This window comes from Salmo salar, chromosome 05 (genome assembly GCF_965601325.2).
Source record: "Salmo salar chromosome 05, fSalSal1, whole genome shotgun sequence".
In the NCBI taxonomy this organism is placed as follows: domain Eukaryota; kingdom Metazoa; phylum Chordata; class Actinopteri; order Salmoniformes; family Salmonidae; genus Salmo; species Salmo salar.
The window spans coordinates 17,753,894-17,823,508 of NC_138295.1; the positions used below are offsets into that span (position 1 = coordinate 17,753,894).

The window sequence follows — 69,615 nt, forward strand, 5'->3', positions numbered from 1 at the left end:
GTAGTAGAACTAGATAACAATAGCACTTCAGGGTATGGTGAGGTGTTGTGTAGCAGTAATATTTGGGGTATAGTACAAGACAAAGGGGAAGTATTGTGTTTTGGGGTGTAGTACAAGACAAAGGGGAAGTATTGTGTTTTGGGGTGTAGGACAAGACAAAGGGAAGTATTGTGTTTGGGGTGTAGTACAAGACAAAGGGGAAGTATTGTGTTTTGGGGTGTAGTACAAGACAAAGGGAAGTATTGTGTTTTGGGGTGTAGTACAAGACAAAGGGGAAGTATTGTGTTTTGGGGTGTAGGACAAGACAAAGGGGAAGCTAGGTGATTCCTGCTCTGATTCTGGTTTCCTGTCTCGCTCTCTGTCTTTCTCAATCAGATGGTATTACTTCTATCATGTCCCAGCTTGTTCACCTTGCCAGCTCTCCTCCATATAAGGACTGGAGTCAAATCTCTGTCCTCCTCCTCCTCTCCTTCAGGTCTGCAACAATGCACACCATGGGGATTGTGACAATAAACATGCATGCTCAAACATTCACTCCCTCTCTCTCTCTCTCTCTCTCTCTCTCTCTCTCTCTCTCTCTCTCTCTCACTCACACACACACACACACACACACACACACACACACACACACACACACACACACACACACCCACACACACACACACACCCACACACAAGCATTCACCCTCACACACGCTGACACACTCTCGTACACACCTGAATGTGAGTATGTGGGTCACATGCTTTAATATGATCTGATGCCAAACTCGTGTTCTATTCACATACATCACACATAGAAATACATGGGCACTTTGTCATACAATGATGTCATGAACAGCCAACACACAATATACCTACAAAAACACACACACAAAAAAAGCCAGCTCAAGCTTGCTACTGATGAGTAAATTGATATGCAAGGAGGGACACAAACGAACAGTACACCATCCCCCCTCCTGAAAGAGCCAAGGAGACCTAGAGAGAGAGAGCGAAAGAGAGAGAAAGAGAAAGAGAGAGCGAGAGAGAGAGAGAGAGAGAGAGAGAGAGAGAAAGGGGCACAGAGGGGAGAAAATGAGGGTGTGTTAAAAAGGAGGGGAAAGTTTGGTGAGCATAAAAGAAGACGCTGATGTGGAGAGAAAGAGAGAGAGAATGTGAGAGTTAAGAAAATAACAAAGAAGAGTGAAGAGTGGAAAGAGACATTAGATATCCTATTATTCTTCAATTCAGGTATAGTAAAAGATCACTACTCGCATTGGTTTGTTTTAGTTTTCTTTCAATTGGTTGCTATGGTGATACATTTGAGAGCATGACTGTTTTAATCTTTCTCACTTTCTCACAACAATGAAAAATATGATGAATGATTGATTAACATAATCAACATCAACTCAGATAAAGCCATACAACAAATTTAATCGTTTAGATTGATGATGTGTTATTCTATGGATGAAAGTATGTGGAAGCTAAAAGGAGGACTAGCATGTGTTGAGAGTACAGCTCGGGTTTCCCACAGATTTGTCTGGCACCCTGCCAACTGAGAAGAGAGCACTAGCTGGTGGATACTTTTTTTTGACTCCTTGAGAATCAGCCTTATTAGTTTATCTCTCTTTGAACCGGTTGTCTTCACAGTACATTATCTCTCTGTGAACCGATTGTCCTACAGTACATTATCTCTCTGTGAACCGATTGTCCTACAGTACATTATCTCTCTGTGAACCAGTTGTCTTCACAGTACATTATCTCTCTGTAAACCGGTTGTCCTACAGTACATTATCTCTCTGTGAACCAGTTGTCCTACAGTACATTATCTCTCTGTGAAACAGTTGTCCTACAGTAAATTATTGTTCTGTATCTTTCTGTCTGTTGTATCCTGTGTCTCCTCCTGTATGGGTTCACACGGTAATAATGTGGTAGTTAATTCCTACTTGTGGTTATAATCTTTCCATTTCTGTCCCACAGAGATGATGTCATTCTGCTGGAATTGGGCGGCTCTGCTCCTTCTACTAGTACTGACCCCTGACCTGCTTCCCACCCACCTCATCAACACCCGACCCCTCCTCGCACACGCCATCCCCACCTCCCCGACGGTCACACACCCCAAGATCCAATATGTTACCGGCGTGGGCTTTGACTACGACGAAGATGACTACACTGAAGCGAAAGCTTCCCATTCCCCTCCCAATTACAGCAAAACCTCATCAGCTTCTACTCTGGTTCCGATGCAGCCCAAGCCCTGTGACTACCACCCCTGCCAGGACAACCAGATTCCCTGCTCCCAGCTCTCTGCCCAGACCGGGTGCCTCTGCCCTGGGCTAAGCGGGGTAGACGAGCCCCCTCACGCTCCACACCTCCAGAAGCTAGTGCCAGGCACTGATGGAGGGGCAGAGGTACGGTGGTGCGCTCCAGCCTCTGTGGTATCTGGATACCGGGTTGTGATCGAAGATCGAAAGGGAGCGCCTCTCCAGTTCAGGGGTGATTCTCGGAGCGGGGTGCTGGGGGAACTAGAGGCAGGTGTCAAGGTGTGTGTGGAGGCAGTGAACATAGCGGGAACTAGTGCCCCCTCGGAGCTCTCCTGCCTCCGCTACGACCCCCCTGAGGCCACCAACCTGGCCCTAAGAGTTGGGGTCATCGGAGGGGGGCTGGGATTTCTCCTGCTCCTCTCCTTGGTCGCCCTGGTCCTCTGGAGGCGACAGACGTGTAAAACAGGGGAAAACTCTGCAGAGGGGCTGGGGAACCCCTCCTACAGCACGGAGGGAACGCTGTGATGCAATTCTGTGTAGCAGAGAATGTAAGAGTAAAGTAACTGGGACAGAGACAAAATGGCTTCCCTCACCAGTGACTCACCAGCACAGGGCTCAGGTTGTTCAGAATCCTGCACTTAGGAATATGGAAATGAAATAATAACTTTTGACTTTTGTGGACTAAATAACCCTAACAAAAGCTTAAGAAGCTTTGTGACTAAAGAGACTGCAGGTTGTTTGCTGGCAAATTAACTTGTGTACAGTGGTGATTTTAACATGTAAATCTTGGTGGGGCATAAAAATGTGATGTGCATGCCAGCAAAGCCATTACACTACACAACACTAAACAATACATTAATTGCACTATAACAGTGACAAACGGTGCCCACAAACTGTTAGGGCCTACATAAAGCTGTCCCAACAGCAGTCCCAACATCTCACCACTGCTACACCTGGCTAACAGCGGAGCCTTGTCTGGCAGCGAAACAGTTCATTCAGCCTCATTTACTGACTTAAAAAAAACATAGCTGATATGGCTGACTTGCTTAAACAAATGCGGTTTCTAATGACAATTGAAATGTACAAACTATGGCATAAGGGGATGACAAGAGGATAAGAGGCAATCCGTAATTTCGATTAAGACATTAATGAGCGAGCTAGGACGGAAGTAGTTAATATAACTCTTTGTTTAGCACTTTTGAAATGTACAGCGACAGAATTCAGAACATAGGCTGTTCTTACAGTGTTCTCCCTGTACACCAAGTCAGAACCATAGGATAAATAAACGGGGTGTATAAGCAGACAGTGAAAGCTCTTACAATATTCAATGATTACATTTCTCTAAAATAGGTTATAGGCTACATGTGCATCACCAGAACAGTAGGCGAAATTAAGAGGTGAAACAAGACCAAATTATTAGGATGAGGCACATGGACTACTAACATCTTACTACACAACATACACTTAGTATTACTTTCTTAGCTACAGTATACATATCTCCCTGGCATATTACATAATTTATGCAGCAGCATACAATACATTTTTGTATGCTGTGCTCAATTGAACAGGAAGGTGGCGCAGCGGTCCTTCGTGGGCAAATTTTGTCATCAAAGTCTGGCATTCTCTGGATTTATGGTGCTTTCAAAACAACTGGGAACTCTGAAAAAAAATCAGGTTGAATCATGATAACGTCATTGATCTTCAAGTCGTAGCTCATGAAAGACGACGGATTTACAATTCCGAGTTGGATGACCGTTCAAAACCTATTTTCCCAGTCGGAGCTTGTTTATTCCCGACTTCCCAGTTGTCTTGATTTCACTGAAGTCAAGTTTTCTCAGTTCCGAGTTAACAGATGTTTTGAGCACGGCACAAATTATGCTTCATTGACAGCCTGGCCAATGTTGAATGTTTATCATTTTAAACTTGGAAAAGAGCCCCTTAATCCCAGATTTCATTGACAGCATGGCCAATGTTGAATGTTTATCATTTTATCACAGCCACTCCACTGAATAGCAGGCTCGTGATTGCTTTGTAATGCTTGCAGTTAGCCACTGTCACTGATTCCTTCCAAACCCCTCATAGTTGAATTTGCGATTTCCAACTTGTTGTGTAATGTTTATGTCCAATGGCCAATGGCCGATGAGTAGATTATCAACTTGATTCATGATGATGACTGCTAGCTAAGATTTTGAAAGTATGATGTTGACATGATCAGTCCAATCAAAGCTACTGTACATATAATGTGATTTGACTTAATTTTAAGGGGATGACTTTGGCCAATGACTGTGGCCAATGACCTTGAGCCTTCTTGGATGGGCACTTCTAATGTAGCTCTATGGCAACACCCAAGGAGCTAGAATTTTCTAGCTCTACCCTTAGACTTGGCGGTGACGTAGTGTCCCCATGAGTGACAGAACACTGAGCCAATCACGCTCTGTATTTTCTGCTGGCTTGCCCTACCACCACAAAAAGCACTGAGCTAGGCTGAACCACCTGCATTTTGGAGCTGCCTTACTCAAGAAAACAAAAAAGAGACCATGTTTGTATGCACGTTTATTAACTCAATCCTAGATCTTTTTTTTAACATTGTTTGCAGACTGATATGTGACACGTATTAATTAATTAAAATAACATGCAAAACAGGAAAGTCAATTTTTTGCCTAAAAATGTGGGGTTCAAAACAGGTAGAGCTCCTGCCCTGAATGACGGGTAGCCACTGCTTGTATACCATTCGATCATGACAGGGAAGAGTTATGGCAGTCGGATTCATGTGTAGAATAAATAAAACTGACTTATGAATAACAAAAGCAATTGTTTTTAGAATAAAAGTGTTTACATAATTTTGCCTGAGTTTGTGTGACTGATTGTTTTTAATGGAAGGAACATAATATGTTGATGAAACTAAATGAATAGTGCTGGAAGTAATAAAAGTGATGTCCTATAACAGTAATGCAACTTTTATTTTGAAACTTGAGTAAGATGAACCGTTGAAGAAGAAGAATCGGTCTGATTGGCTATGGCTACAATACTGTCAAAAGTCCCTCCTTTTTAAGAATTTCGTCCAATGGTTACCGCTCAAACAATCATCTTGGAACGAATGAGGAAATAATGTGATACATGACAATCAATATTCCATTCAAATGCGCACCAGTAAACAAGATGGCAAACTCAGGTAAGTGCGAATGCCACGATTGTATTCTGCATTTACCTTCATTGTGTAGTTCGCAGTGCTGCTAGATCGTTACTGACCATCTGTCTTTGTGAGCCATAATACGACAATACATTGGATCAAATGCCAATCATTGATTTTTGTCGGTGTTACGCCAGGTTGATTTGATAGGCTATGTGGGGTTTGAAAGTGGCTGGGCATGGTATCGTACAGTGACTCAGCACTTTTCTACAGTAATTTTTGGGGGGCAACTTCTGCATTCTCACTGTCTGACTCTGTAGTAGAATACATGTTATTTTCTTACAAGTTTGTTTCCACAAAGAGAGGTTATGGTCAGTGCCAGGAAGCAACATGAAGTTAGCTGTGAATCACCTCTCCACAGATAAGGATATCTCCTACTCTGACCTTAAGGCCCTCCTGACCAAGAGCAACAAGGGTCTTCTGGTGGTTGATGTACGGACAAAAGAGGAGGTAGACAGAGGACACATTCCAGGATCAATCCATATTCCAGGTGAGCTTCAGTCGGAGTCCTGTAGTAAAATTACACTCTCAGGTTCAATTGGAATTTGCTCTCCAGAGTCCAAACCTTTGGAAGCATAATGAACCCCAATTTATATAGGTGTAATTCAGCCAAATATGAGCAAGAAAGGTTTGATTTACTGTTGTCATTGAGCCAGCTATTTTGGTATATTTATTGCGTTCTAAATGGAGTCCTATTGCAAACTTCCTGTATCTCCTCTCCCAGTTGATACAGTGGAGAGTGCCCTAGCGCTGGACCCTGCTGAGTTCCAGGCCAAATACGGGGTGCCCAAACCCCCCCTGGATACCCCTGAGCTGGTGTTTCACTGTCAGATGGGCCGGCGAGGAGGCGTGGCCACAGACAAGGCACGAGGCCTTGGATTCCAAAAGTATGAGTGTACATTGACAGTAATGCTCTGTATACTGTGTTTGTGCCTTGGGATTTTTTTGTAAATGATGACATCTTCCGACTCTCGTTTCAGGGCCGTCAACTATGCCGGAGGATACCAGGAGTGGTCTGAGAAAGAGGGGAGCTAAGTCGCACGATTAGCCTGCATTATGAAAGCAGAGCATAATAACGCACAAATGATGCTCACATTCTGCTGAAACATGAAATTACTAGTATATTTTTTATTACATTTTTCATCACTTGCCTTTTTGCAACTTTTATTTCTTATTACAGGTGTGTTCTATGTATTTTAAAATAAAGATTGTACAATTTGTTTAGTGTTTTTTTTTTTTTAAACCATATTTCCCCATAGAGCTCCACTATTCCCATCTTCTACCTCTACCATGGCTGTAGGCTTGCACTGCTTATTACCTTCAGTAAGTTTCCTCAAACCCGTACCGCTGAAGCTGCACTGTAGCACATAGGGCTTATCCAGGTGATACACATCTACATCCCATAGACATAGAGGGGAAACCCCCGGGTTTGTATGATGGTTGAAATTAGTCTGTTATCGTACATATTGTGTACCGTAGACGGGTGTGTGCCTTTCCAAATCATGTAGTGTGTGTTTTTGCATGATGGTGAAATGCCTTTGTTATCAAATCCCTGAGTGGGTATTCTCCATTATTAACCTCTCCACTAATTTAGCGTAAAGGGGCACCGTAAAAGATCCTCGTCTGAGACTGATTGGTTAACATAGTGGAATTTAGTGATCGTTCCATCTATTGGCTTGCCAATTGAAAAATATGAAATGTAAGTATGATGTTGATTAACGTACAGATTTTGTAGCTAGAGGAATGGCCTCAGAAATACACAGCAAGTTTCTCATACTTGTCTTATATACAGTGATGGAGGTTTGGTTTTGATTTGCACACAGACGTTAGCATATGTGCTCAAGACTGGAAGTCAAGTATATCCCAACATAAAAGCCTGCTATCTATCGTCACTGTGTTTTATCAAAAAGCATTTTATGTAATTGAAAGAATAGAGAAATTGAAAGAACACATTTTGATTTTACATTTTTATCTCCCAAGTTGTTTAGACTTCTGAACATTACTACTATGTCCCCAATGCTGACTGCTCTATTGATAAGTATAAAACTTATCCAAAGATAAAGTAATAATGCTGTGTGGTTAGTTGTGTTTGCATCTTTGTATTTAAAACATCATTTCTCTACATTGAAACAGTAGTATGCTCTCTGTGTGACATATACTGCAGTCCTCTCTTTTACGGTGTGGCAGACATACAGCTGTCAGAGGTATGAATACTACTAGAAGGTATGGAGGACCCAACAACCCGACATCAAGCTGTAACTGAATACATATCTCTCCAGTTCAGTGTTGTCCTCTACTAACATCGTTATCACTCACAGGATGGATCAAATCTCTCTGTTTGACCTGACAAAAACGTATACATCTTGTTAAACGTCATTAAAACTGGTTTATTTAGTTGGATCAATGTGTAATATGTAAATATTTGCTTAAAAACCACAGTACTTCCTATTGTTCTCCCAGTTTATTTTGATTTTGTTGGAATCAAAAGCGAAAACACACATAGTACATGGATGTCTGAATATGAGGGATAAAATGCTTTAATAACAGTGCTTGTGGTAACAACTTTAAAGGCCCTTAACAAACCAAGGCCTGTCGCTATGCAGCTATGCTGTTGCTATGTAAGTGCCCTCTTCAGTCAAGAGGACTCAATTCCCTGAAGGTCCTCCATAGTCACCTGCACCACCTTCACACATAGGTCATGAAGAAGAGTGTTTATACTCAGAACACAACAGAGCACTTTTAGAAGCAGAATTCTATAATGTATAATAACATTTAAATAGTAAAGGCAATCAATACTGATATAACCCATTATAAACTTTGTGGGAATATCAAGTCAAGAACAGAACCCATAGCAAAGGTGTTTGCTTCAAATACATATTTGACCTTTAACCTCTGTGTCTGACCTGTGCGTGGCATGGGTCAGGGTAGTCACAGACGTCCTCTGGGAACACAGTGCGCATCAACTGCTTCAGCTCTGATGGGTAGACATAAGTGGGATGGCCACCGTCACCCTTCTGGCAGCCCACCCCATGGTGATACTGTATGGGGTAAAGGGGAGATGTATGGGAGAGTCAAGTGCAGTGCTCACTGGTCAAAAATCCCTGACCTCAATGCATCAGTCATTCACACTAACTCACACACACATTTATATTTTAGTCAGTTAGCAGACGCTCTTATCTAGAGTGACTTACAGTTAGTGCATTCATCTTAAGATAGCTAGGTTGCACAATCACATATCTCAGTCGTAGTACGTACATTTTTCCTCAATAAAGTAGTTATCAGCAAAGTCGGCGCTAGTGAGGGGAAAAAAAGTCAAGTGTGAGCGTTAGTTCATTTTTTACGTGGGGTTGGGGGCGGGGACTGTGGGATGCTCTTTGAAGAGGAAAGGTTTCAGATGCTTTCAGAAGATGGGCAGGGACTCTGCTGTTCTAGCTTCAGGGGGAATCTGGTTCCACAATTGGGGTGCCAGGACAGAGAAGAGCTTGGACTGGGCTGAGCGGAAGCTTCCCTCCTGTAAGGGTGGGAAGGCCAAGAGACCAAAGATGGCAGACTCAGGTTGGGGTGAAGGGTTTGAGCATAGCCTGAAGGTAGGGAGGGGCCGTTCCTCTTGCTGCTCTGTAGGCAAGTACCACGGTCTTGTTGGATGTGAGCTTCGACTGGAAGCCAGTGGAGTGTGCCGAGGAGCGGGTGACATGGGAGAGCTCGGTAAGATTTAACACCAGGCGGGCTGCAAGATTGATGGCACAAGCGAGGAGCCCAGCCAACAGTAAGTCCAGACGAGAGATGACAAGTGCCTGGATTAGGACCTGCGTCGCTTTCTGTGTGAGGTAGGGTCGTACTCGCCACCTCCGGTCTCTACGGATGTTGTAGAGCATGAACCTGCAGGAGCGATATTTGCAGAGAACAACAGGGTGATGTCCAGGGTCACGCCAAGGTTCTTTGCACTCTGGGAGGGGGACACCGTGGATTTGTCAACCGTGATGGAGAGGTCTTGGAGCGGGCAGGCCTTCCCCAGGAGGAAGAGCAGTTCCATCTTGCCGAGGTTGAGCTTGAGGTGGTGTGACGATATACACGCTGAGATATCTGCCAGGCACGCAGAGATGCGTGTCGCCACCCAGGTGTCAGAAGGGGGGAAGGAGAAAAGTAGTTGAGTGTCATCCACATACAGTGTATTCGTAAAGTATTCAGACCCCTTGTCTTTTTCCACATTTTGTTACGTTACAGACTTATACTAAAATTGATTAAATTATTTTCCTCATTAATTTACACCAAATACCCCATAATGACAAAGAAAAAAAAGGTTTTTAGAAATTTTTGCAAATGTATTAAAAATAAAAAACTGAAATACCTTATTTACATAAGTATTCAGACCCTTTTCTATGAGACTCGTAATTGAGCTCAGGTGCAGCCTGTTTCCATTGATCATCCTGAGAGGTTTCTACAACTTGATTGGAGTCCACCTGTGGTAAATTCAATTGATTGGACATGATTTGGAAAGGCATACACCTGTCTATATAAGGTCCCACAGTTGACAGAGCAAAAACCAAGCCATGAGGTCGAAGGAATTGTCCATAGAGCTCCGAGACAGGATTGTTATGAGGCACAGATCTGGGGAAACTCCGCTTGGAGTTTGCCAAAAGGACTACCAGACCATGAGAAACAAGATTCTATGGTCTGATGAAACCAAGATGGAATTTTGGCCTGAAAGCCAAGCGTCACGTCTGGAGGAAACCTGGCACAATCCCTACGTTGAAGCATGATGGTGGCAGCATCATGCTGTGGGGATGTTTTTCAGCGGCAGGGACTGGGAGACTAGCCAGGATCGAGGAAAAGATCCTTGATGAAAACCTGCTCCAGAGTGCTTAGGACCTCAGACTGGGGTGAAGGTTCACCTTCCAACAGGACAATGACCCTAAGCACACAGCCAAGACAACGCAGGTGTGGCTTCTGGACAGGTGTCTGAATATCTTTGAGTGTCCTAGCCAGAGCCCGGACTTGAACCCGATCGAACATCTCTGGAGACCTGAAAATAGCAATGCAGAGAAAAAAATGGGAGAAACTCCCCAAATACAGCTGTGCCAAGCTTGTAGCGTCATACCCAAGATGACTTGAGCCTGTAATCGCTGCCAAAGGTGCTTCAACAAAATACTGAGTAAAGGGTCTGAATATTTATGTAAATGTGATATTTCCGGGGTTTTTTATAATACATTTAATTTCAATTTTTTTTATTATAAATTTGCGCAAATTTCTACAAACGTGTTTTTGCTTTGTCATTATGGGGTATTGTGTCTAGATTGACGAGGACTATTTCATCCATTTTAGAATAAGGCTGTAACTTAACAAAATGTGGAAAAAGTTAAGGGGTATGAATACTTTCCAAATGCACTGTAGCAATGATAGGAGAGAGCATTCAATTTATAATCAAGCCGAGTGACTTGGTGTATAGAGAGAAGAGGAGAGGGCCTAGAACCGAGCCCTGGGGGACACCAATAGTGTGAGTACGTGGTGCAGACACAGATCCTCTCCATGTCACCTAGTAGGAGCAGCCTGCCAGGTATGATGCAATCCAAGAGTGTGCAGTGCCTGAGACACCCAGCCCTGTAGAGCCTGACACCTCGATCACACCGACAGTGTCATTGCATTTTGGTACACCAGAAACACATTCATTTTCAATGGAATGCTGTGTTTGCCTTGCAGCATTGCGTTGTAGAGGCAGTTACAGTGCGTTATGTGAGGTCCATAGGTTTGATTTATCGAACGTCTGCGTCAAACTGTATGTGCAGACAGCTTGACAGAAATGGTAGCAGAAGGTGAATGTTGAACTTTTGTTGCACACATATCCAGATTATGCTACGTACCATTTTGCGCAATGACGCTGTAGGCGTACAGCTATTGTATGCAATAATCATGTGCCAGTGAACCTAAACTTGAGTCATACTGTTAGCACTGAGGCGGTTTGCCCTTGTAGTCCACCGTGTGCAGCGCCTCTGTGCTATCAGCTCAAACATAAATATCACTGGCATGTCTACCTCTGATAAACCTCCAAGTAAAACAATAAAAACAACAAGAATCCCAGAAAACGTTTTAAAAATAGGCCCAGATTAACATATGTAGCCTAAGAAACAAGGTTCATGAAATCGATAACTTGCTAGTAACAGATAACATCCAGACAGCACCCCCGGTTTGGAGCGAGCAGTCGCACTACTCTTCGCTCCACAGGTAATATTACACTTCACTACATTACAACGGCTTGATTTGTTTGATCTGAGCAATTCTTCTTAGCTAGCTACATAGCCGTCTTTATATCAAAGATAATTGTGTAGTTTTAGAGTAATTGAGTAATTATCGAGGCTAGCTATCTTCGTCCTCCTAACGTAGTCAACACTCCTAGCTGCTAGCTAGCTAGTCATCACTGCTAGCTAGCCAACTTCTACCGACTAGCAGCACTGTAGAAACTATTACATTACAACGTAACGACTTGATTAGTGTGGTGTTAGTGTTAGTTAGCCAGCTACATAGTTGTCTTTGCTGTCTCTGTATCTAAGATAGTTGTGTAGTTTGAGTAATTATCGAGGTGAGCTAGCCAGACGCGGCGCCAGACTTAGTCAACACACCTAGTCATCATTAACCCACTGCTAGCTAGCCAACCGTTACCGACTAGCAGCGCTGTAGATACTAATACTTTACAACGGAACGATTTGACTAGTGTAGTGTTAGCTAGCTAGCTACTTAGTTGTCTTTGTCATAGCTTGATAATTGTGTAGTTTAGTACTTACCGAGGTTAGCTAGCCAGCCATCGAGGTCAGCTAGCCAGCTATTTCCGTCCCCCGCGACGCCATTTTTCCTAACCCAGCCAACTATTACCGACGAGCAGCATTGTAGAAACTAAATACATACAAGGAACGTCTTGATTAGTGTTATGTTAGCTAGCTAGCTACAAAGTTGCTTTGTATCATGACAAGGTGTAGTACTGAAACCATCGAGGTTACCTAGCCAGCTACACGTTCAAAGTCAACAACGCAGCCACTGCTAGCTAGCCTACTCCACCAGCCAGCAGTACTGTATCATTTTAGTCAATAAGATTTTTGCAACGTAAGCTTAACTTTCTGAACATTCGAGACGTGTGGTCCACTTGTCAGTCCAATCTCCTTTGCATTAGCGTAGCCTCTTCTGTAGCTTGTCTACTATGTGTCTGTCAATCCCTGTTCTCTCCCCTCTGCACAGGCCATACAAACGCTCCACACCGCGTGGCCGCTGCCACTCTAACCTGGTGGTCCCAGCGCGCACGACCCACGTGGAGTTCCAGGTCTCCGGCAGCCTCTGGAACTGCCGGTCTGCGGCCAACAAGGCTGAGTTCATCTCAGCCTATGCTACCCTCCAGTCCCTAGACTTCCTGGCGCTGACGGAAACATGGATTACCACAGATAACACTGCTACTCCTACTGCTCTCTCCTCGTCTGACTACGTGTTCTCGCATACCCCTAGAGCATCGAGCCAGCGGGGTGGTGGCACTGGAATCCTCATCTCTCCCAAGTGGACATTCTCTCTTTCTCCCCTGACCCATCTGTCTTTCTCCTCATTTGAATTCCATGCTGTCACAGTTACCAGCCCTTTCAACCTTAACATCCTTATCATTTATCGCCCTCCAGGTTCCCTTGGAGAGTTCATCAATGAGCTTGACGCCTTGATAAGTTCCTTTCCTGAGGATGGCTCACCTCTCACAGTTCTGGGTGACTTTAACCTCCCCACGTCTACCTTCGACTCATTCCTCTCTGCCTCCTTCTTTCCACTCCTCTCCTCTTTCGACCTCACCCTCTCACCTTCCCCCCCTACTCACAAGGCAGGCAATACGCTTGACCTCATCTTTACTAGATGCTGTTCTTCCACTAATCTCATTGCAACTCCCCTCCAAGTCTCCGACCACTACCTTGTATCCTTTTCCCTCTCGCTCTCATCCAACACTTCTCACTCTGCCCCTACTCGGATGGTATTGCGCCGTCCCAACCTTCGCTCTCTCTCTCCCGCTACTCTCTCCTCTTCCATCCTATCATCTCTTCCCTCTGCTCAAACCTTCTCCAACCTATCTCCTGACTCTGCCTCCTCAACCCTCCTCTCCTCCCTCTCTGCATCCTTTGATTTCCTCTGTCCCCTATCCTCCAGGCCGGCTCGGTCCTCCCCTCCTGCTCCGTGGCTCGACGACTCACTGCGAGCTCACAGAACAGGGCTCCAGGCAGCCGAGCGGAAATGGAGGAAAACTCGCCTCCCTGCGGACCTGGCATCCTTTCACTCCCTCCTCTCTACATTTTCCTCTTCTGTCTCTGCTGCTAAAGCCACTTTCTACCACTCTAAACTCCAAGCATCTGCCTCTAACCCTAGGAAGCTCTTTGCTACCTTCTCCTCCCTCCTGAATCCTCCTCCCCCTCCCCCCCCCCCTCCTCCCTCTCTGCGGATGACTTCGTCAACCATTTTGAAAAGAAGGTTGACGACATCCGATCCTCGTTTGCTAAGTCAAACGACACCGCTGGTCCTGCTCACACTGCCCTACCCTGTGCTTTGACCTCTTTCTCCCCTCTCTCCAGATGAAATCTCGCGTCTTGTGACGGCCGGCCGCCCAACAACCTGCCCACTTGACCCTATCCCCTCCTCTCTTCTCCAGACCATTTCCGGAGACCTTCTCCCCTACCTCACCTCGCTCATCAACTCATCCTTGACCGCTGGCTACGTCCCTTCCGTCTTCAAGAGAGCGAGAGTTGCACCCCTTCTGAAAAAACCTACACTCGATCCCTCCGATGTCAACAACTACAGACCAGTATCCCTTCTTTCCTTTCTCTCCAAAACTCTTGAACGTGCCGTCCTTGGCCAGCTCTCTTGCTATCTCTCTCAGAATGACCTTCTTGATCCTAATCAGTCAGGTTTCAAGACTGGGCATTCAACTGCTCTTCTCTGTGTCACGGAGGCTCTCCGCACTGCTAAAGCTAACTCTCTCTCCTCTGCTCTCATCCTTCTAGACCTATCTGCTGCCTTTGATACCGTGAACCATCAGATCCTCCTCTCCACCCTCTCCGAGCTGGGCATCTCCAGCGCGGCCCACGCTTGGATTGCGTCCTACCTGACAGGTCGCTCCTACCAGGTGGCGTGGCGAGAATCTGTCTCCGCACCACGTGCTCTCACCACTGGTGTCCCCCAGGGCTCTGTTCTAGGCCCACTCCTATTCTCGCTATACACCAAGTCACTTGGCTCTGTCATATCCTCACATGGTCTCTCATATCATTGCTATGCAGATGACACACAATTAATCATCTCCTTTCCCCCTTCTGACAACCAGGTGGCGAATCGCATCTCTGCATGTCTGGCAGACATATCAGTGTGGATGACGGATCACCACCTCAAGCTGAACCTCGGCAAGACGGAGCTGCTCTTCCTCCCGGGGAAGGACTGCCCGTTCCATGATCTCGCCATCACGGTTGACAACTCCCTTGTGTCCTCCTCCCAGAGTGCTAAGAGCCTCGGCGTGACCCTGGACAACACCCTGTCGTTCTCCACTAACATCAAGGCGGTGACCCGATCCTGTAGGTTCATGCTCTACAACATTCGCAGAGTACGACCCTGCGCAGGTCCTAATCCAGGCACTTGTCATCTCCCGTCTGGATTACTGCAACTCGTTGTTGGCTGGGCTCCCTGCCTGTGCCATTAAACCCCTCCAACTCATCCAGAACGCCGCAGCCCGTCTGGTGTTCAACCTTCCCAAGTTCTCTCACGTCACCCCGCTCCTCCGCTCTCTCCACTGGCTTCCAGTCGAAGCTCGCATCCGTTACAAGACCATGGTGCTTGCCTACGGAGCTGTGAGGGGAACGGCACCTCCGTACCTTCAGGCTCTGATCAGGCCCTACACTCAAACAAGGGCACTGCGTTCATCCACCTCTGGCCTGCTCGCCTCCCTACCTCTGAGGAAGCACAGTTCCCGCTCAGCCCAGTCAAAACTGTTCGCTGCTCTGGCACCCCAATGGTGGAACAAGCTCCCTCACGACGCCAGGACAGCGGAGTCAATCACCACCTTCCGGAGACACCTGAAACCCCACCTCTTTAAGGAATACCTAGGATAGGATAAAGTAATCCTTCTAACCCCCCCCCCCCTTAAAACATTTAGATGCACTATTGTAAAGTGGTTGTTCCACTGGATATTATAAGGTGAATGCACCAATTTGTAAGTCGCTCTGGATAAGAGCGTCTGCTAAATGACTTAAATGTAAATGTAAATATACTGAAACTCACTTAGATAATATCTTTGATTATACAGTGGTGTCAATTCGTCGTGCGTGGTCACACATGTACACATGGATTTTGGGTTATAGATGTGTGGTAGTAGAGCATTGGCCTGAGGGCACACTCCATAATAAATACAAATACACACAATTAATGCTGTGATACAATCAGCATCTCCCTCACCAGTTTCCGCTGAATGCATTTGTAGGCCTTTTTCCGCCGTGCGTGGTCACTCCTAGGGCGCGAAGCAGCGCGGAGCAGTGGTGCCACCCACAGAGGTATTCTGCAGGGAGTAAAGGAGAGAAGCAGTTAAGGATGGAAAAGAGAGAAGTGTAATTAGACTACACAACACACATAAACAGACCAGAGTTGCAAGAGTTGGCCTATAATGAAAGCAAATCACCATTCGGTAGTATATCAAGTTTTACCCAAATGTCTGGCAGTGAGTCATGTAGGTGTCCATGGTTGTCACGGAGTAAGCGTGCATTTTCATATACTCATTTAAAAGCATGTTATTGTCCCTTGACCCTTTGATGACCCACAATGATAGGGCTGATTTTTTAAATGGATGAAACCACCCCTGAACACAATGTGTCATATACTGAATTAAACTGTTGTTATTTTAAATAAACTCGGGATTTGTCATTTGAAAATATTGCAGGATGAGATGACGGGATGCGGGACAGCAAGATGCGCGTTGCGCGTGCCTCAAACCGAAGCGCATCCATTTGTGGCGCGAGATTTCAATCCGAAAGGATCAAAGGCGCAAATGTCTTGAAGTCTGTCAAGCCGCTTTTACGGAACGTCTGACACGTTTCACCACACCTGTCTCCTCTCTGCTAGGGACGGGAACTCTCAGTGAAGATGATGAAACATATACAACAGGTGCATTTTTGGAAATATAAAGATAAACCGAAATTGACCGCTTTCTCTTGTCTAGTTAGCTAGCTAGCCACAGTTTTCACTTCCATGCGGCTAGCTAGCTAGCTAACGCCACACAACCAACCTCTAGTACGGGAAGATGTGGATTTTCTTCAGCTATCACAATGTGTCTTTGAGTTTAGTTATCCCAAATAGTCGTTTGTTTTGTGTTAGGTTTTACGATCACTGATGTTGCTTGCCCGTTGGGGGAGAGAACGGCTAGAAAAGTCCTTAGTCGTAGATAGAGGGGGACTACTGGTCCTGTTGTGGGCCGCGCCCTGCCAGCCACCCAGCGGCCAGGTGGTCAACTGCACAGGTATGGACAGGTCTGAATTACCTAGAAGCTTTTATAAATCATAAAAAAACATGAGGTTAAACTAGCCGTGGGTCTAGCTAATGTGTTATTTGTACAGTTGCAGTTGCAGGACCCTGGTGCTCAGGAGTCACAGTGAAAGAAGTCCAACAAGGTGGGTTCTGAACTACGAAGGGTATGAATAATTTAGACACATGGTAGTACTTGTAGTACACAGAAGGTTGAGAAAAGTTGGTCCTGTTTTGGGTTGACTTAGGGTCTCACACACACACACACACACAGCTGTGCCCACAGTTTGTGCATAGGCTCTTTAGTAAATGTGCGAAGTCATGCCCTTTAATGAGTCTTGGCTTTCTGTCTGTTTTCCAACTGAGTTCCGGTGTTTATCCTCCTCTCTAATGGATTGTGTTAGAGTTCTGGCAGAGACTGGGCCCCTCTGCCTCCCACTGCCCTGACCCAGACCCAGAGGAACTGTGTGACTTCACCGAAAACTACGGCCCTCTCCACTTCCTTCTGTCCTTCCAGGTGGGTGAACTACAGTACCCACCAGGCTTAGTCAGTTGACAATAGACAAGAGAGTATCTCCACAAAATAGTGTACTGCACAATTTTAATTTTAGCCACCACACAGAGCACAGTGAGCAACTGAAGTAACTCAATGGAAAGGTGTGACACTGAGTGGGGTATGTGTCCTTTATTCTCCAGATCAGTGAGGTGAAACTGGACAGATGTACGGTGTGGTCACACACAGAGGGCTTCTTGCACAAACTGAGCCTGACTAACGCAGGGGTGAAAATTCACCTCAAATTGAAATTGGAAGGAGAAACATACCAGAGAATTTTTAGGTATATTCTCATTCTGTTGTTACTGCCACTGAATATATTTCATGTGTGTGTATTGTGGAATAATATTATGTTATTCATGTGTTTTACTCTGGTTTTTCTTAGTGGGAAGGCAGAGAGACTCGCCCTGAAGGACCAGACTGTGATCATGGACGTTGCTTCTTCTATCACGCAGTCAGCATTAGTCCCATGTCTCTTGTCATTGTATAGGTTGGAGAAACAGTTGACCTCTTTTACTCACAGTACATCATATTGTAATGATGTGTGTGTGTGTGTGTGTGTGTGTGTGTGTGTGTGTGTGTGTGTGTGTGTGTGTGTGTGTGTGTGTGTGTGTGTGTGTGTGTGTGTGTGTGTGTGTGTGTGTGTGTGTGTGTTGGTCCTGCAGGCCTCCCATGTCAGTAGGAGCAGGCCAGTGGTGCCAGCGAGTCCACCCTGTATTAGGAGGTGGGTTACCTCTACTTATCCCGCCTGAGGCCATGGAGAGAGGCCTGTATGGGGAGCTGCACCTCCTACCAGTCACTGTTCTCACTCCCTGTGTGTTGCAGTACCCCAACCTGGCAACCAGAGTAACGCGCATACAGATATCCTTTATCTATCACACACACACACCTTCACTCTCATTCCTGTGTTATGTCTTGCGTGTTATGTATTCATATCCCCTTGCCTCGGGGGCTAGTTGTTTAGATAAGGCCATTTGAAAGATGTCTGAGTAGTGACAGTAGACCCTTATTCCTACTGAACCATCAGTCTTTAACCCCAGTGGTACGTGCTGCTGTACAGCCCCAGTAACCTTCCCCTGCTGGGGCCCTCAGCCTTCCTACAGCAGCTGCCTGCCTGTCTGGCCCTGGAGGGGCTGGGTCTCTCTGGGCTTACCTGTACCCCAACACACTCCACCACCTCAGGTACTGCGATGAGCAAAATATTAAATAATACATCACATTTGATTTGTTTATCTAGTGATGATAAAGTGTTTTATATATACACTGCTCAAAAAAATAAAGGGAACACTTAAACAACACAATGTAACTCCAACTCAATCACACTTCTGTGAAATCAAACTGTCCACTTAGGAAGCAACACTGATTGACAATAAATGTCACATGCTGTTGTGCAAATGGAATAGAGGTGGGAATTATAGGCAATTAGCAAGACACCCCCAATAAAGGAGTGGTTCTGCAGGTGGGGACCACAGACCACTTCTCAGTTCCTATGCTTCCTGGCTGATGTTTTGGTCACTTTTGAATGCTGGCGGTGCTTTCACTCTAGTGGTAGCATGAGAAGGAGTCTACAACCCACACAAGTGGCTCAGGTAGTGCCGCTCATCCAGGATGGCACATCAATGCGAGCTGTGGCAAGAAGGTTTGCTGTGTCTGTCAGCGTAGTGTCCAGAGCATGGAGGCGCTACCAGGAGACAGGCCAGTACATCAGGAGACGTGGAGGAGGCCGTAGGAGTGCAACAACCCAGCAGCAGGACCGCTACCTCCGCCTTTGTGCAAGGAGGAGCAGGAGAAGCACTGCCAGAGCCCTGCAAAATGACCTCCAGCAGGCCACAAATGTGCATGTGTCTGCTCAAACGGTCAGAAACAGACTCCATGAGGGTGGTATGAGGGCCCGACGTCCACAGGTGGGGTTTGTGCTTACAGCCCAACACCGTGCAGGACATTTGGCATTTGCCAGAGAACACCAAGATTGGCAAATTCGCCACTGGCGCCCTGTGCTCTTCACAGATGAAAGCAGGTTCACACTGAGCACATGTGACAGACGTGACAGAGTCTGGAGACGCCGTGGAGAATGTTCTGCTGCCTGCAACATCCTCCAGCATGACCGGTTTGGCGGTGGGTCAGTCATGGTGTGGGGTGGCATTTCTTTGGGGGGCCGCACAGCCCTCCATGTGCTCGCCAGAGGTAGCCTGACTGCCATTAGGTACCGAGATGAGATCCTCAGACCCCTTGTGAGACCATATGCTGGTGCGGTTGGCCCTGGGTTCCTCTTAATGCAAGACAATGCTAGACCTCATGTGGCTGGAGTGTGTCAGCAGTTCCTGCAAGAGGAAGGCATTGATGCAATGGACTGGCCCGCCCGTTCCCCAGACCTGAATCCAATTGAGCACATCTGGGACATCATGTCTCGCTCCATCCACCAACGCCACGTTGCACCACAGACTGTCGAGGAGTTGGAGGATGCTTTAGTCCAGGTCTGGGAGGAGATCCCTCAGGAGACCATCCGCCACCTCATCAGGAGCATGCCCAGGCGTTGTAGGGAGGTCATACAGGCACGTGGAGGCCACACACACTACTGAGCCTCATTTTGACTTGTTTTAAGGACATTACATCAAAGTTGGATCAGCCTGTAGTGTGGTTTTCCACTTTAATTTTGAGTGTGACTCCAAATCCAGACCTCCATGGGTTGATAAATTGGATTCCATTGATTATTTTTGTGTGATTTTGTTGTCAGCACATTCAACTATGTAAAGAAAAAAGTATTTAATAAGATTATTTCTTTCATTCAGATCTAGGATGTGTTGTTTAAGTGTTCCCTTTATTTTTTTGAGCAGTATATATCTATTTTTTATCTAAGAATATTGTTATAACATAGACACAATGTAAAACATGTCCTGATACACAGGTTAAATACCTACTCCTTGCAGTGAGGGATTGAGTCAGGTTTGGACAATTGTTTTGCAAATACTGTTCAGTATTTGCATTCACCGATGACTATATGGGGCATGAACTACATTTCCATAATTTAGCATTGAGTAGGCGTGACTATGCAAAGACGTGTTCGGTGCATGTTGCCTATTATTATCATCAGCATGACCTAAATATTTAGAAACGATGACATCCAGTCCACTGAACACGGCTTGTTATGTATGCATTATTATGTTCAGACTAGGGTCTTGCGGACAAACTCATTTACTGTGTGATGACGCTAACAATCCATCTGCTAATTTCAAACAGCCATTCTTTCAACACTGTCTTACATTAACGTTACTTTGCTACCACCTCTCAACAGATCCACTCTGCAGTGACACTGTGTACAGTATAGACAGAGCACAGTGTCAGGAAACTGAGCCAGAATGGATCCCCGCTGTGGATCAGAACCTCTCTCTGTTCCTGTTCCTCCAGCACAGTGACCCCTTCCACTCCCAGCTCTCTGACTTCATGGGTGAGGAAATAAACTCAACAAACAAAAGCTGTGGTTTAAGTACCCTGACTGATGAAGCTGTGGTTCACTCAAGGAGAAAATGAGTCTATGTCTTACCACAGGCTTGTTTCACTCAGTGTCAACACAATATGATTTAACAGACAGTTACAGCTCACTGTGCTCAGGAGGTAGGAAGCAGACCACAGTCAAACTCCTGTTTGTCTCTTAGTTTAAATGATTGGAGTGGAGTTTAAATGTAAAACCCAATGTTGCATTATAGTGTTCTGATGTTATAAGTAATCAAAAGAACAACACCGTTGGAGTGGCATATTTGTGATTACCCTTAAACCACGTGCATGACCTGTCAGCAGCCTTTCTTTAGAAGACCAATTCGGTGACCTCATTGTTATTTTAATCGTGCATTCTAACATTCGAAGCAATTGTGGTTCACTCCAGGGTGACATTGAAATATCAATTTACATTGTCTCTCATCACAGTGGTTTGGCTGAAAGTTTAATGTCTTCCTGCAGCCAGCGAGGAGCTGTTAGAGCTCCACCTGGAGGATGTGTTGAGGTACAACAGGGAGGCAGTGACAGCAGCCCTGAACACACTGCTGCAGAGCACGCTGAAAGACCAGCAGCTGAGAGACAAGGCAAGTGCTCTGTACTCGGAGTCTATACACACTCACTCACTTACCTACACAGGCACACACACACACACAAACACACATACACAAAGTAAAGCACTATGTACTCTGACTATACACATTGCACAAAATTCACTATCAGAGATTCTCTTCTAATCATTATAGGTTTGGGAAATGCCATACACATGTACATGTTTGGACGACTTTCTGTCTCTCTGCCTGTCTTTCTCTCTGTCTGTCTCTCTTGCCTGTCTGTCTGTCTCTGTCTGTTTTTTTCTCTGTGTGTCTGTCAGTCTCTCTGCCTACCTACCTGTCTGTCTGTCTGTCTCTCTGTTGATATGTCTGTTTCTGTGTGTCGGTCTGCCTGCCTGTTGGTCTGCCGGTCTCTCGGTCGGTCTTCCTGTCTGTCGATCTGCCTGTCTGTCGGTCTGTCAGGCTCAGGAGAAGATGTGCTCTGCCCTGTGGGTGATGCTGAGATCTATAGGCTGTGTGGTGAGCAGCAGCACCAACATGGAGTTCAGAGCTGCCTGTCTGGACCGCATGATGGTAGCTACATAACTACTGCAATTACTGTACTGTGAAAGAGCCTAAACAATACATTTTGATCGATTTCACAGTATATGACGTGTGTGTGTGTGTGTGTGTGTGTGTGTTAGGTGCAGGACACCTATGAGCTGTCAGCCTCTCTCCATGAGTCTCTACAGAGAGTCACAGCTGGCCGTGTAGTGCCTAGTGGCAGGTGTTACTGGGGACAGGTCAGTGGGATGTGAATCCAGAGTGTTGAGTTGAGTCCAGCGTATTATACTAGGGCCCTGTGTTTTGCACAATCATGTGACATAGCAAGATTTTATCCTGTATTTTAAGCCTTATACAGAAATTTGAATTACACCAAAAAATAAAGCAATTGTCTGAGGATGGTGCTGGACCATCTGACATACAAAGAAAAGGGGACAGTGATGAAAAAGCTTTAAATAAAGGTTCAAATCCAGGCATGCCACTTATGATACAGTATTTGTGGAAGTCCACTAATAAATCATGCCATGTAAACAATTTATAATATGATATGTTGTGTTGTGATAAGTGGCCAAGTCTAACACTATGGCTGTGTTACTGCTTTGAAATATTCTAGATTGTGCTGGACTTGAGTTCAGTATTATAAATACCCTTGTAGCCATGGCTAGGGTATGTGAGCATATGATTTACTAGTCCTGTTTTTACCACTGTGTTCCTTAGGCGGACACGCTCACCTGCAGCAGACCTTCCAAGAACTTTGCAAGTGGAAATGAAATCTGAACATGCTGACGTTTCGTTCTCTTGTATCATAACGGTCAATTAATTGTTTTTGTTTTGTATTATATATTGTGATATTTATTAAGTGCGATATAAATATGTATGTTTCTATGATATGAATGTAAATTAAAACTAAGATACAGCGAGACATATTTTTTCCATTTCTTTTTTCCTCTGTATTCATGTATTTTATGGATTTAAACATTAAGCGTCACAATCGAAATGAACAGTAGATGGCAGTGCAGCTTGGCAAATACACCTAGCGTCTCGTTTTGTAGCTCTACGGTTTGATCTGTGACGTCTAATCCGGCCGCCAACATCTGCGACGAAATTTCGCGGCAAAATCGATGAGAAGTGTACGGAAAGGTAATGGTAGTTTCCCAACTGCTATTGTTATTATTAGTCAAGTTATTGTTGGTTGTATAACTGTTAGCTAGTCAACTTTTAGTTGGTTGTTCGCATATTTGGGAATCATAATGATGTCAGAAGTGGTAGCAAGGCTGTTAAAATAGCTAGCTAGCAGGCTATTTAACTATCACAACATTGTTCTTGGCAGCAGTTGGCTGATTTATCTTGTTTCATTATATATATATTTTTTTTCTTATCAGATATTCCACACGTTAATTGGCTCAGTTAATTTGTAAAACAATGGCATTAGTAAATGCACATAGAATCGAATCGGAGCTGAAAATTTTCGACATTGTTTGTGGAGACGACATATTGTACAAGAGTAAGTGCAATTTTCTTCTTCCCTTAGTCTTATCCCATTAAACTAACAAAGGAACTTGCTTTGATAATGTTTTGTTAGCCAAATGACCAGTGATCTTGGCATGCTTTGTACTTGTTTTCCAGTGTTGGAGCAGTGTCTGTGCAACAGGTTGCAGGGGAATGAGATAGTCCTGGAGTGGGTGGCTTTCAGCACCACCAAGGGAGGACTGAAACTCAGTTTGAACACACTGGAGCAGTTTGAGCATGAGGTGGGAGAAAGAGAGACACATGACCCCTTTATCACTCTCACACTCGCTTGGTGTTCATTGTTGCATGTCTGATCTTGGGCTGCTGCAGGTTCTAAACAAGAAATACAAGGCCAAACCGGCCATCGCAAAGCGAGAGGAATCACACAACAGAACCAGGGATATCAACTCGCTGCATGACCTGTATCCTCTACAGTTTATACACATACAATCTCTATCTCAATGTTAAATGTTTTGCTTACGATTGCTAAAGAAATATTTCAATGTGTGTTTATATGTTTAACAGTTTGAACAATACAGGACTCTATCTGGTTCTCTCCCTTAACTTTGCCTTTCCAGAATCAAAGCAGAAGAAGAAGAGGAGAGTCTTCTGGACTCCTATTCCACCCCAGCTAAGGTATTTTACACATACTCACTGGACAGTTTATTAAGCACACCCATCTAGTAACGGGTTGGACCTCCCCCTCACCTCCAGTGGTGTGCTTAATAAACTGTCTGTTGCTATGTGTGTTTTTAGGGTTCTCAGAAGCGTGCCCTGACCACCCCAGAACACCCCCAGTCTAAGAGGAGTGCAGCTCTTATAGCCAGCCCTGGCCTGCTGCTGTGCTCAGCCAGCTTCTCCCCCAGGTACACCATACACAACTACATACACTATATATACAAAACTATGTGGACATCCCTTCAAATTAGTGGATTCTGCTATTTCAGCCACACCCGTTGCTGACAGGTGTAAAACAATCGAGCACGCAGCCATGCAATCTCCATAGACAAACATTGGCAGTAGAATGCCCCCACTGAAGCTCTTACTTTCCAACAAGTCAGTTCGTAAAAATGTTGCCCTGCTAGAGTTGCCCCAGTCAACTGTAAGTGCTGTTATTGTGAAGTGGAAATGTCTAGGACCAGCAACGGCTCAGCCGTGAAGTGGTAGGCACACAAGCTCACAGAACCTGACCTCTGAGTGCTGAAGTGTGTGGCGCGTAAAAATTGTCTGTCCTCGGTTGCAACACTCACTACCGAATTCCAAACTGCCTCTGGAAGCAAAGACAGCACAAGAACTGTTCGTCTCAATATTCAAAAGGCACTCGCACATCTGAGCTATCTTTTTTGCAGGTGCATGGTAACAGTTGAATAAAATGAGAAAAAATAAGAAACCTGCACACTGCTCTTGATAGTATCACTGCTCTTTAATAAGCTTTACGTGAGGCTTATTAAAGAGCAGTGAAACTATCAAGAGCAGTGTGCAGGTTTCTTCTTTTTTGTCGTCTGGATATTCCTGAAATGGGTTTCCATGGCTGAGCAGCCGCGCACAAGCCTAAGATCACTGCGCAATGCCAAGCTTCAGCTGGAGTGGTGTAAAGCTCGCCACCATTGGACTCTGGAGCAGTGGAAACGTGTTCTCTGGAGTGATGAATCACGCTTCACCATCTGGCAATCTGAAGGGTTTGGCGAATGCCAGGAGAATGCTGCCTGCCCCAATGCATAGTGCCAACTGTGGCTCAGTTGGTAGAGCATGGTGTTTGCAACGCCAGCATGGTGTGTTCAATGCCAGGGTTGTGGGTTCGATTCCCACGGGGGGCCAGTACAAAAACAAAAACAAAAAAATGTATGCATTCACTACTGTAAGTCGCTCTGGATAAGAGCATCTGCTAAATGACTAAAATGTAAATGTAAAGTTTAGTGGAGGAGGAATAATGGTCTGGGGCTGTTTTTCATGGTTCTGGTGCGACCCCTTAGTTCCAGTCAGGGGAAATCTTAACGCTACAGCATACAATGACATTCTTGACGATTCTGTGCTTCCAACCTTGTGGCAAATGTTTGGGGAAGGCCCTTTCCTGTTTCAGCATGACAATGCCCCCGTGCACAAAGAGGTCCATACAGAAATGGTTTGTCGAGGTCCTTGTGGAAGAACTTGACGGGCCTGCACAGAGCCCTGACCTCAACCCCATCGAACACCTTTGGGATGAATTGGAACGCCGACTGCAAGCCAGGCCTAATCGCCCAACATCAGTGCCCGACCTCACTAATGCTCTTGTGGCTGAATGGAAGCAAACCCCCCCCCCCCCCCCCCCCGGCCCCGGAAGAGTGGAGGCTGTTATAGCAGCAAAGGGGGGGACGAACTCCATATTATTGCCCATGACTTTGGAATGAGATGTTTGACGAGCAGGTGTCCACATACTTTTGGTCATGTAGTGTACATGGATACACCGCTACAATCATCTGTGAATACACACACACTCGCCCTTGCCTTATCCCCAAATGTGTCCTCCTCTCTGCAGTGTGACCCCTTCTCAGAAGTACAGTCAGCGTGGAGGTCGGGGGGAGGTGGTGTCTACATTTGGGGCCGTCCAGGGCACACGTTGGGCGGGGAGGAAAGGGCAGACAAACGGGGTTCAGCTGGAGCTCCTAGAGGGATCAGAGGACTCTCTGATTAACAACTACAAGTACATGTTCCAAAGGCTGAGGGATGTCCGCAACGGTAGGCAACAAAACTACAACTGTGATAGTTATTTTAAACAACTTTATTGGATTATAGTAGGATTGTGATGACACAACTACTTCCTTATTCCTCATCCTTCATTCATCTTGACTGTTAGATCATTAGTGTTGTTTTTGGACTTTCTATTTCATTTTTTTATGTGCCGACGTGAATGTTGTCTTTTGTCTTTGCCAGTGTTGACCGAGAAGATTGAGGAGCTGGGAGAGGAACTGAGGACAAACTTCAACATAGAAGAGTTCTCCCCTGTGTCTCTTCCTGCTCAGGTACTTTCAGGCAGCTCACTGCCTACCAGCTACTCTCACACAGTATGTTCCCCCTGTTACTTTCACTGCTGTGTGTAGGGATGTGTGTTAATTTCTCCTCTCTCTCTCTCTCTCTCTCTCTCTCTCTGTCTGTAGGACAGTGTGACTGTACTGGGACAGGTGTGCTGTGACAGTAATGGGAAGCTTAACTCTCAATCAGTGCTGTTGGAGGCAGGACCTGATCAGGGGGGGCGACAGGTGCCAGTAGACCTGTCTGAACTCAGAGACTACTCACTCTTCCCTGGACAGGTGGTCGTCATGGAGGGGATGAATACCTCAGGGAGGAAGTTTGTGGCATCTAAACTCTTTGAGGTCAGTGGGATTCTTCTAAAACACCTTTGTTTGATTTCCTGGATCCTGATCAAGCCCATTCCAGGACTAAAAGCTCTGTTGGAGATTCTCAAGCTGACCAGTATGACTTCTAAGTTCTTGTTTCTTTGTTTAATTGTTTGATATTTTCAATCTCTTAGGGTGTCCCTCTCCCATTCTACTCTACTCCCATCAAACAGGAAATTGACATGGACATTCCTGATGGTAAGGAAGGGAACTGAGTATGCACCACACACACTTACACACCCTAACGTCCCTGCTCTAACACAGTTCCAGAGCAGCTGATGGTAGTGGTGGCCTGTGGCCCCTACACCCCCTCTGACAGCTCTCTTAGACCCCCCTCCCTAACGTCCCTGCTGTCCCGCAGTTCCAGAGCAGCTGATGGTGATGGTGGCCTGTGGTCCCTACACCCCCTCTGACGGCCTGACCTTTGACCCCCTGGTGGACCTCATCAACGTCATCGCCAGGGACCGCCCTGACGTTTGCATACTGGTCAGTAGAATTGATATGTTTTCACGAGGTCACACTCACTCACTGACACACTGACTCTTTGGCTGAAGTTTGTATGTTTGTCCCTCACATCTCCTCTCTAACCCACAGCTGGGACCCTTTGTGGACTCCAAACATGAGCAGATAGAGGTACCTTTTCATTTTCTCTGTCTTGGCTACTGACTCAAGTTATTTTTCAATATCTAGGATGTTGACTTGCATTTTCTATCAGAAGCTGATTGTTTTTTCTTTCTTGGTGTGTGACAGAAATCTCTGGTGACGGAAACATTTGATGCCATCTTCTCCAGGTGTGTGGGAAGCATTGTGGAAGGCACCAAAGGGTAAATATGACTTTCTATTTACCTATTTAGTACACTGTTACTACACCCACACTGCTTCATTTTACCCCCTACATACCAACCGCATTAGCTCAGTCTTCCCTTGCTGTTGTGAACACAGTTCTGCTTCCTCCTCAGAGTTGGATGTCGGTTGGTATTTGTTCCCTCCCAGAGAGATGTCCACCATCACTTCATTTACCCACAACCCCCTTTCATCCTGCCGGACCTCAGCAAGGATGACGCAAAGGTGAAATGGCCCACATGATGTCATTCAAAACTGAGATAGATACCTGCTGTCACTCAGAAAATAGAATGTTTTATCATATTATCATAGTATCATTTATCATAGTATCATTTATCATAGTATCATTTGTCATAGTATTATCATAGTATCATTTATCATACTATTCGATTATAGAAAAACAACGTGCCCTACTTCAATGTTACATTAGTTTTTTTTCATTGGCTCTTCAGCGTGTGACCCTGGTGCCTGATCCCTGCACCCTGCTCATCGATGGCGTGACCTTTGGCCTGACCTCTACAGACATCCTTTTCCACATGGGAGCAGAGGAGATCAGTTGGTGAGTGCATGTGTGTTCGGTTCCAAACGTCTACATTGTATTTCGTTGGTGTTCACAGATGTATATCGCTTAACATGACTGCTCCTTCGATCAAAGTGTTTGAGGTGATAGTGTTCTGTGTTTCAGTGCCTCTGGCTCGGACAGATTCTCACGCATCTTGAAGCATATGCTGACCCAGAGAAAGTGAGTAAGCGCAGGGACAGAGGGGTCTAAGGGATTGATTTATTTATTTGTTTTTACAATTAAAAACACAATACAACCACAAATGTGGATACAATGCATAACATGTTTTGTCTAGGATAACACAAATAACTTATTTCCATTGTGTTCAAAAATATCAAACATGTTACACATTAGGAGCTGAAAGCTGAATTGTAGGTAACAACACATGGCCAAAATAATGGGGGGAGTGTTTAGCTTAAAGGGCATAGATTCCACACACTACTATCCTGTGTCCACACAGTAATTATTTCATTTTCTGGCTATTGTTCTTGGACTCGTTTGAGGGCAAGAATGATTCATTTCTTCCCTGTTCTGTGTGCAATATATAGCTACTACCCCCTGTACCCGCCTGTGGAGGAGGTGAACATGGACTATGAGAAGTTCCAGGGTTATGGCCAGATGCCCCTCAGTCCCGATGTGCTCATCGTCCCCTCCGAGCTACGCTTTTTCATCAAGGTGAACAACATAGCTGGTTCACACAGTGGAAACGCTCTCTCTTTCCATCTTTCTCTCTCACACACATGCGCGCACGCACACACATATTTACAATGAAGCTTAAAAATATATATTTTTTTCACAGGATGTGATTGGTTGTGTGTGTGTCAATCCTGGACGCCTGACCAAGGGCCAGGTGGGAGGGACTTACGGCAGGCTACTCATCCAGAGGAGCTCCCCATCGATAGATGGGAAGAGAGTCAGTCCCTGTGTGGCCGGCCAAGTGGTCAAGATCTAACCTGATTGAAGATTGATTTCTCTCCATATCTCTCATCTTCATATTACAAAATGATCTATTCTACAATGACTATTAATGTAGCTAGCTGCTTACTGTAATTTGATAATTTGCTCAGTCCTGTATGTGTTTGGTATTGTACTGAATCACTCCTTATTTTACAGTGGAGTTTTCCAAAGACATGATGATATTGGGCACTTCAATGATTATCAGTCATCCATTCTGATTCTCACACAATTCTTGTCAATAAATAATTATTTTTCAATCTGCTTATGGTTGTATTTATTTTCAGTTGCCATTGTTCAACCAATGATTTTTCCAGTGCAACTTGTTCAAGTTAACATGAGAATGCTCAAAACGGGACCTTTTATTTTGATAAGGTGGAAACGTATCTTGAACCCAGCTACACGCGCAGGCGCAGTGGACATTTTGACAACTGCACTGAGCAAACATGGCGGCGGCCGTAGATGGTGTTGTGAAAGTGTAAGTTGTGCTTTATTTTTTAAACGAGTTGGTGCATTTTACACTTTTAGAGATTTATGTCCCGACGTAGGAGTTTACAATATATTGGAATCTATGTAGAACATGACTATTTGCCCAATCTTTACAGCAAAGCGTTGGCTACACGTAGCTAGCCAACTAGCTATGGCTATTTATCTTGCTAGCAAGTTTAGCTAGCTTATGTTAGACAGCGTTTCAATTGAAAACGATTGTCAATTTAACTTAGGGTAAACTGTTTGATTACAGGACGGAAGTTCATAAACAGTCTACAAAGATTATGGTGTAAATTTAAATTGCACCTAACGTTAACTAATAGCTACGTAGCTGGCTCTATAGATAGGCCCATCTTTCACTGAGACCAGCGTAGCTAGCTTGCCAACCATTGAAGCGCAGCCTGTCTGCGGTTCTTCATTGTCTATCTACCGTCTCTGTATTGTTCGCTATAGTAGCCAAGTGTTATCCTGTAATATTACAGTGAACGGAGGGGTCCTGTACAACTATACAGGATTATTCGTTTTGAAATGGTTAGAATAACGACTATGATAATTTCTAGTCTAGCATGAGTGTGTTTTCTTGTTTCAGGCTCGGGGAGCAGTACTATAAGGATGCTATGGAACAGTGCCACAGCTATAACGCTCGTCTGTGTGCGGAGAGGAGCATCCTTATGCCTTTCATCGACTCTCAGACGGGTGTTGCTCAAAGCAACTGCTACATCTGGATGGAGAAGAGACACCGGAGTGCAGGTCTGTAGCAAAGACGTGCGCACACACATTCACTCCCTCAAAAGCACACTTTAATGATAAACATTTATTCATCCATATGTTTTGTTCAGGCATGGCTCCTGGGCAGCTGTATAGCTATCCGTCTCGACGCTGGAGGAAGAGACGGCGGTCCCACCCTCCTGAGGACCCCCGTTTGGCTTTCCCACCTATCAAATCAGGTACAATCCCTCATCCTATGGCTTTTTATTATTTGTTATTTATATGTTAGAGGGCGTAGTGCTGCCTGTTAGTCTTCTGCCTCCTCAGTTTTGAATAAGCCTCTCGGTCTCTCTGTGTGTGTGTGTGTGTGTGTGTGTGTGTGTAGCGGAGCTGGAGCTGGGTCTGAAAAGGGATGTTGTGGGAACGGTGGACGGCAGCAGCCTGGAGGCCCTGCTGAAAGGGGAGCCCCTGGAGAGGAGGGGGCCGCCAGACCCCCGTGCCCCGGAGGACAACCCAGCCACACCTGAACCCGTGGCCGCCACAGTTTCCAGCCACACCTCCTCTGGACGCATCCGCAAGGTTAGATGGGACCTCTGACCTCCCTAGATCAATGAACCAACGTTTTTTTTTTAAAGCACATTCTACAAACGACGCTTCAGATTCCTAATACCCTTTACAAAAAGGTTTGCGTTGCTCCCAATGCTCTGTCAGTGCACCTGTCTTATCTTGAACTCGGCTTTCAGAGGGTGCTGGACCACGATGACTACCTGGATGATCTGGATGATGAGGACTTTGAGGATGAGACCCCGAAGAGACGAGGGAAGGGCAAGTCCAAGGGTCGTGGAGTGGGAAATGGAAAGAAGAAAATGGAGGCAGCCGCTGCAGCCTTGGAGGAGCAGGACAAACCATACGCCTGTGACAGTAAGTATACATTTATTTCATGTCATTTCTGTTGTGTGTGTGATGACTTAATGCTGTGTGTGTTTGCAGTCTGTGGGAAGCGCTATAAGAACCGTCCGGGCCTGAGCTACCACTACACACACTCCCATCTGGCGGAGGAAGAGGGGGAGGACAGAGAGGAGATAGAGTCCCCTCCCCCCCGGCGCCAGCCTGAGGAGCACAAGAGTGAGTCACTGTCTGGAATGATAGCAGCTAGAATCATGAGTCAGTCTACTGTAGAGCTGGTCACATTTCTATTATAGATCTAGAATCACTCCTGCTTATCTCATGATACCAGTCCTGAGTCAATCGCATGTCTTAACAGTTTACTACTTAATTTACTACAAAGGAATCAATAGAATAGTCCCAAAAGTGCATACCCAAAGCTAAATGAAGCACACCTCAAGAGCGAGTCAAACTATTACAAAGTTAGTCACTCTACTGTAGTTTCAGTTGGATGTCAGTGTTCTAGGGCAGGTTGAGAGCATTGTCTTTCATTCTCAATCTTCTCCGTTTCCTCTCTTATTCCAGCTCCTAAGAAAGGCCCTAACGGTCTGGCCCTGCCCAACGACTACTGCGACTTCTGTCTGGGAGACTCCGCCCACAACCAGAAGACCGGCCAGTCAGAGGAGCTGGTGTCCTGCTCAGACTGCGGACGCTCAGGTAGGAACCTCCCACCCATGTCCCACATTTCCATTAAAGGGATAGTTCAGGCAAAATCTATATTTGGGTGAAATTACCCTTACCTTAAATGGTCTTAAGGCCCATGGTGACAGAATCCACAATATTCCATTATTTATTTCTGCCACAGCCATGAGTTAGCATCGTCAAAATTCATGAATGTAAACAGCCGAACAGATGTAAGCAGTGCTGCACTGTAACTCATTAGTCTGGCTCTGTTTCACTTTTCTGTGGATGTATTTCAACCTTTATTTACCCAGGTTGGTAAGTAATGGATAACAGACCTGTGTCTGTCTCCCTTCAGGACACCCGTCCTGCCTGCAGTTCACAGATGTGATGATGGCAGCTGTGAAGACGTACCGCTGGCAGTGTATCGAGTGCAAGTGCTGCAACGTCTGTGGTACCTCAGAGAACGACGTGAGTGCTGCTCCACCTCTGCCTTTTCATACTTGTCCTTTTCCTTGTCGTCTCACACACTGCCTCTGTTTCTGTCTGTCAGGACCAGCTGCTGTTCTGTGATGACTGTGATCGAGGATACCACATGTACTGCCTCAAGCCTCCTATGACTGAGCCCCCAGAAGGTATGTCAGTCTAACCACAACTCCTGCTTGACTTCAATGAAGCCCACATTTACTATGATGATATTGTACTGGTGAGTTTGCCTGTATGAATCGCTCTGTCTCTTTGTGTGTTTTCAGGGAGTTGGAGTTGTCACCTTTGCCTGGCGCTGCTGAAGGACAAGGCATCCATATACAAGCAGCAGAGTCCCACCACAGAGGATGAATAGCGGTTAGTTATCAGTGTCTTTGGGGCCACCCCAGAGTAACCCACCCTGCCCTCAGCAGGGGACCCCACCTTACCACCTCATACAATGACAGTAGCCCCTGACACCCTGGTCCACACCCCCTCAATGACCAGGAGGTAGGGTCTGGTTGGGGACTGGAGAGGAGGGAGTCCACTCACCACCACCCTGTTAGCAAGCCCCGCCCCTTGCTGTCTTTCCTTCTATCACGGCTGTTAACTCACCTGGACTGTTACACACTCTGCAGAGACCACCGTAACCCTGGTAACCGCTCTACAGAGTTCACATTAGAAAGAAAGGATTCTCACGCTAACTATTCCCCAACTCAACTTCCCCCCTCTCCTTTATATGGTGTGGACTGCTAAGACAGGCAGTGTGCTTCATTTGTTGCCAAATTATCTATTTTTACTTCTTAAGTGTATGGATTTATGGATTTCAAAATATGATCACATTGTTGAGGGATATTAATAGTGGACTTTTGTAGTGAAGTTTTGTCTGTGTTCTTCTTTTATATGTTTTAAAAACATTTATCTCAAAGGTTCTGCAACAACAAAACAGAACCTCTGGTGCCAAGGTCCATATGTTGTCCCAAATGACACCCTATTCGCTTTACTGTGCACTTCTTTTGACCAGGGTCCAATAGGGTGCCTTTTGGGAGGCAACCATAGTCATTCTATCGTGACTGAATCACATCTTACTGCCGGTCTGATTTTAAACCTAACATTATTGAACATTTGTCAGCTATCATCTTTATGGTTTATGTAGCTGTTCATATGTGCCACAATGAGCGAGGCACATTGCATGCAGACTTGCACCTGTACTTGAGTACGACTGCACACACAATTATTTACACTTTGTTTTATTTTTTTAACATTTTATATAATCACTTGATATTCCATTGGGGCAGGGGATTTTTTTTCTAGTTAAATTTTGTAAAGTACCAGTATATATTAATGTCAATGGGGGAGCATATTACTCAATTCCAGTACGACTTTTTCTATTTGTTTTTAGTGACATTGATTTATTTTCTTTTGTGATATGTTAATGATCTCCATAGAGTATTTGTTATGGTAAATAATGTATTTTTATTTACTTTTTTTGTATTGAAACTGCTTTTGCCCTATTAAAATGTCCATGTATCTGCTACCAGTGTCTTAGGGAAGTGGACATTAAGGAAATTCCCATACTTCAGCAATAAGAAACGCAGGGATGGGTAAAATTTTTAAAGCAGGGAGACTGCAAAAGGGATTATTGCACAGACTGTGGTATTTATTGCACTCATTCTCTAAACAATGCTCTGAAGTATTTACAGCAATGAAAACAGTGCAATCATCAGTCCAACAGTGAATGAAAACATGCTAAACACAATACATGCAACGATTTTACATGAGGAAACTAGTCAATTTAAATAAATTAGGCCGTGATCTATGGATTTCACATGACTGGGAATACAGATATGCATCTGCTGGTCAGATAGCTTAAAAACGCAATGGGACTTAGGATCTCATCACGGTTTTTTATGCATTCAAATTGTTCGTTGTCCGTAGCTTATGTCTGCCCATACCATAACCCCACCGCCACCACGGGGCACTCTTGACATCAAAAAACCACATGGTCTGCGGTTTTGAGGCCTGACTAATAAAATGACGGAGACGGCTTGTATTGGAGAAATGAACATCCAATTCTCTGGTGGACATTATACAAGCCAATTGCACTCCATCAAACTAGAGATATCTGTGGCATTGTGTTGTGACCTTTTGTCACCAGCACAAGGTGCACCTGTGTAATGATCATGCTGTTTAATCAGCTTGATGTGCCACACCTGTCACGTGGATGGATTATCTTGGCAAAGGATAAAATGCTCACTAACAGGGATAAACAAAATTTGAGAGGAATAAGCTTATTGTGCATATGGAACATTTCTGGGATCTTTTATTTCAGCTCATAAAACATGGAACCAACACTTTACATTTTTGTTCAGTCTACACATTAAGAGTCATCCTACAAGCATACATGATTAGCAGAGTATGGTTACTGCTGTGGCACTCCTACAAGCAATACAATATTGGGTCTTAAAAGGTCCAATGCATCTGTTTTTATCTCAATATCAAATCATTTCTGGGTAACAATTAAGTACCTTACTGTGATTGTTTTTAACTAAAATGGTCAAAAATAGGTTTGGAACTCTTTGTAATAGGTCTTTTAACTAATTTACCGCCTGGTTATACCAGGCAAGCCAAAACTCCATCCCACTGTCTTTTCAAACACCTCTTACACTAAAAGGGCATTATCATTCATTTCACAGTATTATTCCAAACTCAGTGTGAAAATATATATAAAAACAGGAAAATCAAGTTTGTCTGCACTGGGCCTTTTAACACTTTCACTCTAAAGAATATGATTCATCATTGTCATCACTTAACTATAGATAGAAATTCAATACATTATAAATTAATTGTGTGAAGTGGATGTTCTCGACTGGTCATCTTCAGATATCACACATTTCTCTAGTTGCTCTGTATAAAACTATGTAAAAGATCCAGTTTGAAACATTTATCAAAGATAAAATGTAAGGTTTCCCATCAATAACAATATTCATAAATGTCTCAAATGCAAATGAACCGTAACTAAATACCCGTACAAATACAACTGATAAATGTCAACAAGTGAAAACATCACATGAAATACTATCATCATAATCATACTAAAATGTGTGGGAACCTGGCCTACAGTCGCTGGAAGCCGACCGAGCAGAGTAGGAAGATGGCATAGAGCATCATTAAACAGAGGCCCAGTCTGCGGTCCAGCCACCAACGGTTCAGATGAACACTCAGGACCTGAGAGAGAGAGTGATACAGAGAAATGGAGAAACAAGTGAGAGGTGGACAGAGAGGATTAGAGCAGCAGAAAAGTACTATATACAGTCTGATTTTGTTATGCAAATAACTTAAAAAGATATTACAGTGATACTCACAGTGAGGAACACTGAACCCAACAGCAGAACAACTGAATACACCAGGCCTTTACTGTTGATATACACCTGCCAACCATAAAAACACAGCCTCTTTTTGTAGATGCACAACACCTAGCAGCTTTTTAGTTGATGAGCCACACAGAAACGAATCAACACAACAACAAAACAAATCTGTCCCTACCACTGATCCGTAGTCGACCACCAGAGTGCGCAGGAACCAAGGGAACCCAAGTCCCAGGAGCACATCGAAGATATTACTGCCAATGGAGTTAGAGACAGCCATATCCCCCATACCTACAATACACACACCATACTGTTAGAGACAGCCATATCCCCCATACCTACAATACACACACCATACTGTTAGAGACAGCCATATCCCCCATACCTACAATACACACACCATACTGTTAGAGACAGCCATATCCCCCATACCTACAATACACACACCATACTGTTAGAGACAGCCATATCCCCCATACCTACAATACACACACCATACTGTTAGAGACAGCCATATCCCCCATACCTACAATACACACACCATACTGTTAGAGACAGCCATATCCCCCATACCTACAATACACACACCATACTGTTAGAGACAGCCATATCCCCCATACCTACAATACACACACCATACTGTTAGAGACAGCCATATCCCCCATACCTACAATACACACACCATACTGTTAGAGACAGCCATATCCCCCATACCTACAATACACACACCATACTGTTAGAGACAGCCATATCCCCCATACCTACAATACACACACCATACTGTTAGAGACAGCCATATCCCCCATACCTACAATACACACACCATACTGTTAGAGACAGCCATATCCCCCATACCTACAATACACACACCATACTGTTAGAGACAGCCATATCCCCCATACCTACAATACACACACCATACTGTTAGAGACAGCCATATCCCCCATACCTACAATACACACACCATACTGTTAGAGACAGCCATATCCCCCATACCTACAATACACACACCATACTGTTAGAGACAGCCATATCCCCCATACCTACAATACACACACCATACTGTTAGAGACAGCCATATCCCCCATACCTACAATACACACACCATACTGTTAGAGACAGCCATATCCCCCATACCTACAATACACACACCATACTGTTAGAGACAGCCATATCCCCCATACCTACAATACACACACCATACTGTTAGAGACAGCCATATCCCCCATACCTACAATACACACACCATACTGTTAGAGACAGCCATATCCCCCATACCTACAATACACACACCATACTGTTAGAGACAGCCATATCCCCCATACCTACAATACACACACCATACTGTTAGAGACAGCCATATCCCCCATACCTACAATACACACACCATACTGTTAGAGACAGCCATATCCCCCATACCTACAATACACACACCATACTGTTAGAGACAGCCATATCCCCCATACCTACAATACACACACCATACTGTTAGAGACAGCCATATCCCCCATACCTACAATACACACACCATACTGTTAGAGACAGCCATATCCCCCATACCTACAATACACACACCATACTGTTAGAGACAGCCATATCCCCCATACCTACAATACACACACCATACTGTTAGAGACAGCCATATCCCCCATACCTACAATACACACACCATACTGTTAGAGACAGCCATATCCCCCATACCTACAATACACACACCATACTGTTAGAGACAGCCATATCCCCCATACCTACAATACACACACCATACTGTTAGAGACAGCCATATCCCCCATACCTACAATACACACACCATACTGTTAGAGACAGCCATATCCCCCATACCTACAATACACACACCATACTGTTAGAGACAGCCATATCCCCCATACCTACAATACACACACCATACTGTTAGAGACAGCCATATCCCCCATACCTACAATACACACACCATACTGTTAGAGACAGCCATATCCCCCATACCTACAATACACACACCATACTGTTAGAGACAGCCATATCCCCCATACCTACAATACACACACCATACTGTTAGAGACAGCCATATCCCCCATACCTACAATACACACACCATACTGTTAGAGACAGCCATATCCCCCATACCTACAATACACACACCATACTGTTAGAGACAGCCATATCCCCCATACCTACAATACACACACCATACTGTTAGAGACAGCCATATCCCCCATACCTACAATACACACACCATACTGTTAGAGACAGCCATATCCCCCATACCTACAATACACACACCATACTGTTAGAGACAGCCATATCCCCCATACCTACAATACACACACCATACTGTTAGAGACAGCCATATCCCCCATACCTACAATACACACACCATACTGTTAGAGACAGCCATATCCCCCATACCTACAATACACACACCATACTGTTAGAGACAGCCATATCCCCCATACCTACAATACACACACCATACTGTTAGAGACAGCCATATCCCCCATACCTACAATACACACACCATACTGTTAGAGACAGCCATATCCCCCATACCTACAATACACACACCATACTGTTAGAGACAGCCATATCCCCCATACCTACAATACACACACCATACTGTTAGAGACAGCCATATCCCCCATACCTACAATACACACACCATACTGTTAGAGACAGCCATATCCCCCATACCTACAATACACACACCATACTGTTAGAGACAGCCATATCCCCCATACCTACAATACACACACCATACTGTTAGAGACAGCCATATCCCCCATACCTACAATACACACACCATACTGTTAGAGACAGCCATATCCCCCATACCTACAATACACACACCATACTGTTAGAGACAGCCATATCCCCCATACCTACAATACACACACCATACTGTTAGAGACAGCCATATCCCCCATACCTACAATACACACACCATACTGTTAGAGACAGCCATATCCCCCATACCTACAATACACACACCATACTGTTAGAGACAGCCATATCCCCCATACCTACAATACACACACCATACTGTTAGAGACAGCCATATCCCCCATACCTACAATACACACACCATACTGTTAGAGACAGCCATATCCCCCATACCTACAATACACACACCATACTGTTAGAGACAGCCATATCCCCCATACCTACAATACACACACCATACTGTTAGAGACAGCCATATCCCCCATACCTACAATACACACACCATACTGTTAGAGACAGCCATATCCCCCATACCTACAATACACACACCATACTGTTAGAGACAGCCATACAAAACAAACAAAAAAGGTTAACGTCACAACACACAAAGATTGATTAGAATTCGACTACCTTGTCGGGCGACGATCAGGCTGGCCATACAGTCCGGGACGCTGGTGCCAGCTGCCAGGAAGGTGATGCCCATCACCACCTCAGGGATGCCCAGCGTGTAACTGATAATGGTCACCTGGGAGCATAGACGGCATTAGGTGACATAGGGGATTATAACGCTGTTACATTCTTATCAACATGATCAAATCCCATTAGACAGCATTGTCCCACCTTGTAACACACGCTGTGTACATGTGTGCTATGTGTAGGAACATGTTTGTTTTTATGTGTCAGCTTGTGTAGGTGTGCTCTGTAGTCATACCATCCAGACCATGAGGTAGGAGAAGACTGCGATCCAGAGTGTGGAGGCCAGGAAGGTCAGGAGGTACCAGCGGCTCCACCGAGGCAGGATACAGTTGGGTACGGTGCAGCAGAGCAGCAGGCACAGAGGCCATGACACCAGCCAGCGCACACGCTCACAGTGCCCTCCTGAGGATGGAGGGAGCAGCACCTTGGTTTTTCAATCATCAATCACAAAGTGCAACAGTAGTCACAAAGAGCTTTACAGTAACCTGACCTCAATCTACAAAGAGCAAGAAGCAGCAGCAAGAAACCTTGAGAGGAACCAGACTCAATATCATCAGAATATAGCAACAGGTTCCTTGTTTGTAAATGTGTTTGTAAGGTTACGCTCACCTGGCACTATGAAGGGACTGAAAGAGACCTCCTCTTCTTCCTCCATCTCCTCCTCTTCGGGCTGTAACCCCTCTGTGTTCCCCTCCGGCCCCCCATCCCTGTCTCCATCCCCCTCCAGTGGCTGCCTCTCACTGTCCCCCGCTCCACCGTTCTCTATTCCCCATGATGCTCCCTGATCTCCCCCCTCCTCCCCCGCTCCACCGTTCTCCTCCTGGCCCCGAGCCCGGCTCAACCTCTGCCTCTGTGAGTGAGAAGGTAAGAGACAAACTTTATACATTTTACAGTTTTTATCTGTTAGAGTAGGAGTATGTCACAACTGGAGCATGGCGCAGGAGAACATCCAACAGCACAATGTTGGCATTTAGCATTAAGCCAGAACAGAACAAAAGGGATGAAACAAGCATAGTGTGTTTGTGCTTTGTAATCGTGCATCCAGCAAAAGCTAAGGCATGAGAGTGTTAGGAAATATGCAATGCATTTGTGTAGGGCTGTGACGGTCACGGAATTTCATCAGCCTGTGATTGTCAAGCAAATAACTGCAGGTCTCACGGTAATTTACCATTAATTAACAAACACAGCCACTGATGCAGACCTTTGGAACATCTACATTTTAACAAGTCTAAGAAATCCATTTAATATAGCCTACACCATAACAATAAATCCATTATTATTTTAGACAGGTCTAAAGAAACATGATATGAAGAAAATGTAGTCTATTTCAGAAGAACAAAATAACATACTCTGAGTTGTCCTTATGTTAGGTCCTGATGTGGCTATGCAAAATGGCTGTGGGCTACACTAGTTCATTTAGCAGGTCCTGATGTGGCTATGCCAAATGGCTGTGGGCTACACTAGTTCATTTAGCAGGTCCTGATGTGGCTATGCCAAATGGCTGTGGGCTACACTAGTTCATTTAGCAGGTCCTGATGTGGCTATGCCATATGGCTGTGGGCTACACTAGTTCATTTAGCAGGTCCTGATGTGGCTATGCCATATGGCTGTGGGCTACACTAGTTCATTTAGCAGGTCCTGATGTGGCTATGCCATATGGCTGTGGGCTACACTAGTTCATTTAGCAGGTCTTGATGTGGCTATGCCAAATGGCTGTGGGCTACACTAGTTCATTTAGCAGGTCCTGATGTGGCTATGCCATATGGCTGTGGGCTACACTAGTTCATTTAGCAGGTCCTGATGTGGCTATCCCATATGGCTGTGGGCTACACTAGTTCATTTAGCAGGTCCTGATGTGGCTATGCCATATGGCTGTGGGCTACACTAGTTCATTTAGCAGGTCCTGATGTGGCTATGCCATATGGCTGTGGGCTACACTAGTTCATTTAGCAGGTCCTGATGTGGCTATGCCATATGGCTGTGGGCTACACTAGTTCATTTAGCAGGTCCTGATGTGGCTATGCCATATGGCTGTGGGCTACTCTAGTTCATTTAGCAGGTCCTGATGTGGCTATGCCATATGGCTGTGGGCTACACTAGTTCATTTAGCAGGTCCTGATGTGGCTATGCCATATGGCTGTGGGCTACACTAGTTCATTTAGCAGGTCCTGATGTGGCTATGGCATATGGCTGTGGGCTACACTAGTTCATTTAGCAGGTCCTGATGTGGCTATCCCATATGGCTGTGGGCTACACTAGTTCATTTAGCAGGTCCTGATGTGGCTATGCCATATGGCTGTGGGCTACACTAGTTCATTTAGCAGGTCCTGATGTGGCTATGCCATATGGCTGTGGGCTACACTAGTTCATTTAGCAGGTCCTGATGTGGCTATGCCATATGGCTGTGGGCTACACTAGTTCATTTAGCAGGTCCTGATGTGGCTATCCCATATGGCTGTAGGCTACACTAGTTCATTTAGCAGGTCCTGATGTGGCTATGCCATATGGCTGTGGGCTACACTAGTTCATTTAGCAGGTCCTGATGTGGCTATCCCATATGGCTGTGGGCTACACTAGTTCATTTAGCAGGTCCTGATGTGGCTATGCCATATGGCTGTGGGCTACACTAGTTCATTTAGCAGGTCCTGATGTGGCTATGCCATATGGCTGTGGGCTACACTAGTTCATTTAGCAGGTCCTGATGTGGCTATCCCATATGGCTGTGGGCTACACTAGTTCATTTAGCAGGTCCTGATGTGGCTATGCCATATGGCTGTGGGCTACACTAGTTCATTTAGCAGGTCCTGATGTGGCTATGCCATATGGCTGTGGGCTACACTAGTTCATTTAGCAGGTCCTGATGTGGCTATGCCATATGGCTGTGGGCTACACTAGTTCATTTAGCAGGTCCTGATGTGGCTATGCCATATGGCTGTGGGCTACACTAGTTCATTTAGCAGGTCTTGATGTGGCTATGCCATATGGCTGTGGGCTACACTAGTTCATTTAGCAGGTCCTGATGTGGCTATGCCATATGGCTGTGGGCTACACTAGTTCATTTAGCAGGTCCTGATGTGGCTATCCCATATGGCTGTGGGCTACACTAGTTCATTTAGCAGGTCCTGATGTGGCTATGCCATATGGCTGTGGGCTACACTAGTTCATTTAGCAGGTCCTGATGTGGCTATCCCATATGGCTGTGGGCTACACTAGTTCATTTAGCAGGTCCTGATGTGGCTATGCCATATGGCTGTGGGCTACACTAGTTCATTTAGCAGACAAGATTTGTTTTAGAATTCCGTGGTATTATTTTATAGTATGAAGAATACAATAGAACATAGCTGAATAAAATGGAAAGTATATTTTATCCAAATGATTTGAGGGAGTGCCGACATATGCGGCTATTCTGTGTTGAGCGGTTAACAAAGAAATAGGTATTCCTATATACTTCATTTAGTCTCTCATTCACAATGAATGTTCCATTAGCAGAAAACACCATTATCAAAAGTGACCACAAATGCGATTATGCATGTAATGCTTTTATTATGAAGGTGCATTTTTATGGTGAAAATGATCTTCCCCAAACTTGAAACTCAGGCCATGCATTCAGTATGTATGCCAGTTAGGCTCTACACCCGTTGTAAAGCGGATTAATGTGCTTAATTTTAAATAAGTTATTTTGCCACTTTAGTTGTGATACAAACCTTATCAAAACATATAGGCCTATGGGCTAGGCTACATGAGGTGTGTGACTATGATTCGAACAAGGCATTGTTTCTTGCCTTAAGATGGGCATCACAAGTGATAATATATCATTCACAAGTGATAAGCTAATATTGTCACCCATCAGACTATTCTTGATTTTATTTTGTCTTTACATATACGTGTAAAATGAGTTTTGATTTAGAATGGACCATTATCATGCACCTGTCTGGAAACAGGAGTAGGGAAAAATACATGTCATCTTTGCACTTAAATAGCAAATAGAGGACACTTTTCCTGTGATTCATTTTCATGCCAGCAGGTAGGCTATACTTCTGTTGTAAATTATGTCCAATGTGCTAAATATTAGGAAAGTTGAGAAATAAATATAGTAGGCCTAGCCTATAGAAAGCAGATGGGATCCTCTTTTTTTTAATAGAGGCCATCACTCTGTTTTCTCGCCTATAGAAATGATGCACAACATGAGCTGATGGACTCTCATGAAGTGTTTGATTAGATTTGTATTGATGTCAGAGGGATTAGAGGGACAATAGAGTGCTGAGTACCAGGCAGTTAGCTAGTTTGGTAGGCTACTAATGACCAGCAGCATCAGAGCTTGGAGAAGCCTAATTACCTCGACTAAACAGTCACGTGGAATTTGACTGCCTTCATTACCCGTGACCGCTGGTGTGGCGGTAATACGGACACCGCAACAGCCCTACATGTGTGTGGGGTGGTCACCATAACAGCCCTACATGAAGTGTGGGGTGGTCACCGTAACAGCCCTACATGAAGTGTGGGGTGGTCACCGTAACAGCCCTACATGAAGTGTGGGGTGGTCACCATAACAGCCCTACATGAAGTGTGGGGTGGTCACCATAACAGCCCTACATGAAGTGTGGGGTGGTCACCGTAACAGCCCTACATGAAGTGTGGGGTGGTCACCGTAACAGCCCTACATGTGTGTGTTTTTTGCACTTCTATAATAACCATGCATCTTTCCATGCTAAGGTGTGGAGACATTCTGCTGTGTGTGTGGTGTGTGCACGTGTGTCCTGTGTACCTCATTGATGACCATGCGTCCTGCCATGCGGAGGCGTGTGTAGGGGGGGAAATGTGGGGTGATCAGGAGATGGAGGCTTGCCTCAGAGAAGCTCAGCTGGTGAGGCTGCAGACTCATCAACTCATCCACCATCACTACCGCAGTCTCCTGCCCTGCACACGAATCTGGGAGAGATGTGGGAGGAGAAGGAGGTGGAGAAGAGAGGGAGGAGGAGAGAGAGAGAGAGAGAGGAGGAGGAGTAAAGAGAGAGGGAGGAGGAGAGAGGGAGGAGGAGTAAAGAGAGAGAGAGAGAGAGAGAGAGGAGGAGTAAAGAGAGAGAGAGAGAGAGGAGGAGGAGAAAGGAGAGAGGGAGAGAGAGAGAGAGAGAGAGAGAGAGAGAGAGAGAGAGAGAGAGAGAGAGAGAGGAGGAGAAAGGAGAGAGGGAGGAGGAGAGAGGGAGGAGGAGTAAAGAGAGAGAGAGAGAGAGAGAGAGAGAGAGGAGGAGAAAGGAGAGAGGGAGGAGGAGAGAGGGAGGAGGAGTAAAGAGAGAGAGAGAGGAGGAGAAAGGAGAGAGGGAGGAGGAGAGAGGGAGAAGGAGTAAAGAGAGAGAGAGAGGAGGAGAAAGGAGAGAGGGAGGAGGAGAGAGGGAGAAGGAGACAGGGAGGAGGAGTAAAGAGAGAGAGAGAGAGAGAGAGGAGAAAGGAGAGAGGGAGGAGGAGAGAGGGAGAAGGAGACAGGGAGGAGGTGAGAGGGAGGAGGAGAGAGGGAGAAGGAGACAGGGAGAAGGAGACAGGGAGGAGGAGACAGGGAGAAGGAGACAGGGAGAAGGAGAGAGGGAGGAGGAGAGAGGGAGAAGGAGACAGGGAGGAGGTGAGAGGGAGAAGGAGACAGGGAGGAGTAAAGAGAGAGAGAGAGAGAGGAGGAGAAAGGAGAGAGGGAGGAGGAGAGAGGGAGAAGGAGAGAGGGAGGAGGTGAGCAAAAGTAGGTTTTCAACTGAAAGAGCTACTTTATGTCCATCTATTTTAGAATCAGGATCCAATGGGAATATGTTCCATTTGATTGAAAACAATTTGAAGCAATGTGGATATAAGTGTGTGCGTACACACACACACACACACACACACACACACACACACACACACACACACACACACACACACAAACAATCAGTGGTAGAGACACAAACCGACCTCTCTTCAGCAGCACCATGTCAGTGTCACAGTCAACTCCTCCATGCCCCACTGCGGTAGTCCGTCTCAAGGTACTGAAGCAGGGCTGGCCCCCTCGACCACAGTGCCTCTCCACCCAGCCTGACAGGGGTCTGTTGAACCTACACAGTATCGCAACCAACATTTGTCATGGATAGATACCCTGCTTGTGCTTATCTGAAGTAAAATGTTGTGGGGTAAGAGAGGGAACTGAACAAATAGTAAACTATAAGAGGCACAGACAAAGTCAGCAACCTACCCCATGATGATAATGTAGTCAGCAACCTACCCCATGATGATAATGTAATCAGCAACCTACCCCATGATGATAATGTAGTCAGCAACCTACCCCATGATGATAATGTAGTCAGCAACCTACCCCATGATGATAATGTAGTCAGCAACCTACCCCATGATGATAATGTAGTCAGCAACCTACCCCATGATGATAATGTAATCAGCAACCTATCCCACGATGATAATGTAATCAGCAACCTATCCCACGATGATAATGTAGTCAGCAACCTACCCCACGATGATAATGTAGTCAGCAACCTACCCCCATGATGATAATGTAGTCAGCAACCTACCCCATGATGATAATGTAATCAGCAACCTACCCCATGATGATAATGTAATCAGCAACCTACCCCATGGTGATAATGTAGTCAGCAACCTACCCCATGATGATAATGTAATCAGCAACCTACCCCATGATGATAATGTAATCAGCAACCTACCCCATGATAATGTAGTCAGCAACCTACCCCATGATGATAATGTAGTCAGCAACCTACCCCATGATGATAATGTAGTCAGCAACCTACCCCATGATGATAATGTAATCAGCAACCTACCGCACGATGATAATGTAGTCAGCAACCTACCCCATGGTGATAATGTAGCCAGCAACCTACCCCGCGATGATAATGTAGTCAGCAACCTACCCCGCGATGATAATGTAGTCAGTTACTCACTTCATGATAATAATGTAGTCAATAACTCATCTCATTGTGATAATGCAGTCAGTAACTCCCTTCATGGTGATAATGTAGCCAGCTACTCACTCCACGATGATAATGTAGCCAGTTACTTCATAGTGATAATAGTCAGTAACCTACCTTATGATGATAATGTAGCCAGTTACTTCATAGTGATAATAGTCAGTAACCTACCCTATGATGATAATGTAGTCAGTTACTTCATAGTGATAGTCAGTAACCTACCCTATGATGATAATGTAGTCAGTTACTCACTACACGATGATAATGTAGCCAGTTACTTCATAGTGATAGTCAGTAACCTACCCTATGATGATAATGTAGTCAGTTACTCACTTCATGATGATAATGTAGACTAGATACATGGAGATCAGTATGATGGTCTCCCACCTACAACAGAGAAAAACTGTTTAAAAGCACAATCTATATGTATCAATATGTTCTAAATATGTAGAGAACCCAGTCTTGTTAATGGTCCAATGTCCTTACCAAATCACTTTGTCATCATAGATCACCACAATCAGCATCAATATAGACAGGATGTAGTAGAGAGAATCCCGAAGCAGCGGCCACCAGCTCAGCGAGATAGGCTGAGAGAGAACACAACATACAGCTGAACAACACTGCCTGTCTAAACCTAAATCCTGCCATATTGCTTTCAACTGTCTCAAAGAAGTTGAGTAACCTGTCCGGCAAAGATCCCACAAATGCCGATGATGACGAGGATGTTGAAGACAGCCGATCCCACAATGGTGCCTACCCCCAAGTCACCTTTAGTGATGAAGACACCTGGGAGAACAAGAGGTCAACAGCAGTGCATATTGATCCAATCAGTCCAATCGGTATGCATTTGCAGGCCCCTTTTGGTGACCTGGGCCATGTTCAGTACAAAAACGTTGTGGAACTTTGCAGATAGAAATCCCATGACTAGAGCTGACATGATTCCTTATTCTATATACCAGAGAAGTATGTTTGTTCTACATCATAAATGTCTATCTGAACGTTGGCCAACGTTTTGTCCTGCTGAGCACGGCCCAGGATCAAGGATGTAGAATACTGACCAATTAAGGAGGTGAAGAGCTCAGGGGCGGAGCTCCCAGCCGCCATGAACGTTGCCCCGGCAACATCCTCACTGAGTTGAAGATTCTAGAAAAGAGGTTAATGCATAAACAGATAGGCTTTGTAATTAAAACAAACTTCAAACAGTGAAGAGGCAATCAAAAAGTAATGAGGGAAACAACCGCAGGTTGGCATTTATTGAGATGACATGCACTGGATGTAGCAATGCAGAGTGGTCACGAGCTGGCACAGCCACAAAGTCATTAAACCTAACCAAAAACTTGACCCTAACCTTAAACACCCTAATGCCTAACCTTAAAATAAGACAAAAAAGCTAATATTTTTACAATATAGCCAATTTTGACCTTGCAGCTGGCCCATCTAGCAGAAATGGTTCAGTTCTGCCTCTAGGGCACGACTCATGGCAATAAATGTCCACCTGCAAAGAAACCAACAGAAGTGGGAAGGTGTTTTTATTGTCACCTCTGATATCTTCTCCAGTGATGGAACAAAATAGACATCACAGACTATAGCCAGGGCATAGAACATGTAGACCGCCTAGGAAACACAGGAGAAGAAACAGCTTGTCTGTGGACTGAGTTGGATGACATAGTGATTGTTGGGGTACTGTTACAGTAGAAAGGTGTACTACGACAGCATTGTTAAACAACGCAGTAAGCTACATAGAGATCCTATTAAATTACTATATATGCATTCTAATTCCTAATGACATGGTAGGCCACTCACACAGACTACATGGAGAAGAACTGCTCCTTTTCTCCTCTGCTCAGGAGAGAAAATATCTGCTGGAAACTCGTGGATTGCTGAAAGAGAGGGAGAGGAGAGAGATATTGAGTGTGTTTTCTGAAGAAGGGTTCCAATTCAAGGGAATAAGACACAGTTTGTTGCGCTCCAAAACTCTAGCAGTTCTTGAGATTTGAGATCATGTGACCATGTGAGTGTTCCATTTCATCTCCTAGCAACAGCCACACAGCTCCTAGTTTAAGTGGTCTCTTTAGGATAGACAGTGCATTCAGAAAGTATTCAGACCCCTTGACTTTTTCCACATTTTGTGACGTTACAGCCTTATTCTGAAACAGATTAAAATATTTGTTTGTCCTCATCAATCTACACACAATACCCCATAATGACAAAGCAAAAACAGGTTTTTAGAAATGTTTGCAAATGTATTAAAAATGTAAAACAGAAATACCTTATTTACATAAGTATTTAGACCCTTTGCTATGAGAATCGAAATTGAGCTCAGGTGCATCCTGTTTCCATTGATCATCCTTGAGATGTTTCTACAACTTGGGAGTCCACCTGTGGTAAGATCAATTGATTGGACATGATTTGGAAAGGCACACACCTGTCTATATAAGGTCCCAGAGTTGAAAGTGCATGTCAGAGCAAAATCCAAGCCATGAGGTTGAAGGAATTGTCCGTAGAGCTCAGAGACAGGATTGTGTCGAGACACAGATCTGGGGAAGGGTACCAAAACAGAATTGAAGGTCTCCAAGAACACAGTGGCCTCCATCATTCTTAAATGGAAGCTGTTTGTAACCACCAAGACTCTTCCTAGAGCTGGCCGCCCGGCCAAACTGAGCAATCGGGGGAGAAGATGACGAAGAACCCGATTGTCACTCTGACAGAGCTCCAGTTCCTCTGTGTAGATGGGGGAACCTTCCATAAGGACCACCATCTCTGCAGCCCTCCACCAATCAGGCCTTTATGGTAGAGTGGCGAGACGGAAGCCACTCCTCAGTAAAAGGCACATGACAGCCAGCTCGGAGTTTGCCCCTGAGCTCTTCACCTCCTTAATTGGTCAGTATTCTACAACCTTGATCCTGGGCAGCGTTCAGCAGGACAAAACGTTGGCCAACGTTCAGATAGATTTCCATGATGTAGAACTAAAATACTTCTCTGGTATATAGAATAAGGAATCATGTCAGCTCTATAGTAGCCATATCTAGGAAAACCAAAGTTCCAAAGGCTGGGCCTAATATAGTGTATAAGAAGTCATACAAAGGGCACGTAAAGACTCTCAGACCATGATAAACAAGATTCTCTGGTCTGATTAAACCAAGATTGAACTCTTTGGCCTGAATGCCAAGTTTCACGTCTGGAGGAAACCTGGCACCATCCCTACGTTGAATCATGGTGGTGGCAGTATCATGCTGTGGGGTGATTTTCAGCGGCAGGGACTGGGAGACTAGTCAGGATTGAGGGAAAGATGAACAGAGCAAAGTACAGAGCGATCCTTGATGAAAACCTGCTACAGAGTGCTCAGGACCACAGACTGGGACGAAGGTTCACCTTACAACAGGACAACGACCCTAAGCACACAGCCAAGACAACGCAGGAGTGGCTTCGGGACAAGTCTGTCAATGTCCTTGAGTGGCCCAGCCAGAGCTCGGACTTGAATTCAATCAAACATCTCTGGAGAGACCTGAAAATAGCTGTGCAGCGACACTTCCCATCCAACCTGACAGAGCTTGAGAGGATCTGCTGAGAAGAATGGGAGAAACTCTCCAAATACAGATGTGCCAAGCTTGTAGCATCATACCTAACAAGACTCAAGGCTGTAATCGCTGCAAAAGGTGCTTCAACAAATTACTGAGTAAAGGGTCTGAATACTTATGTAAATATGATATTTCGGGGGGGGGGGGGGGGGGTGGAGTTTTGTCATTATGGGGGTATTGTGTGTAGATTGAGGGGGTAAAAACTATCATTCATTTTAGAATAAGGCTGTAACATAACAAAATGTGGAAAGTCAAGGGGTCTGAATACTTTCCCAAATGCACTGTATGCAACCTACCTCAGACCCCTTGGCCTGGACCCTAAACTCACTCACATTGGCCAAGCCCTACGCACATTTGTATGCATACATGCTACACACACACCAGACGTGACAAGAAGTGGGCGATACTAACAGGGCAGCATTTAAAAAAAGCTCAGAATACACTCTGCTAGCAGTTCTAGAATTTAGCATTTAGTTGCCTAGCAACACGGACCTCAAAGGCGTATTAATGAGGGTTTAGGCATCCGTCTGAACCCCTTTATAGCCAGACTCAGTAAGTATAATTTACTTCATTTGTGATTATGAAATATTAAACTGTCGGGGAGCCAAAACAAACCCAGGCAAAACATAATTCTCAAGCGGCCACTGGGCAAGCCATCCTTTGATCTGTCGGTATCAGACAGCTGGTGTTCTCGTTTGCTTGTAGCATACAAGCATGTAGGTTACTCTACTGCACAAAAAAAAAAATGTTCAAGTGGAGTCAGCTATGAACGTTACAGCAGTAAAATGTCATTTTAATTTACATAGACAAGTTCAACAAATAGGCCGCCTAATGCGGAGCAGGTAGCGGTGTTATCTGGGCTCCCGAGTAACGCAGCGGTCTAAGGCACTGCATCACTACAGTCCCTGGTTTGAATTCAGGCTGTATCACATCCGGCCGTGATTGGGAGTTCCATAGAGCGGCGCACAATGGGCCCAGCGTCGTCCGGGTTTGGCCGTCATTGTAAATAAAAATGTGTTCTTAACTGACTTGCCAAGTTAAATAAAAATTATGCTTGACCCATAGCAACTGTAGGGTTGAATAAATGTGCCATCAAAAGGTTGCAATAGTAATCCAAGAAGAAAAAACAATTAGCAAACTAACACTGCAAGTGCATGAACATTTATTTGGCTGTAGGCTAATCACCCACCCGTAGGCTATGCACATTTGCAAGCAATGCGTGTGTGTATCTATCTATTTGCTAGTCAGCTAAATTAGCTAGCTTGCTTCACTTACCAGTAGACAGAGCTGGCATTCGTGATTAGTGTCCAGCATTCTGCTAACATTGCTCGTGCTGAGAAATCTGAAATATGTTCCAACTAGCAAGTGTTGCACTAGGAAAATATTCTCAATCTCTTGCTGAATGAAAATCGCCAACAATTCCAGTTCATTCAGAAACTCAAACTAGCAACATCAAAGTAACTTTGTAATGACAGACCGACCAGTGTTTTCAAATCTGCAGTCTTGCATATCATCAACTGTAGCACAGACGGACTGAGCCAGGAGCCAATAATATCAACCGTTACAACATGCATTTGTCTGCTAAATTACGTTTATTCTGTATCACTCAACTCTCATTTATGAGTCTCATTTGTGTTAAGAGAGATATACACTATCTATACAAAAGTATGTGGACACCCCTTCAAATGAGTGGATTCGGCTATTTCTGCCACACCTGTTGCTGACAGGTGTATAAAATCAAGCACACGGCCATGCAATCTCCATAGATAAACACTGGCAGTAGAATGGCCTTACTGAAGCTCAGAACCTTTCAACGTACCTTTTCAACAAGTCAGTTCGTCAAATTTCTGCCCAGCTAGTGCTGCCACGGTCAACTGTAAATGCTGTTATTGTGAAGTGAAAACATCTAGGAGCTTTCTAACCTTTATTTAGCTAGGCAAGTCAATTAAGAACAAATTCTTATTTACAATGACGTCCTATGGGACTCCCAATCGCAGCCAGACAATCGCAGCCAGACGTGATACAGCCTGGAATCAAACCAGGTACTGTAGTGACGCCACTTGCACTGAGACGCAGTGCCTTAGACCACTGCGGCACTCAGGAGCTACAATGGCTCAGCCGAGAAGTGGTTGAATGCCGAGTGCTGAAGCACGTAGCATGTAAAAATAGTCTGTCCTCGGTTGCAACACTCACTACTGCATTCCAAACTCCCTCTGGAAGCAAAATCAGCACAAGAACTGTTCGTCAGGAGCTTCATGAAAGGGTTTCCATGGCTGAGCAGCCGCACATAAGCCTAAGTGTCGGCTGGAGTGGTGTAAAGCTCTGGAGAAGTGGAAATGCGTTCTCTGGAGTGATGAATCACGCTTCACCATCTGGCAGTCCAACGGACGATTCTGAGTTTGGCGAATGCCAGGAGAACGCTAACTGCCTCAATGTATAGCGCCAACTGTAAAGTTTTGTGGAGGAGGAATAATGGTCTGGTGCTACTTTTCATGGTTCGGGAACAGGCTTAGTTCCAGTGAAGGGAAATCTTAACGTTACAGCATATAATGACATTCTAGACGATTCTATGCTTCTAACTTTTTCGCAACAGTTTGGGGAAGGCCCTTTCCTATTTCAGCATGACAATGCCGCTGTGCACAAAGCGAGGTCCATGCAGAAATGGTTTGTCGAGATCGGTGTGAAAGAACTTGACTGGCATGCACAGAGCCCTGACCTCAACCCCATCAAACACCTTTGGGATGAATTGGAATGCCGACTGCGAGCCAGGCCTAATTGCCCAATATCAGTGCCCGACCTCACTAATGTTCTTGTGGTTAAATGGAAGCAAGTCCCCGCAGCAATGTTCCAACATCTAGTGGAAAGTCTTCCCATAAGAGTGGAGGCTGTTATAACTACAAAGGGGGACCAACTTCTTATTAACGCCTGTGATTTTGGAAAGAGATGTTCGACAAGCAGGTGTCCACATACTCTTGGTCATGATGTGTTGCTGTAGTCGTGGCGGGATCAGAGAGACATTTAGAACATGTGCGATAGAAATTATCACTAGGCCTATGCCTCATAATTTCCTGGAGAAATCTGACCTGCAATTTGTTAATAAAGCTGCTGGAGTTTTTATTTAACTAGGCAAGTCAGTTAAGAACAAATTCTTATTTTCAATGACGGCCAAGGAACAGTGGGTTAACTGCCTGTTCAGGGGCAGAACGACAGATTTGTACCTTGTCAGCTCGGGGATTTGACCACTAACCACTAGGCTACCCTACCGCACCGAGTTATAATTCGTAAAACCTTCATTTGTGTCACTTTGAAGTGATCCAAATGGCAAATTCATCTTTCACCTATACAATTCAAGATATATTAAACCTGAAGAAAATAAATGACATTTTATTTGACTTACTGAGTCTGGTTTTAAAGAAATGATGAGAGACAGCCAGAGAGATTGACAGACAGGCTAGAGACACTGGATGAGTGAGTGGGAAGCAGAGGAGTAATGCACAGGTAGACAGACAAGACACCAATGATCCAAGAGCACAGGAACAAACTAAAATACTAGTGCACCAGCTCTGGGCGTTGTAGGAGTGTAGGTGTGGTTCTCCTCTTCTCTCTCCTGCGTTAGTTCCCTCTTAGACCACGGGAAGTCACCAACAACATCACTGGGGCTTGGAGAGTCTGTCAGGATAGAGCAGCATAGATTATTTCCTATAAAATATTAGCATATTAAATATTATGAGTTTATAAAAAGCGATCACATTGTTTTTAGGGGAGGCCGGGGTAGGCCGTCATTGTAAATAAGAATTTGTTCTTAACCGTCTTGCCTAGTTAAATAATGGTGAAATAAAACATTTTAAAATAATAAGAATTTAATAATGAAACAGGTGTGATGATTGAATAAACCACTGATATTTTATGTATGAATGAAATGAATAACGCGACTCTGGGGGGAAACGCACCTGTTACGTCTAGGAGCTGCATGAGCCAGGTGGCCGTGACCATCCCGACTCCACAGACACCGAGCCGCCAGAAAAGCCGCATGCGCTTAGGTCTCACCGCCGCCTTCATCTCGCTGCTGTTCTCTCAGCTCAGAACATGTCGGTCACCATCGCAGCGTCGGTTCTCCGGTTTATATCAGATGATCAGGTGGAATCTTTTTTCATGCACTCTCAGGGAAAGCTAGTTCTTCACGTGCAGCCATGGATTATTATTGTCAGCATCCCTGCACCCATTCTTTCCCACTCTCTGTCTTCAGAAGCACAGCATCTACCGCGGACATCTGTCCGTTCCTCCGCGGAACCGAGGAAACAGGCTATGGGCTTTTTGCTAAAGAATTAGTCTCGCACACAATAGCTTATGTTTTTAAGCGTCACATCGTCACAAGTCTGTACTATTTCCAGAATGTCCCACTCCTCCCATCATGTCTTCTTCGCTCCCAGTCTGTTCCAGTATCTTCATGACTCCGTCACGAGGGGTGTTTACCGTGAGCTCGTGGTGCCACCATCAGTGAGCACGACAATTGGGTGGGGCGCACCAACGAGCGAGCTCCAGTCTCAGGGACTAAATATGTATTTATCAACATGAGGCATGTCATGTTACGCCATTATGTCATTAATAATATAATATAAGACACACAACACAGACACAATTCCAATAAATAAATCATTATTTAATGTTGATGAAAATGCATCCACAAATACGAGCACAAAATAACTGTTGCAGGAGTAGCACTGACCAATAGGGTACTATGGGGTAACTGCCTCCCTAGGCAAGACAACAAAAACTACAATAGTCCCAGTAAGCAAAATGACGTTGAAATTAGGTTTAACTTAGGTTCTGAATGAAAGGTCAAAATACTTTTCTGGAAGTTGAAATCAAGTACATTTTCGGTTCTAGGTGAAAGTTGAGAACATATAATTCATAGATGTCTATGTTTGGGCCAAATCAAGGCTGGTCCAGACCAAATCTGAACCAAACATAGGCATCTATGATTGGTTTAGATTTGGTCCAGACCAAAAACCAACATCCGTGGATGTGGAAATCAAAGCTGGTCCAGACTGCACCAAAAAAAGACCTCCAGTCTGGACATCACCAAAAAAAGACGTCCAAAATGCATCAGTGTCGTTCTGTGCTTATTGTGGTATAGCCTACAGTGTAGCCGGAAATGTCATTTTAGGAATGCCCATCTACGTGGTAGGCCTACCGTTTGTAAAATACAAAAAAAAAGACGGCTCTCCTAACGGGACCGAAAAGAGGTCCAAAAGACGTTGGCGTCGGTCCGTGCTAAACCATGTCAGCCTGCAATGGCATTTTATGATTGCCCGTCCATTTGTAAAACAGGCAGTTGTATTGGCTTTATTTGTCCTGATTCCTGTGACTAATCAATTTGGCAATTTTAAGCTCTGAATATCAGCTACCCAGTCACGACCCATCATTCAGGGCAGGTGGGGCAAAAAATAAGGCTTGCCTGTTTTGCATGTTATTTTGTCATTAATACACGTCACATATCAGTTTGCAAACAATGTAACAATTATGTATATCATTGAGTTAATAAAGCCGCATACAAACATGGTCTCTTTTTTTGTTTTCTTGAGTAAGGCAGCTCCAACATTCAGGTGTTTCAGCCTAGCTCGCTCATTGTCTTAATCGAAATTACGGATTGCTTCTTATCCACTTGTCGTCCCCTTATGCCATAGTTTGTACATCTCAATTGTCAGTAGAAACCACATTTGCAAGTCGTATATACATGTAGTTATTACCATGCATGAGATCCCCACATTGTAGCCTGTACATTTAATATATTCACTGATCATGTACTCTATCTTTGCAAATAAAGGTGCAGTTCAGGTATGAATGTCTGAGATTCTTTTTCAGTCGTATCCAATACCAGGAGTATCAAATTCCAGTCTTTGAATGATGCTGTGTCTGCATGTATGTATGACAATTATACATAAATAAAGGGAACACTTAAACAACACAATGTAACTCCAAGTCAATCACACTTCGGTGAAATCAAACTGTCCACTTAGGAAGCAACACTGATTGACAATAAATTTCACATGCTGTTGTGCAAATGGAATAGACAACAGGTGGAAATTATAGGCAATTAGCAAGACACCCCCAATAAAGGAGTGGTTCTGCAGGTGGTGACCACAGACCACTTCTCAGTTCCTATGCTTCCTGGCTGATGTTTTGGTCACTTTTGAATGCTGGCGGTGCTTTCACTCTAGTGGTAGCATGAGACGGAGTCTACAACCCACACAAGTGGCTCAGGTAGTGCAGCTCATCCAGGATGGCACATCAATGCGAGCTGTGGCAAGAAGGTTTGCTGTGTCTGTCAGCGTATTGTCCAGAGCATGGAGGCGCTACCAGGAGACAGGCCAGTACATCAGGAGACGTGGAGGAGGCCGTAGGAGGGCAACAACCCAGCAGCAGGACCGCTACCTCCGCCTTTGTGCAAGGAGGAGCAGGAGGAGCACTGCCAGAGCCCTGCAAAATGACCTCCAGCAGGCCACAAATGTGCATGTGTCTGCTCAAACAGTCAGAAACAGACTCCATGAGGGTGGTATGAGGCCCCGACGTCCACAGATGGGGGTTGTGCTTACAGCCCAACACCGTGCAGGACGTTTGGCATTTGCCAGAGAACACCAAGATTGGCAAATTTGCCACTGGCGCCCTGTGCTCTTCACAGATGAAAGCAGGTTCACACTGAGCACATGTGACAGACGTGACAGAGTCTGGAGACGCCGTGGAGAACGTTCTGCTGCCTGTAACATCCTCCAGCATGACCAGTTTGGCGGTGGGTCAGTCATGGTGTGAGGTGGCATTTCTTTGGGGAGCCGCACAGCCCTCCATGTGCTCGCCAGAGGTAGCCTGACTGCCATTAGGTACCGAGATGAGACCCTCAGACCCCTTGTGAGACCATATGCTGGTGCGGTTGGCCCTGGGTTCCTCCTAATGCAAGACAATGCTAGACCTCATGTGGCTGGAGTGTGTCAGCAGTTCCTGCAAGAGGAAGGCATTGATGCTATGGACTGGCCCGCCCGTTCCCCAGACCTGAATCCAATTGAGCACATCTGGGACATCATGTCTCGCACCATCCACCAACGCCACGTTGCACCACAGACTGTCCAGGAGTTGGCGGATGCTTTAGTCCAGGTCTGGGAGGAGATCCCTCAGGAGACCATCCGCCACCTCATCAGGAGCATGCCCAGGCGTTGTAGGGAGGTCATACAGGCACGTGGAGGCCACACACACTACCGAGCCTCGTTTTGACTTGTTTTAAGGACATTACATCAAAGTTGGATCAGCCTGTAGTGTGGTTTTCCACTTTAATTTTGAGTGTGACTCCAAATCCAGACCTCCATGGGTTGATAAATTGGATTTCCATTGATTATTTTTGTGTGATTTTGTTGTCAGAACATTCAACTATGTAAAGAAAAAAGTATTTAATAAGATTATTTCATTCATTCAGATCTAGGATGTGTTATTTTAGTGTTCCCTTTATTTTTTGAGCAGTGTAGTTAAAGGCTGATGTTTAATTCATATATACAGAAATATAATTTCAAAAAACAGTACACTACACTTCCTATGCATCATGTAAATACTCTAAAACCAGTTAATCTCAATATCTAATTTCCTTCATCTGCACTGATCTCAGGACACAGGATAGGTGTAGTATTTCATCAAATGAGACTTAATTTCAACCAGTAGAGAAAGTGAAACGCTTTATTGAAAGAAGTTCATTATCCAATTGTTATAAATACATAATACTTGCATTATAAATATTATAATTGTAATATTATATTTATAAATACAAGTACAATCTGCACTTCAATGCACATCTGGTGTGCATTATAAAAACAGAGGAAGAAATAGGTGGCGAGAAAGGTGTAAAAGACAGAAATGGAAAGAGGTAAGAACAGAGAAGCAGGTTAGCCAGCATATGATTAATGAATCATAGTGCTACCCTAATATTCTCTCAGTTCATCACAATTACATAGTAGTGTCTCCTAACCAACCTTTGGCTCCTAGTTGGCCCGAAGGTTATCTTAAGAGCGGGTGAGGTGGGGATGACAGGACTGGGGGTTGGCACCCTCTCTCACATCAAAACATACCTGCAGACGAAAGACAGATGGAGAAAGAGAGAGCATGTTTAAGCATTGTGTTTTTTCTTTATTCTAACACTATCAGTCATCATAATCATCAGGAGGTGAAATGCAAAACTGGCCTTGGATCATTAACTCGGGGACTACTACATCTCTACCTGTATTTCAATGTAAAGCATCTCTTTAATAATACTTCCTGTTGACCCGACCAAGTGACCGCTCACCTCTGATCATATTGTGCCCTCTATGTAGCCTGTTCAGATGCGGGAGGGGTTCACCGACACATCTGATATAACCTAGAGGATTTAGGGAGAAGGGGAGAGGGATAAAGTGAAGTACTTTATGCTGAAAAACATGCACAGACACACAAGGACAAATAATATAGCGTAGTTATAGAAATAATAAAGTGTCTTACTATTCTCCATGGTTGGCCCTCATGCCTGTTCTTTGAAGGTGGAAGGAGCCACAGTTATACACCTGAGCCTGCTTAATGCACGACACAATCCATCAATCAGATTGATACATGAGTGTGTAGGTGTGGGTTATAGGGTGTCTAATTCTTAAAATAGCCCGCTTTGTTTTTGTATAGACATCACACCCTTACTTAAACAGCACCCTCAACTGAGAAGTAGAATTGAAATGGAGAGAAACTGGGAATTGAATAACTGCAGTTGACATAGCTAAGTAAATGGAAGAATACTCTTATTGCAATGTGGATGGCTATTAAAAGAGCCTTTGGTTGTGCATACTGTAGTCTATGGTTTTGCCAGGAAACAGCACCCTCTTTGAAGAAGTAGGAGGTGAAGATCTCCAGCACGGATTGCCTCTCTTGCTGCGTTGTTGGACCCCATCCTTGAAACATCGTGCAGAGCAGCAGACTTCTCCTCTGGCACACGACGGCGAGCTGCAGATCCCCTCCTGGTCCTCGTGTCCATCCTCATGAAGTTATGCAAGACACAGGTAGCCTTCACATGCCTGAATTCCTCCAGAAGGCAGTTCCAGATGGCCATGGTCACCCAACCTTGCAGTGCCCTACACGGTAACTGTAGGCAATCGCTTTGAAGGAATCTCCAGTTACAAGGTATCTGTAGGAATATGAAAGATAATGTCATTAGACTTTTACATCACTAGGTTATTGTGGATTACTAAAGTATAATATCACTTATAACATCATGATAACATTGGATAGATACAGGTGCACACACATGTGCATGTGTAGCATGTGACAATAGCAGGATCATATCAAGGATGGCATCACAAACAAATAAATAAATACCACTTGAAGCTTGATGATGAGTTGATCATTTGAATCAGCTGTGTAGTGCTAAGGCAAAAATGTGCACCCCTTTGAGTTCCCAGGACCAGGACTGAGAACCACCATGCTTCATTGGGACCTCTTCATCTGCAGACAGGCTTTCACAGCTCTCTGTATCAGAGGACGGAAAATCTCACAAGAAACAGACTTCATTACACTCAAATTAGACAGGCACTGAATATTATGTTACTATTATCTCCGTCCTCACTTCTGGGGACTGGAACTACACAAAAGTACCTGCCCTATCCAAAATAGTCTACTCCCTCACTTTGACAGTTGGGGCTGCTATCCTTTCACCCTACTCCATGGCTTTTAGCTAGCTACCGACAAATGCATTTGGAGTTTGTTTTTTACAGTGATAAATACATTGATAGCTAGATAATATGAAGTTAGCTAGCTAAATGATTTAAATATCACCATCTGCCTATCTATAATCTATGTAAAGTTGGCTAGATAGCTAGCTAGCTACGTTAGCAGCTCATTTGAGTTAGCATGCACTATAGCTAGTTAGCTAATAATACATCTTTTTTTTTTTTTACATTTTCAAAATGTATTTACTTACTTGAATAGGTTCTCCCCAGCCATGTGGACGATTGGAAACAGTGCAGAAAAGTTTGTCACCAGAGTGTTTTAGAGCATATTACTATTTACCTGTGAAAAAAAGTCACGAAATGGAGAATGGATTAAACTATTGACCCATATAACAACCACACCTTCAGACAAACTTGCTATGCTGAATTCTTGACACACAATCGAACGTGCTGCCACATGCTGCCAGCACGCCCAGAAGAGAGCCACTCTGGGCAGCCTAAGCAGCTGGCCCTGGCACCTACTACCATACCCTGTTCAAAGGCACTTACATATTTTATCTTGCCCATTCACCCTCTGAATGGCACATATACACAATCCATGTCTCAATTGTCTCAAGCATTAAAAATCCTCATTTAACCTGTCTCCTCCCCTTCATCTACACTGATTGAAGTTAACAAGTGACATCAATAAGGGGTCATAGCTTTCTCCTGGATTCACCTGGTCAGTCTGTCATGGAAAGAGCAGGTGTTCTTAATGTTTCGACACTCAGTGTATATCTGGGGAAGGGTATAAAACAATTTCTAGAGTGTTGAAAGTTTCCAAGAGCACAGTGGTCTCCATCACTGGGAAATGGAGAAAAAAAATGTAACTACCCAGACTCTACCTAGAGCTGGCCATCCGACCAAACTGAGCAACCGGGCAAGAAGGACCTTGGCCAGGGAGGTAACCAAGAACCCAAGGACCACTCTGACAGAACTACAATGTTCCTTGGCTGAGATGGGAGAACCTGCCAGGACAACAGTCTCTACAGCCATTCGCCAATCTGGGCATTTTGAAAGAGTGGCCAGACGGAAGCCACTCCTCAGAAAAAGGCACATGACAGCATACCTGGAGTTTGCAAAAAGGCACGTGAAAGACTGAGATCATAAGGCAAAAGATTGTGGTCTGATGAGACAAAAATGTAACTCTTTGGCCTGAATGCAAAGCGCTATGTCTGCAGAAAACCAGGCACAGCACATCACCCGTCTAACACCATCCCTACCGTGAAGCATGGTAGTGGCAGCATCATGCTATGGGGATGCTATTCAGGGACTGGGAGACTGGTAATGATAGAGGGAACAATGAATGGAGCCAATGTCACGTCGTGTGTGTGTGTGTGTAGATGGCAGGGAAGTCAGGCACAGGAGAAACAAACTTGGTGTAACTGGAGTAGTTTAATAAAGTTAAAAACAAACTCCAAAACCAAAGTACATAATAAAATAAACATGGGTACAATAACCTGTCGCGCACCAATCCAACAACACGAGCACATAACAACAAACAATCTCTGACAAGGACATGAGGGGAAACAGAGGGTTAAATACACAACATGTAATGAATGGGATTGGAACCAGGTGTGTTGGAAGACAAGACAAAACCAATGGAAAATGAAAAATGGATCAATGATGGCTAGAAGACCGGTGACGTCGACTGCCGAGCATCACCCGAACAAGGAGGGACATCGACTTCGGCAGAAGTCGTGACAGCCAAATACAGGAAAATGATTGATGAGAAACTGCTTCAGAGAGCCAACAACCTTAGACTGGGGCAAAGATTTACGTTCAACAAGACAATGACCCCAAGCATACAGCCAAAGGAACGCTGGAACGGCTTCAGAACAATAAATGTGAATGTCCTTGAGTGGCCAAGCCAAAGTCCATTGAAAATCTGTGGAAAGACTTGAAGGTTACTGTTCCCTGCCGCTTCCCATCTAATTTAACAGAGCTTGAGAAAATCTGCAAGGAGGAATGGGAGAAAATCCCCAAATCCAGATGTGCAAAGCGGATACAGACGACTGTAATCGCCACCAAATGTGCTTCTACAAAGTATTGACTCAGGGGTGTGAATGCTTACAGTATGTACATTAGATATTTCTGTATTCAATTTTCGAAAAACATGTCGTTTTCACTTTGTCATTGTGGTGTATTGTGTGTAGATGCGTGAGAAAAATATATACTGAACAAAAATATAAACGCAACATGTAAAGTGTTGGTCCCATGTTTCATGAGCTGAAATAAAGATCCCAGAAATGTGTTCACAAATTTGTTTACATTTCTGTTAGTGAGCATTTCTTCTTTGCCAAGATAATCCATCCACCTGACAGGTGTGGCATATCAAGAAACTGATTAAACAGCATGATCATTACACAGGTGCACCTTGTGCTGGGGACAATAAAAGGCCACTCTAAAATGTGCAGTTTTGTCACACAACACAATGCCACAGATGTCTCAAGTTTTGAGCGAGCATGCAATTGGCATGATGGCTGCAGGAATGTCCACCAGTGCTGTTTCCAGAGAATTGAATGTTAATTTCTGTACCATAAGCTGCCTCCAATGTCGTTTTAGAGAATTTGGCAGTATGTCCATCCGGCTTCACAACCGCAGACCACGTGTAACCATGCCAGCCCAGGTCTTCCACATCTGGCTTCTTCACCTGCGGGATCATCTGCTGCTGATGAAATTGAGGAGTATTTATGTCTGTAATAAAGCCCTTTTGTGGGGAAAGACTCATTCTGATTGGCTGATTGTGAGCCTGGCTCCACAGTGGGTGATGTGGCCCACCTCCACAGTGATGTGGCCCACCGATAGCTGCGCCGCGGCACAGTCATGTGAAATCCATAGATTAGGCCCTACTTAATTTATTTCAATTGAATGATTTCCTTATATGAACTGTAACTCAGTAGAAATCGTTGAAATTGTTGCATGTTGCATTCATATTTTAGTTGCGTATATACGAACTCTGTAACGGTTTTAAAATCCCCAATGGCCTCAAGGTAACATCCCTGAGCAGTTTCATTCCTGTCCTGCAGCTCAGTTCAGAAGGATGACAATATCTTTAATATGTCTGGGTGGTTTAGTATATCATCCACTGCATAATTATTCACCTGACCATGCTTAAAGAGATATTCAATGTCTGATTTGTTATCGTTACCCTATCTACCAATTACTGCCCTTTTTTACGAGGCTTTTGAAAAGTTCTCTGGTAGTTGAATCTGTGCTTGAAATGTAATACTTAACTGAGGGACCTTACAAATGTTGTAAGTATGGGGGACAGAGGAAGGGTTAGTCATAAACGATCATGTCAACCCATTTATTTCATACAGAGTCCATTTAACTTTTGATGTGATTTGTTAAGCCACATTTTACTCCTGAACTAATTTAGGCTTGCCTAAACAAAGGTGCTGAATACTTATGCAACAACTGACTATAGTTATTTCATTTTGTATTAATCTTACAAAAATATATCATTTTTCACTTTGACATTACAGAATATTTTGTGTATATTGTTAACCAAAAAAATGACAATTACACATATTTGAATCCCACTTGAAGCACAATAAAATGTGAAGAAATCCAAGGGTTCTGAATACTTTGCAAGGCACTGTATTTCCACACTATGAGGTTGGAATAATACTGTGAAAATGCTGATAACACCCTTTCAGGTTAAGAGCTGTTTGAAAAGACAGCCTGAAATTTCAGCCTGTATTGGCTGGATGGAGTTTTGGCCAGCCTGGTGACATCACCAGGTGGTAAATTAGTTAATAGACCAATAATAAAGAGAGTTCCAAACATCTCTGCCAATAACAGAACATTTTCTGTTTTCCCACTCAGACCACTCCTAGACAGTCTGAGCAAAATTCTTGCTTGAGAAATTGCTCTTGGCAAAGTAACTATTTTTGTTTATTTTTGACCCTGTTAAATGAAAACAATCACAGTAAGGTACTTAATTGTTACCCATAATTATATTGATATTGAGCTAAAAATGGCATTGGACCTTTAAACATCCCTATCTCAAACTTGAAAAACATACCATGCTGCAATTAACAATAAATCGCTTTGTCTCTGTGCATCCGAGGTAAAAACACAATCAATAGGCCTTCAATTAAACTCAACATAACGTGAGACCATACTCAGAGGCCAGTTTATTAGGTACACCCATCTAGTAAATAAAGGTTAAATCAAAATGTAAAGTACTGGGTCGGACTCCCTTTTGCCCATTCCATCTTATCCAAAAGATGTTCTATTGGGTTGAGGTCTGGGGACGGTGCAGGCCACTCAAGTAAACTGAAATCGCTGTCATGTTCCAGGTGATGTTTTTCCACTCCTAAATTGTCCAGTGTTGGTAATCGCGTTCCCACTGGAGCCGCTTCTTGTTGTTTTTAGCTGATAACAGTGGAACACGGTGTGGTCGTCTGCTGTAATAGCCCAATCCATGACAAGGATCTCCGGGTTGTGCCTTCCGAGTTGCCGTTCTGTGCTCCACTGATGTACTGCGCCGTTATTGGTTTGTTTGTGGCCTGCCTGTTAGCTCCCACGATTCTTGCCATTCTCCTTCATCACCGAGCTGTTTTCATCCACAGGATTGCTGCTTACTAGATACTTCTTGTTTGTCACACCATTCTCGAGAAACCATAGACACTGTCGTGCATGAAAAGCCCAGGAGGGCAGACGTTTCTGAGATACTGGAGCCGACGTGCCTGGCACCGACGATCATAACACGCTGAAAGTCACTTAGGTCACTCATTTAGCCCAAATAGAACAGTAACTGAATGCCTCGATGCCTGCCTGCCTGCTTTATATAGCAAGCCACGGCCACGTCACTCATTGTCTGTAGGATCCTCGATGCCTGCCTGCCTGCCTGCTTTATATAGCAAGCCACGGCCACGTGACTCATTGTCTGTAGGAGCGATCCACTTTCATGAACGGAGTGGTGTTCTTAACAAACTGTCCGCCAAGTGTACATGTGTGGTTTGGCAAGGCAGGTTTTGTAGGTAACTAAATCAAAAGGCACAATCAATCAGGACAAATAACAATGAAAAGAGTGGACATCAACATCATTAAAAAAATCTATTTTCAAGTCCAGCAGTAGACAAATATGGACTCTCAGAAAGGAGTGGTTAACTGGTGATAATGAGTCCTGTAAGACCACTATCAGATCACTAGAGGTCGATGCTGGGTTATAAAGACTTGTTCCAGCACTAGTAAGTGTGGGGGATCTCCTTCCAAATCAACAATCCTACCTTCACAGCAAACCTCAGCAAGAAATCAATACAGTACAATCAATTAACAATCAAAACATTTATAATTTCAGTGGACTCACATTTCAATGCTCATTTAATTGTTTTAACTGCTGAGGAAAGCAAACCAGTAAATACATCCTTTCTCATTTCGCTGATTGACTTAGGCAATGGATCAAATAATGTTGGCACATAGACAATGGGTCAAAGTACCACAGAGCAACCTTGAGATACTGCAGCTACACCTGCTGTCCCACCCACCCACTCACTGACTGACTCAGCAAACAGGGCAAGCAGTGGGTGAATGGGCTTTCAGATTTACAGTCAACTTCTCCACGAAGGCCACACCCAACGCCTGCACTGCAAGGTGTCACTGTCATCATCACACACCTGTGACCGTCACATTACCAGGGTTACCGTGAGCGGTTTGGATCCGGCTCCAGTGACTCTGTGACCTGGAAGTGGATGCCGTCCCCAGGCAGTGGGGAGGGGATGAGTGGGCAGAGCCAGCAGATGTACCAGTGGGTACCCAGGCCGTGCCGCAAGTTGCCCAGTAAGCCCAGGTTGTAGGGCCTACGGATGGAGTACCACTCTCTGGTGGTCTGGCCTCGCAGGAGGAGGAAGAGGTGGAAGAAGAGGAAGGCTGCCACCAGCAGGAAGCCCAACACACAGGTGTCTGCGATGAAGGCAAAGGCAAAGGCCCGCGCTGTCACCTGACCTGTAGGAGGAGAGAGGGTCAGATAATAGTACAACGCTCACACACAAATACACCTCTCTCTGTATTGCAGACACACAGACATCCCCTTTATCTCTCTCGCTCACACACATCTCTCACACAGACCTCTCTCACACACACACATACCCTTTCTCTCTCGCTAACACACACACACTTCTCACATACACACCACACACACACACACCTCTTACTCGCTCGTCTCTCTATCTCTCCCTCCCTCCCCCCTCCCAGTCTAACCAGAGACGAGCATGATCCAGGGCATGAGAAGTAGCAGGATGCTATGCAGCGTGACTCCTTCCTTCAGGATGATGATGAAGACCTCAGCGTTCATCACTACAGCGTACAGCAGCCCCGTCCACATGAACAGCAGACAGCTGAGGAAGTAGCGGTAGTTACGGAAGCCCACACACTGGCCGAAGAACACACAGTGGTGGTCTCGTCTCAGAACACACACCTTACAGTCATAGCAGTGGGAGCACCGTGGGGGAGTGTGGGTCTCACATGTGTAGCAGTACCTGTGGGTGGAATAGATGTGTGTTACAATGTAATAACTGCAGGTATAACAGTGTCATGAACACTGGGGAAATAATATTTGAATAATGAGAACAACATTTTCTGAATACCACCAGCCTATCGATGAGAAAATGCATGTGATTCAACCAGTCTTGACAGTTTGTTTGTCCTACTGATGAAGCATTATGTCTGTTTAGATTACCTCCAGCCTTGTGCCATGCCTTCTGACCCCAGGAACACTCCTTGAATGCTGGGGCTGGTTTTCAGAAACAGCGAGGCGTTCCATATGATGTTGCCAAACATGAAGTACTGCACGAGGAGGTGCAGAGTCTTCCACACGGTAGACCACTGGGTCTTCTTCTGGTCCGGTTGGAGCGGCGCCTCGACCAGGACCAGGTAGCTCACCTCCGCCGTGATGGAAAACACGAGAACGGTGTTCAGAACGATGGGCAGGTGAAGACACGTCTTCTCCACGCGATCCCACACCCGACCTGCGAAGCTAAACCACGTCATGGTGCCTTGTCGGTCTTGTGTTCTCTATGCTTCCTTGTTGTCGCCACTCTGTTTTGATTTTAACTAACACGATATCTGACAGGCGAATGAAAGGGGGTGTGTGTGTGATCTGATGCTGACGTTAGCGATTTAGTGAGTAAAATAAAATAAACTACAATTTGTCTGTTGTCATTAACATTAATCGGTGTGTGGATAAGCGCTGATGGTATTTTCCCCAAATGCGTCTTCATTAAACAAATGAAGTAGAGCTGTCAGTGTATCCTGTGTTACATGAAAAAGCGCCCCCCATATCTAAACATAACGCGTAAATGATCCGTGTGAAATGACTAAAGGACTGTACCACAATAAAAATTTGTAATGTGTATTTACAGTCAAATAAACTCTCCTAAATATGAACGTTTATTATTTAATATCAGACATTCAAATGACATTACTTTCATTTTATTGAGGTTATTCATTAGTGTAACATTATTTGTCCTATATATTTTCTTACTCATAGTGACGACAGCAAAGATACTAAGGTTTCTCCAATTCATCTGTGATGACAGTAATGTCAATATGACCCATGTTCCTCCCCCTATAAGAGAGTAATCCAACTAACCCTTAATCCATGTTAATCCCAGGCGGCTGTTTGTGAGCCTTCGATTTCAAAGGTTTGTGGTTCCTGTCATGCCAGTAGTAAAAGATAAATTATGTCTACCTGGTATATGGACGGTGCCGAGGATAACCGAGGTGTTTATACAAAACAGGGACCAGAAGGTTTGCTACAGAGGTGAGAGAGAGAACCTCTCAGGTATCCTTTTATTTTAGATAATACAGGGGTTAAATGATTGCTGTGACTTGATGTGACTACTAGTATGATATTAAAGTATTTTGTTTTTGTTAACTTGCTTTTTCAACATTGTTATTTTGATTATGAGAAGTATATTATTGTTTATTGCACAGTATGAAAAAGGACAGAATCTATCCACCACAAGGGGTCATTGTCGCCTGTCGGGAAGCACTGGAAATAAAACATAATTAGAACATGTTCAGTAGCTCTGTTCTGTGTGTCTTCCTCCCCACAGTGAGCGCAGGAGGATAAAGCTGCAGAGTGACCTTGTGACCTTACAGAGGGATCAGCGCCTGTGAGTGAGCAGTGTACTTTTTATTTGGGAATCAAAATATATAAGAATAAAAGACTACTGTGTGTGTGTGTGTGTGTGTGTGTGTGTGTGTGTGTGTGTGTGTGTGTGTGTGTGTGTGTGTGTGTGTGTGTGTGTGTGTGTGTGTGTCTGTGTGTGTGTGTGTGTGTGTGTGTGTGTGTGTGTGTGTGTGTGTGCGCTGGTGTGCATGTGTGCATGTGTGTGTGTGTGTGTGTGCGTTCGTGCGTGCGTTGTGCAGTTGTGTAAAGTACTTAAGTAAAAATAAGTACTACTTAAGTCGTTTTTTGGGGTATCTGTACTTTACTTTACTATATATATTTTTGACTACTTTTACTTTAACTTCACTACATTCCTAAAGAAAACGATGTACTTTTTACTCCATACATTTTCCCTGACACCCAAAGGTACTCGTTACATTTTCAATGCTTAGTAGGACAGGAAAATGGTCCAATTCATGCACTTATCAAGAGAACATCCCTGGTTATCCTACTGATTCTGATCTGGCAGACTCACTAAACACACATGCTTCGTTTGTAAACGATGTCTGAGTGTTGGTCTGTGCCCCTGGCTATCAGGAAATTAAAACAACAAGAAAATAGGGCCTATTTTGCTTAATATAAGGAATTTTAAATAATTTATACTTTTATGAAACTACATACTTAAAAAAAAAACGTTTGATACTTAAGTATATTTTCGCAATTATATTCACTTTTGATACTTAAGTATATTTTAGCAATTATATTTACTTTTGATACTTAAGTATATTTAAAACCAAATGCTTTTAGACTATTTCTCAAGTAATATTTTACTTGGTGACTTTCACTTTTACTTGAGTCCTTCTCAATTAAGGTATTTTTACTTTTACTCAAGTATGACAATTGGATACTTTTTCCACCACTGCGTATGTGTGTGCGTGCCTGCCTATCTGTGTGCCGTAGCCGGGCTGTGCGGCTGCAGAGCCGGTGGCAGGAGCTGAGTGAGAGAGAGCGTCAGGCCCAGCAGCAGAACAGGCAGCTGCTGCAGGAGTTTGACAGAGCCCAGGACACTCTGAGAGACATGGTCACCCGCACCGCCGCTATGAATACCATAAAAGTGAGGACACCCGTATGAAAAAATTAAATGAACACACATGGCATGCACCACTCGCGTGTGGAATGGTGGACATCCTCCTACCTCCACGCCTTGACAAACAAAAACACTTACATACAATCTTCACCATTGTCCCTCTCTGGGCCCCCAGATGACCCTGATCCCTAACTGTGACCACTGACCCCTCTAGGTGGAGTATGAAAGGTATCTGGAGGAGAGCTTCCCTCGCTGGCAGCAGCAGCTCAAACAGAAGACACGATCTGCCCAACGTAAGGTAGGCCTACCCTGCCGGACACCATAACAACAAGTCATTTATTAGATGTTTACAGATATCATATGTGATGTGATTTGAGACACACCAGGCAGGTTAGGTTAATCCTGTAGTTTCTTCCACAGCGAATGGAGCAGCACCTGAAGGAGTGCCTGAGGAGTATGGAGGAGGACAGGGCTGAAGAGAGGGGCTCCAGACCCCCCATTGGAGCCCAACCTCCACTTTCCCCATGTAACACCAACACACCCTTATACAGTTCATATACTCAGCTTACCTCCCACCAACATACCTCACTGTCATTTCTCTTTCTTTAGGTCATGTCCAACAGCTCCAGAATGCCGCTGCGCATCAAGAACACCACAACCAAAATGGCCACCAGGACTACATCCAAAATGGCCGCCATGATCCCAGCATCCCTTCAATCCAGTCCTCCTGGTTGATTCATGCTCGTTCCCAATGGGTTGATTCCCAAACCAGAATGCACTCCAAA

At 44.6% G+C, this 69,615-nt stretch overlaps 6 protein-coding genes and 2 long non-coding RNA genes across 10 annotated transcripts; 4 read left to right on the top strand and 4 right to left on the bottom strand.

The window, feature by feature from the left end:
* Positions 1 to 981: 981 nt before the first annotated feature.
* Positions 982 to 6,647, top strand: tstd1 (thiosulfate sulfurtransferase like domain containing 1). Of its 2 annotated transcripts, XR_014392289.1 has the most exons (5): positions 982 to 1,227; positions 1,957 to 5,409; positions 5,789 to 5,917; positions 6,152 to 6,314; positions 6,408 to 6,647. XR_014392289.1 is itself a non-coding variant. In XM_014198920.3 (4 exons), the coding sequence occupies exons 1-4, from the start codon at positions 5,355 to 5,357 to the stop codon at positions 6,460 to 6,462; spliced, it is 402 nt and encodes a 133-aa protein (XP_014054395.1). In that variant the 5' UTR covers positions 5,280 to 5,354; the 3' UTR covers positions 6,463 to 6,647. The 2 variants fall into 2 exon arrangements, 1 of the variants encoding a protein (XP_014054395.1); XM_014198920.3 differs by lacking the exon at positions 982 to 1,227 and having other exon boundaries at positions 5,280 to 5,409.
* A 1,687-nt stretch (positions 6,648 to 8,334) lies between these two features.
* On the bottom strand, positions 8,335 to 16,801 carry LOC145879499 (uncharacterized). The gene is made up of 3 exons (XR_014392290.1): positions 16,119 to 16,801; positions 15,874 to 15,973; positions 8,335 to 8,465 (listed from the first exon to the last, which is right to left on the bottom strand). It is a non-coding gene; the product is annotated as an uncharacterized LOC145879499 (long non-coding RNA).
* Positions 16,462 to 22,995, top strand: zgc:195212 (DUF4554 domain-containing protein). The gene is made up of 12 exons (XM_082975083.1): positions 16,462 to 16,575; positions 16,786 to 16,927; positions 17,025 to 17,078; positions 17,337 to 17,449; positions 17,629 to 17,768; positions 17,871 to 17,939; positions 18,151 to 18,346; positions 18,532 to 18,667; positions 20,778 to 20,930; positions 21,440 to 22,101; positions 22,212 to 22,310; positions 22,789 to 22,995. Exons 1-10 carry the CDS (start codon positions 16,555 to 16,557, stop codon positions 21,709 to 21,711), a joined length of 1,296 nt encoding a protein of 431 aa, XP_082831209.1. The 5' UTR covers positions 16,462 to 16,554; the 3' UTR covers positions 21,712 to 22,101; positions 22,212 to 22,310; positions 22,789 to 22,995.
* A 206-nt stretch (positions 22,996 to 23,201) lies between these two features.
* pola2 (polymerase (DNA directed), alpha 2) lies at positions 23,202 to 29,573 on the top strand. Its single transcript, NM_001140152.1, has 18 exons — positions 23,202 to 23,211; positions 23,454 to 23,575; positions 23,698 to 23,822; positions 23,911 to 24,002; positions 24,159 to 24,216; positions 24,337 to 24,446; positions 26,096 to 26,295; positions 26,491 to 26,579; positions 26,715 to 26,930; positions 27,089 to 27,152; positions 27,316 to 27,440; positions 27,549 to 27,587; positions 27,705 to 27,778; positions 27,914 to 28,022; positions 28,250 to 28,356; positions 28,483 to 28,539; positions 28,908 to 29,034; positions 29,159 to 29,573. The coding sequence occupies exons 2-18, from the start codon at positions 23,494 to 23,496 to the stop codon at positions 29,309 to 29,311; spliced, it is 1,827 nt and encodes a 608-aa protein (NP_001133624.1). The 5' UTR covers positions 23,202 to 23,211; positions 23,454 to 23,493; the 3' UTR covers positions 29,312 to 29,573.
* A 107-nt stretch (positions 29,574 to 29,680) lies between these two features.
* LOC106604367 (zinc finger protein ubi-d4) lies at positions 29,681 to 34,078 on the top strand. Of its 2 annotated transcripts, XM_014198925.3 has the most exons (10): positions 29,681 to 29,791; positions 30,392 to 30,552; positions 30,642 to 30,749; positions 30,896 to 31,089; positions 31,254 to 31,431; positions 31,501 to 31,635; positions 31,981 to 32,112; positions 32,435 to 32,547; positions 32,630 to 32,711; positions 32,829 to 34,078. In XM_014198925.3, the coding sequence occupies exons 1-10, from the start codon at positions 29,760 to 29,762 to the stop codon at positions 32,915 to 32,917; spliced, it is 1,224 nt and encodes a 407-aa protein (XP_014054400.1). In that variant the 5' UTR covers positions 29,681 to 29,759; the 3' UTR covers positions 32,918 to 34,078. The 2 variants fall into 2 exon arrangements, with proteins under 2 accessions (XP_014054400.1, XP_045573910.1); XM_045717954.2 differs by having other exon boundaries at positions 31,254 to 31,635.
* Positions 34,079 to 34,842: 764 nt separating this feature from the next.
* Positions 34,843 to 54,443, bottom strand: slc24a6a (solute carrier family 24 member 6a). Its single transcript, XM_014198923.3, has 16 exons — positions 53,808 to 54,443; positions 53,416 to 53,526; positions 48,083 to 48,159; positions 47,819 to 47,893; positions 47,338 to 47,422; positions 46,962 to 47,065; positions 46,766 to 46,866; positions 46,613 to 46,666; positions 45,258 to 45,397; positions 44,089 to 44,252; positions 39,933 to 40,173; positions 39,559 to 39,725; positions 39,258 to 39,372; positions 36,088 to 36,200; positions 35,907 to 35,972; positions 34,843 to 35,769 (listed from the first exon to the last, which is right to left on the bottom strand). The coding sequence occupies exons 1-16, from the start codon at positions 53,914 to 53,916 to the stop codon at positions 35,659 to 35,661; spliced, it is 1,833 nt and encodes a 610-aa protein (XP_014054398.1). The 5' UTR covers positions 53,917 to 54,443; the 3' UTR covers positions 34,843 to 35,658.
* A 3,237-nt stretch (positions 54,444 to 57,680) lies between these two features.
* On the bottom strand, positions 57,681 to 59,056 carry LOC145879471 (uncharacterized). The gene is made up of 3 exons (XR_014392264.1): positions 58,372 to 59,056; positions 58,181 to 58,252; positions 57,681 to 57,965 (listed from the first exon to the last, which is right to left on the bottom strand). It is a non-coding gene; the product is annotated as an uncharacterized LOC145879471 (long non-coding RNA).
* Positions 59,057 to 63,723: 4,667 nt separating this feature from the next.
* Positions 63,724 to 66,902, bottom strand: zdhhc24 (zDHHC palmitoyltransferase 24). The gene is made up of 3 exons (XM_014198926.3): positions 66,310 to 66,902; positions 65,832 to 66,109; positions 63,724 to 65,576 (listed from the first exon to the last, which is right to left on the bottom strand). The coding sequence occupies exons 1-3, from the start codon at positions 66,618 to 66,620 to the stop codon at positions 65,272 to 65,274; spliced, it is 894 nt and encodes a 297-aa protein (XP_014054401.1). The 5' UTR covers positions 66,621 to 66,902; the 3' UTR covers positions 63,724 to 65,271.
* Positions 66,903 to 69,615: the final 2,713 nt, after the last annotated feature.

Excerpts from the sequence above, each read along its gene's own strand:
- slc24a6a (XM_014198923.3), bottom strand. The coding sequence starts at position 53,916 with ATGAAGGCGGCGGTGAGACCTAAGCGCATGCGGCTTTTCTGGCGGCTC. Across the intron at positions 45,398-46,612 it reads GTCTACATTATCATCATGAA|GTTCAACAGACCCCTGTCAG; the intron begins GTGAGTAACTGA and ends GATACTGTGTAG. Across the intron at positions 35,770-35,906 it reads TGGGTTCAGTGTTCCTCACT|GTCCTGAGTGTTCATCTGAA; the intron begins GTGAGTATCACT and ends TCTCTCTCTCAG.
- zdhhc24 (XM_014198926.3), bottom strand. The coding sequence starts at position 66,620 with ATGACGTGGTTTAGCTTCGCAGGTCGGGTGTGGGATCGCGTGGAGAAG. Across the intron at positions 66,110-66,309 it reads GGCATGGCACAAGGCTGGAG|GTACTGCTACACATGTGAGA; the intron begins GTAATCTAAACA and ends TTCCACCCACAG. Across the intron at positions 65,577-65,831 it reads CTGGATCATGCTCGTCTCTG|GTCAGGTGACAGCGCGGGCC; the intron begins GTTAGACTGGGA and ends CTCCTCCTACAG.
- tstd1 (XM_014198920.3), top strand. The coding sequence starts at position 5,355 with ATGACAATCAATATTCCATTCAAATGCGCACCAGTAAACAAGATGGCA. Across the intron at positions 5,410-5,788 it reads AAACAAGATGGCAAACTCAG|ATAAGGATATCTCCTACTCT; the intron begins GTAAGTGCGAAT and ends ACCTCTCCACAG. Across the intron at positions 6,315-6,407 it reads CGAGGCCTTGGATTCCAAAA|GGCCGTCAACTATGCCGGAG; the intron begins GTATGAGTGTAC and ends CTCTCGTTTCAG.
- pola2 (NM_001140152.1), top strand. The coding sequence starts at position 23,494 with ATGGCATTAGTAAATGCACATAGAATCGAATCGGAGCTGAAAATTTTC. Across the intron at positions 23,823-23,910 it reads TGGAGCAGTTTGAGCATGAG|GTTCTAAACAAGAAATACAA; the intron begins GTGGGAGAAAGA and ends GGGCTGCTGCAG. Across the intron at positions 27,441-27,548 it reads GCCCTGACGTTTGCATACTG|CTGGGACCCTTTGTGGACTC; the intron begins GTCAGTAGAATT and ends TCTAACCCACAG.
- LOC106604367 (XM_045717954.2), top strand. The coding sequence starts at position 29,760 with ATGGCGGCGGCCGTAGATGGTGTTGTGAAAGT. Across the intron at positions 30,553-30,641 it reads GAAGAGACACCGGAGTGCAG|GCATGGCTCCTGGGCAGCTG; the intron begins GTCTGTAGCAAA and ends TGTTTTGTTCAG. Across the intron at positions 32,113-32,434 it reads CTCAGACTGCGGACGCTCAG|GACACCCGTCCTGCCTGCAG; the intron begins GTAGGAACCTCC and ends GTCTCCCTTCAG.
- zgc:195212 (XM_082975083.1), top strand. The coding sequence starts at position 16,555 with ATGATGAAACATATACAACAG. Across the intron at positions 17,079-17,336 it reads AGTGAAAGAAGTCCAACAAG|AGTTCTGGCAGAGACTGGGC; the intron begins GTGGGTTCTGAA and ends GGATTGTGTTAG. Across the intron at positions 18,347-18,531 it reads CCAGAGTAACGCGCATACAG|GTGCTGCTGTACAGCCCCAG; the intron begins ATATCCTTTATC and ends CCCCAGTGGTAC.